Source organism: Cryptomeria japonica, chromosome 10 (genome assembly GCF_030272615.1).
Source record: "Cryptomeria japonica chromosome 10, Sugi_1.0, whole genome shotgun sequence".
Classification (NCBI taxonomy): Eukaryota; Viridiplantae; Streptophyta; class Pinopsida; order Cupressales; family Cupressaceae; genus Cryptomeria; species Cryptomeria japonica.
This window is the reverse complement of record NC_081414.1, coordinates 421,438,410-421,510,498: the sequence shown is the minus strand read 5'-3', so window position 1 is coordinate 421,510,498 and position 72,089 is coordinate 421,438,410.

Here is a 72,089-nt window from a genome sequence, read left to right as displayed (position 1 = left end):
ACTTCTTTTTGTGGAAGAGAGAGCCACAGGCTACCTATTAGGATTTCTATTCCTTTGTTGCAATTGAAAGATAAAATGATGCAAGTTCAATCCCTAACCCCAAAGTGTAAGTATGAACTAATAACAAGATTGCAGAATTGAACTTAAATTATGGAAAGTTGTAAACACAAGGACAAGACAAGAATGCAAATGCGTACCCGGAGTCAAAATCTGAGTGAAAATGTTCGGGACGGGGGCGCGGTGTAGTACCCCTACCCTAATCAATCTCTAATCTTGGTTTAATCTTGGTTAGTGTATCTTAATATAATGTTATAGTCAGATGTTGATTTAATGCATAGTTGTTGATGTGGTTTTCATACTAGTTGTATGCAAGTTATTTAGTGTTCCTATTTCATGGTATCAATATCGGGCTAACGCTTTCATTAAATTTTATATATGTATGCATGTATGACTCTTGGTTGAAGGAGATTTCAGGTACAACGCCTCATGAGTGCGAGGTTCGTTTTCACCTAGATTGCAGGTTTGAGTGTACCTTTTTAATCCTTAGAGTTGGATTAGGTGGTCATAAGACCCTAGTTGACCTTAGTCGTGCTCCAGTGAGCATCGCCAGTCATCGTCGGTAATCCCTTTTTGTTTGGGTTTGTGAGTCGTCTGTTTGGTTGACCTTCTCGGTTTGCGTGCTTGGTGTGCCTGGTTAAATTGATTAAGTAGTCCTTAGTAATTATCTTGATTAAATATGCGTTTGTGCATTGAAGATTAATGGGCTAAATTAATCGGGATTTCGTTATGCGATTTTCGTTGTTATTGGATTGCTCGTTTTAAATTGGGAGTAAGTTCGATTAAATGACTGATTTTGAATATTAAATGCATTTTAGATATGCTATTGAAAAGAAAGTTTTGTATTTTATCGCTATAGACTTAATTGTATTCTGTTGGCTTCTGAAATTAGAAAGGTTAAATTGAATTAAATGAGAAAATCGATTTTTGATTTGGAAAGCAAGTTAATTTGTTGCTATAGTTAGAAAAGAATTAAATTTGAGAAGTATTTTTAAATAAAAAAATTTTAATTCCAAAAATGGAATTTTTGGTCAACTCTTCCATATAACCCAAAATTTGGGAAAAATTTAGAGGATGGACATTTTGGAGAAATTTTGGTTGGAAAGATATTTTGGAGATGAAATTTGGGGGTTTTTGGAGAGGAGGCAGTTTTGCTGGATCTGGCAGGTGGGCTCTCCTTCAGCTATTCCAGGATTGCGTATGAAGGTAGGATTCTGAATTGTTTTCTTGTTGCCAAAAGAATTTACTGTTCTGGTTGAAAGAAATGAATTTGTTATTGAAAAATCAATTTGATTGTCCATTATGAGTTTGGCTGGAGATTTTATTGAGATGTGTCATTCCTCATTGCTGTTTGGGTGTTGGAAAACCCCTTTGTGTTTGGAGAGAATGTTAATCACCAAAGAAATGGGATACCAAAACAAATTTCATTGGAACCGGATTTTATGCATATCGAAATATAATTTTGAAGGGTTTCATTGTTTATCGTTTTTTTGTGTTCAAAAAAAAAGAACTGTGTGTTTAAAATAATATGGATTCTATCGAACTGTGCATTTTTGTTCAGACTCGGTCTGTGCGTTTTAAATCAAGTTAGCAGTATTTCGGACTGGGCATTTTTTTTATTGTTTCGAACTGTGGGTTTGGGGATTGGAGGCGGGGAGCGGAGCTCCACCCGCTCCTCCTCCCCTTCCCCCACTCATCCCCCGCTTGCTCCCCCGTTCCCTTGGATATCCGCGTTGGGTGTTGGCCGCGGTGGTTGCAGCTCCACTGCGGTGGCTGCAGGGGCCGCGGTGGCCGCAGGGGGCTGCGGAGCCTGCGGGCACCGCAGTGGCGCCGCCGCTCGGGTATTGCCCTGCGGCTCGGGTTAGGGCACGGCCCGCCCTCGCCTCATTTTTTTTTAAATGCGTTTTTTTTTTAAAAACATAGTTTTTAACATGGTTTTTTTTTTTTTAATGTATTTTTTTTATCATTCAAAAAAAAAATGCTTATAATATTTGTAAATATTATTTTAATGATTAAGTTTAATTAGTTCTTAATTTTGATTAAGGTGGCATAATAGTGGCAAATGCTAGTTGATATTGATTAATTTTATAATGGAGTTTATAGGCTAATTGTCATTCAACTTCATTTCGTGACTTTGCCCCTTCTAATTAAGTTCTACAATGTAATTTCGCAATTAGATATTATTGATTTTATTCTGATTGATCTTGGATTAATAAATCTAGATCTTACCTTCTAGCTGATTAGAGCATTTGGCTAATTAAGGTAGTATTGTTTAAAGACAAAATAGAATAATGTGTTATTGGAAAATCGTTGAAATACGATGTAATTACTAATTGATGATGTTAAATATTATCGTAGAACATATCATTTGAGTAATTGAGAAGTGAAATATTTATCGTTGGGTATTTGAATTTAAACGATATGCTTTGGAAATGATTATCTCCATTTAGATTCTCTTTCTACATTTTTATTTCCGTAATCCGTATACTGCATCTGGGCTTGAGAAATAATACGAAACTGTAGAGGTCGGTTTTAGACCGGTATGTTAATGATGTTTTGTTGGAGATTAAATATATTATTTATTTGATTAATGGTTGTCTGAGTTTAATTAATATGAATTGGTTTAAAAACTCATTATGGCTTATATGTCTGTTCTATGCTTTGAACCTTAAAGAGTTAGAAAACCAAGAACAACTTATCCCTTGATGAGGTAGATAACCGTAATCTGATTTGGATCTTGTAGAAAATTTGATCGACGTTTAATGTTTAGACCAATTCGGAAAGATTGCATCTGTTGAATATTGTCTTTTCTGTTTATTGCCTATGCGAGTTTAATTTTTGTATTCGCTTTTAATTATGAAATGGCAAGAGTGCTTTGTTTGATAGGTCCCTGTCGTATGGAATGATTTGGGGTACCTGTGTCAGTCCTCGATTCCGAGTTGACTGTTGTATTGTGATGTTGTCATAGTTGGTCATATCCTCTGTGTGTGAGTCGAATGACGATTTGTGGTTGACCATTGTTGGTCGGGTCTCTAGTTAGAGTACCGTCAGTAAGTGTTCATCTTTTGAGTCGTGTTTGACCAGATGGTTGTTTCTCTCTTCTTGAACTCCGTTCGCCTGACCATGTGTATTCCTTGGTTTTGAGTTCGTCTGAGTATAGTCTAGTATCGTATGGGAAAGTGGCTTTCGATTGGGGGCCGCGCCCAAAGTGGCTGTTGGGTAACCCGTTGAAAGTGAGTCTAATAAGTGATAACCTAATAGTAGATTAGAATGTAATCTCTAAATAAGATAATGTGCCTCACACATGGGATGAGTGCTATCATAGACTTGACATGCTGTGAGAAGGCCTGAAATGGCAAACCATCATCCTTGTCTTCACGAGAGGATGTGTGGGTCCACATGAGGCTTGGATGGGCCGGAAGCTCGGATTAGGTTGCCAGGGTAACCAGTGTATGGGGCCGGGACCTATGAAGACTTGCCGCGGTAACCATACCAGGTTGTGTGATGACACTTGTCCCTACGTTCGCTAGTGTGTTGTCGTTTTGTCCTGTTAAGAGTACCTTTGTGGGTCATCCTTTTGTTTATGCCCTTGTGAGTATCGGTTTCATGTAGACCTTGGGTGGTGATGGCTCAATTTTGTGGATGCTCTTCTGGACCTTTGTGTTAGCTTCGATTATGTTCAGCTGGATCTTGTTCTTTTCAGGGATCGTTTATGTATTTATTGACCGATATGGTCGTTTGTATATTGTTTATGTTTCGCCTTGATGGCCGGATTGTAATGGTGTAACCTCTTGTATTCTTAACCTTTATTAATTATCAGAGGGGTCTTGCAGTTGAGCAGACCCGGAGATGTAGCCCTTTAGGGGTGAACTCTGAGATCATTATGGTGTTATGTGATGTATTCTCTTATGTTTCCTTTATTCATCTTTATCATGTATGACTATCTTATGTTAGAATGGTTAAGTGGATAAATGGAATTAACTTTTAATGCTTTTATGCAGTTCCTTCTTGAATGCCTTTGATCGAATGCATAAGTGGTTTAGATGAGATTTATCATAGATGCATGTATGCAATTGTCTTTTAAAATGCAATAAGATGGAATATGAAATAATGTAACTTAGAGTAATGGTATATATTCAGCGGTTGTTAAGGAAATTAAGTATGCTTGAAAAGATCTCTTATGTTTATGATGGAATTCTAGTCTGTTAGGATATTAGATGTATGGCTTGTAATTTTAAATGAAAAGCTTGAATGAGGATTATGAATAGATCTTAATGGATGAGTCATTGCTTGTGATTTATATTTCCATCTTTTGAAAGAAATTATCCTGATTAAGAATTAGCTCGTTATTAAGATAATCAACTTATTGGATTAATTGTGTGAGTTAAGGGAATTGTGAAATTTAAGTAATCTCGTTGGGAAACTCTTTAGGTATTAGTTGTTGTCTTCCGCTATGTAATCTGAATCTTTGATATCTTGTGTATCTTAATGTGGTGAAACTAAAAAAAAAAAAAAAAAATTATTGCTCTCTATTCTTGTGTTATGGCTTAATCCCTTCGAGGTTTCCTAGCGGGGCATTACACGCGGGCACCACTGTCCTGATTCTGCCCCTGAAACTGCTGTTTTGCAACTTGAAAAGCTGTCAAAAATGCTGAAACTTGTTGTCTGACAGAAGGACCAGGGCGCCCAGCGCCCCTATCCTAGCAGGACCAGGGCGCCCAGTGCCCCTATCCTGGCAGGACCAGGGCGCCCCACGCCCCTGTCCTGGTCTTTTTCTCTGCAATTTGATGTGTTGTTCTGTCTCAGTCCACTTCCGTCGGATCTGCAACTTGCGGCGTCGTCCGAATCCCGAAACCTGCACTTATATCTGAAAAGGTATGGTGGGTGGCTATATAGGGTTTTGCCTTAGTCAAACCCCCGCTTTGGTGATTTCCACCTCCACGAATAGCCAAGTTGTATAGTAAAAGTTGTGTGTGCAGACCTTGTGTGTGTGCAAGATCCTAAAATGCAAGTAAGCAAACTAGAGCAACCTAGAAAGTAAACCCTAATTGCTTGTAAATGATAATGTAAATGCTCCAAATCAAGATGCAAAGTGATCTAAAGCATGAATACAAATTATATGATGAAGCTTATGCAAAGACATGAAAACAACATGAAATCATACCCCACCCCAAGGGAGGGGTACAAGCCAATCTTCAGTCGGTGATCCCCTATTGCTCTTCAATGTCTTCAAAGCCCTAAATGGATGAATGAAATTGATGAATGCTTGATGGATGGATGTTGAATGTTGTTGAAGTCTTCAAATATCTTCTCTTTCACTACATAGAAGGCCCTTGAAAACCAAAATTCTGGATCCTTTCAAATGAAGAAAGAGAGCTCTTATGTATGAAACCCTAGGTCTTAATTCCAACTTTTGGCCGACCTAGAGATTGAATCTCCCGCCAATTTCTTGGGGTTAAGCTTTATTTTATGATTGGATTGCGCTCCTAAAATTTCGGGAAAAATGTCCAGGACCGTGTGCACGTCGGGCGCCATGGTCCGGACAACTTTTCACCAAATTTTCAGGGCTGTCAGATATGATGATTTTAGAGAGAATCCCGAAGTTACAGGTGATTTCGAGATGTTTTGACCCCCAAAATCAAGCCCCCAAGTTCAAAATAGGACCTAATTAGGGTTTTTGATTAAATGATGTATTAGAGGAATAAAATGAAAGGGGCACACTTTAATGAAAAGGGCCCAACTTTATGATATGGGAGATGATAAAATAGAACCTTAGACCTAATTAATTTTATTAATTAAGTGCTAAAGGGGAAATGCAATGCAAAATGCAAAATGCGCCAAGGCGGGTGCTAAACTAGGTGTGAAATTGTACCACCCTAGCAAGTGCATACAATTTACGACGCTACATTTAGTTATCAAGTTTTTTATTTCAAATAGTTAGTTTCATTAGTATTTCATCGCAATGAATATTTTACATTTACTTTGAGCTTGTCTTTTCCTTTTTATACATATAGGAACCTATTATGGATTGTATGGCACTTCTTATTTTGAATATGGATTAGACAATATTAATATGTGTGGACATATGTATGCAACACTAGTGTCTATGGCAAGGAGCTACAAAAAGTTACCATAAGTACTCTAAAGCTAGTTTTTTTGTTTTTTTTTGGTTTTTTAATATCAAATTTTAATATGCCTTTAGCTAAGATATCTTCATCTATTTTTTATAGTAGAGCATTCCATATACTATAAACTTATAAATTTTTATTCAATGATAAACTTAATTTGCAATAAGAAAAGATAATCAAAATTTTAAGAATAGACAATTCATCCTAATGTTATGTGTCACATTATTCTCAAGAAAAGCTCGTATTCCTTGGTAAGAATTGAATTTTATATACAACAGCCATTAAAAGTCCTAATTTCATCATGACTACTAGGTGTGGTCATGTTACCATGTAAGAGACACCCTTGTCCACTTGACAACCCACCCAATATGACATCCTTAAGAATCTGTAGAAAAATTTAATAAGATTTCTATCTTGGGGGTTCTTAGATTATCAAATTATTCAAGGAAATATTGGACCATACTTTGGGAGAGTCACAAGTCTCTAGTGATGTTTATCTTGATCAATTTCAAGACCTCATAGATGGTAGGTTTGCTTTAAATTTATGTACATACAAGTTAATTAAATAACCAAGATATTCAAACAATAACATGGAAACCCAAAAGAAGCTAACTATTAAAGCATATGATGAAAAAAATATTAATCTCAAGATATCATTTGACTCCCAATCTAGGTCAGTTCAATCCTACAAAATACCTCGTTGCATATTCATGACCTTGAATTTTGATATAGCATCCTTCTTGGAATCCATGGATCCATTTCATGCAAGAAGACAACCATATAATATCAATGCATCATTTTTGTATAATCTTGTAGAAGTTGAAATCCTTGCCCATCCTAATCCCTTCCAACATTGCAAATTATTGGAGGGATCTTACACCAAATCACATTATTTTCCTAGTGTATATGTTTCCATTCTTTTGCATCTTCATCCTTTGTTGATCCTGCCTCTTTGGCATCAACATCATTCTCGAAACTTGATTCCCAAGTCAAGGTCAATATCACAAATAAAGGTTGTGGAGAGTATGAGATACAAAATCCTTTTCATGTTGGTCAACTTAATCTTTCTTTAAATTCCTATGGTAAACCACAAAAGCATAAGAAGAAATATTTTAAATTAATCTAATGTGGCACAATAAATTTTACACAAAATGGCTTCCTTGATAATAAAGTTAAAGACAGTGACATAAATTATTGGTTATATAGAGTTTACACCATGCTTTATTGAAGAGACATATCCTGGGGCACTCAAAATGTGTAATAATACGGTTTATAAAGGAAAAGCATTGGGATTACATGAGAAAAGTCCTCTTGAACCAGTCACTATCAAAGGCAATCATCATAGATATTGTTCAGGGTATATGGCTCTAATGGAAGAATCCTATTATAATAAGAATACCTCCACTATTGTTGTAGGAGACCTTTCCATTATTAAAAGTGTTAAGAGACAAGACTTTAAAGACCCTTTTGCCGATTTTTTGACCCTCTTCAATGAGTTTAATATTTATACTATAGTACTTCCATTAAATCTTCCACCAATTCTCCACTTATCTATCTAGACATCATTTCCTAGGACTAATAAGATCCTATATATTTTGAAATATTTCAAAAGGAAAAGGCTATATCTAGTTTCATTAGACTCTAGAAAGACAATCCAATCAATGATCATATAAAAGTTTTTAACATAGAACTAGATCCAACATTTTATTTGGGGAACAAGTCAAGTTTGTTAATCCACAAAATTCAAAAAAATCAAAAGAACAAAAAAGTGAAAAAAAAAAATCAAATCGCCTAGTGAATACCTCTTTGAGGCACTACTGGATAGAAAAGAAAATGAAAAACAATAAAAACAAATAACGAGTCTACTAATGAAAACCTATTTGAAGTGTCAAGAGACAAGGAACTCAACCTTCCCTTGAGATCTTATAAGATTCACACGTGATAATGAAATAATATAATACAAAAGATAGTGTAGTGTCATAAAATTGTGCCTCCTGCAATTTTAACCATTTTTGAGGTTTTCACCTAGGCAATGGCATCTACTTCCCTAACCGAGACCTATTTCAGCATTCTCACCCCTTCACCCTTCCTCCTTCATGACCTATGGCTTCTCTAGACTCTGTCTGGGGCCCAAAATAGGGCAGGACAGGGGCATGGCACCCCTCTCCTCACCCCATAGAGTGGCCCTAAGTTCGGTATGCCTAGTCTCCTAGGCATAATTTGTCTTTGCGTTTTTCAATTCCTCTTTGTCGGCCTTTGGTGGTTGAAAATTAATCCTTGAGGCATGTATAAAAAGGGATTCAATTCCATCATTTAGGGGGATGAGAGGCATAAGGTTATATAAGATACGGGATTTCAAGGTCATAGTAAAGCATTCAAGCATTCAAGTCTTCTTCATTCATCCATTGGAGCAACATTACAACATTCATTTGCAAGCATGTGTGTGTGTTAGGTTTTTTTCATGTTCTGATTAATAAGGAAAAATAGGTTTTAAGGACCCAAAACCTTTAACAAAGGAGTTTAAAATAGATCATCAAAGAGTATCCAAACCATATAAGAACAACTTTCAAAATGACTGGCAATAAAGCCAGTAAACAGAAAGGACAACAAAAGAAAGAAACAACAAAATAGAAGAAACCACTGCATAATTATAAAGCCTTCAGGAGGTCCTCTACCTTAATCACCAGCTGGTCGTAATTGGCCACAGCAGCTTTGAGTTCATCCTAGTCCTTATTTGGCTTCTTCTCCTTCTTTTTACCTCTGGTTCTTGTTCTAGGTCCTTGAACATCTCCTGTGCCTTCAGTGTCAGGGTCAATTTCCAGGGTATCCTTGTCCTCCAATTTGCTGATGAGGGATTTGGTATTGCCAGCAAAGGCCTTCAAAATGTTTAAGCTTTTCTCTATGATACTTTTAAGGCATTCCTCACTTTTGTTGACTTTACTGATAGTTTCTACCATTGTTTGATCCATAGCATTAGCATTTGCTTTCCTTTCAATCAGGTGTTTCTCAATTTGCTCAAATCCAGGGTTGAAGGAGTCTCTTATATTTTCAGCTCTAGCAATAGTTTTGGTCAAATCCTCCACATAATCTGCCATAGACTTCCCTTCACCAATGTTGATAGTTTTTTTCATGTTACATGCCATTTCATACAACATTTGTGGTTACATTCAAGAAGCAAAGCAATAATCATCAACAAGTTGCAGATCTCTAAGGTATACATTTCCATTGTTTACGTTCAATCATTTGAAATTACTTTCTTTCAAGGTTGATTCCTCAACCAGGGTTTGACAGAGGCAAACCTCTATCCACAACCATTCTCCCTCTCTTTTCTGTATGTAGGTTATAGGTGTTGAACTGTAATTGCAGTTTTGGGCTTCATTTGCAGAGACGGAAGAACCCTTTTTGTTTCACGGATTTTGTGGAGGACCGTGTACATTCCCGCCACGGTCCTGATGACTTTTCTCCAAATTTTTAGGGAAGATCCATATCAGTCTAATTATCTTAGATCCAAAGTTATAGCGTGATCCTGAACTGGTAGCTCCTCATTTCACTCATTTCCTCTCTCTTTTACGCATAGTCAACAAGTCAACTTTCTCATTTACAAAAGTGGGTAAATCACACTTCAACCCTTGCAATCCATTTGGAATTCACATCCTTGTTTCCCACAGATTTGGATCTAGTGGATTCAAGCCCCTCTTTTGAATGTAAAGTTCCTCCCAAGTGAAAATCATCTTAGTGGCTTCCTCTCTCTCTCCTAGGTGGGGAGTCACTAGGATCCAATTTTCCACTTTACATTTTGGTGAACCCAACGTCTTAAACATTAATTCTTATTTCTCATTATTAGATCTGATTAATTGCAATTTGAATTTCAAATTTTCATTTTCAAGTTTGATCTATTTGCAAATTTTAGAGGTTAATTGCATAAAAACCTTATTTTTTCATTTTGAGAAAATTAAGCTTGTGAAGTGTACAATTTTAATTGCTTGTTTCAGATCTGATTTCTATTTCAAAATTGCAATTCAAATTTGTCTCTTTACTCTGAAAATTCAGTGGATAAATCATAAAACCCTATTTTTTAAGATTCTTCTATTTTTGACCTTTGACTGCAAGTTTGACCGATCTAGACATCTCCAAATTGATTGCTTCATTGGATTCTGCATTAAAATCATAATTTCTATCATCCCTAAAAAAAATTTAAAAAGTTAGTCAGACTGTGTGCGCTCCCGCCACGGTCCTCGACTTTTTTCCCGAAATTTCAGGAGATAGAATTGACTATTTTTTTTGCTCAAATCTAGAAAATCAGCGTACTTTATCAATTTAACACTCTCTAAGGTCAAACACAAATTCCAAAATCATCAAATTCACATCTTAAAATTAATTTTCATAAAAAGGTCCTAATTTTAGATCTGCTTTTTTAGCAAATTCAAATTTCACTTAAGAGACTTTTAATGGCAATTAATAAAGTGGATTTACTTATTCTTTCGCATATGATTACATTAATTTTTGTATATATTTACTACAATCATGTGTCAGATAAGATTTTCTTCTATTTCTTGTTGCTTCTCTTTCTTCATAGCACTTGGTCATATTGTGTTGTTAGGATTTCCAAATTATTTTCTTTTCAATTTGATCTCAAAGCTTTCATGTATTATTTATGTTTCATTATGGTAATGTTGTTAACAAAATGCATTTCCTATGTTAATCACCTTAAAGATGTTGTAGATCCCAAACGTCGAGATCCTAACCTTTTTACCTCTCCTAGGGTATCTTGTGTGGATGAAATGAGATCTAATTCTTTGCCCAGTGATCTTTCTAAAAAAGAGCAAGCATTGGAAAGTAACATGAATCCATCTTCCTCTCATACACATACCCTTGGGAAAGGGGGAAAAAATCAAAACATCAACATTCTTACATCTTTAGATCCTCCTTATTCTCCTCAAACCTATCTTCAACATCAACATATATGTAGAGAGGATGATGTCATGCATTTTATTCATGACCTTTCCCCTCGCATAGAAATCACTAAAAATGAGCTTTTAGATGATGAAGATGTTCTTCTCCAATCTTCCAAAAAGGATAAGCTTGATAAAGGAAAGGAGACTGCCATTTCACATGATACTCCTTCTTCATCTACAAATCCTTTTCTTCCTCCTTACACATCAGATTTGAAAGAAATTCATGATCCTATTCCTTCATCTAGTCAATTGCAACATTCTTATAGTCGTGGCTTTCATATAATTACACAACAAGGTTTTAAAGGAAAAGGAATTGGGAAATTTGACCATGGAATTCGTGTACCTTTAAATCCTCCTACACAAACTACTAAGAGAGGCCTAGGAAGTAGTACCCCTCTTTCTATGGATGAATTCCTTAGGCTTCAAAACTTTAAAGATTACCTTCAAAAACAACAAATTAAGAGAGCCCACAAGAATGATTCTACTTCAAAGTGTTATTTTTGTTCATTTCATCAAACCCATGACCATAATATTGATGATTACCCTAATTTTCAAAAATCTATTCAAGATAGCATAGATAGTGGCAAAATTAGAATTGCGGATAATGAAACTTCTTATCCTAACAAACCCTCTCCTTCATGGAAAAATGATATTTACCATCCTAACATATTAGTTGCAAGAAAATATTGGAGGTTGAAATATGACAAGAACATTTCCATTCCTCCTCAAAATAAAAACAAAAATCTTAAGCAGGTGAAAGGTATTGAATATTGCATTTTTCATGATTCATATTCACATTCTCTTGGAAAATGTTATACATTTAATAAATTTGTTCAACTACAATATTATCTTGCACAAATTTGTCTCACAGAAGATCTAGTTGTATATTTTAGTAAAAACATCATGCCTTAGCACTTCTTTTCCCTTCATGTTGCTCTTTACTGATGGGGTTTACCTAGTTTGCTCAACACTTTACCTAGTTGGTGTCAATCAATTACACCAACTCACCAGGCCTAGTTTCTCTCTAGACCTTCAAGTCCTTATCAATATCTTCTAGGGCTTTATTCTTGATATCTCTTAGGTGTTTTCTTCAAGTGTTTTGGCTAGGAACCCTACCAATCCACAGTGCTTCTCAGGTGCTCAATTGTGGCTTCTTGGCTTCAACTTGTCAAAATGACCTCCTACCATTGTGAGATCATGCAGAGGTGTGGATGTGTCTACTAACATTTTTGGTGCATTTAGGGTCCATTTGAGGTTTGCAAACAATAAGTTTCTTACTGATTCCAAATTCTTGCCTAGAAAAGGGCTACAAGAAATTAGCCTAATTAGGCCTCCTAAAACCGGTTTTTTAGGGCTTGGGTGAAAATGGTCCAAAATACTCCCAAACAAATTTGGATTTTCTTCAAAGATACACTTATCCCTAAAGGATTATTGTGGTTTTGGCCCCTGGTTTCACCGTACAATGCATAAGCCCCAAAATGAGGGTTTTGAAGGGTTTACAAGGCCTTTAACCGACAGTGAATGAACAAGTTGGGGTTTTGGTATCAAAAGGATTTTTCAAAGCTTATCCCTACATATAAAACTTGTCCCCAACTCCATGGACCCCTCCAAACTCTGAAATGGTGATTTGGCACACACCCCTGCACTTAGCACTTCCTTTCCACCTTATTTCCTCTAGCCGGGTTGCTCCTGGACTCACCTAGAATAAGGTGATAGTCATACTTAAACTCCTCTCCATCACTTGAACCTGCATATTTACAATTTAAAGGTGGTTTCCTACCATTTCCCAACTAGCTGTGATGGCAGCACGTATGGAACTCATGGGGCAACCATATTTACAAGAAAACTACTATATACAAGCCAAAACTGGTTGTTTGCAAACTTGAACAAGAAAACACCAATGAACAGTATTTACAAGATTCTAAATTGAACCAAAAACTCAATAACACATAGGAGTAACTCAATCCATTTCTGGATCAATGGATTTAATCCATATTCAATTGCAAAATGAGTAAAATCAAGCAAAAATGCTGCCAACAAGATTGAAAATGAGTAGTTTCAATTGTTGAACTTACATCACACACTTCACCAACCTTGGTAAATGTGAAAGAGAGGGTATATATAGGTTTCCTATATGTAGAGTCATCCTAGGGTTTTAAACAATCCCTAACTCCAATGCTAACCAATTCAGGACAAAAGTTTTCATGACAACTTTTTGCAACTTTGCAAATTTTGCACTTTTGGTCTTTCCAACCTACAAGACCTATTCCAAGTCACCACAAATGACTTTTAAAACTTTACTAATATGAATTTAGCCCTCCCTAATTCCTGTACCAAGTTTTGACACTTTTGACCATCAAAAAGGTCAATTGGCTACTCAAACCCACTATTTACACAAAAATGCAAATCTAAGAAGAATGAACTCAACCTCGGCCTACATTGACACAAAATACTAACTCTTGGACCCTCCTGGAGTCCTTATTCACTACTGATTTGGCTAGGGTCAGTACAAGCCAAAACTATGAAATCTAATTTGCCTAAGTCCTAGGTGCTCCTGCACCATTCACCCTATGGCATAATTAGCCCATTTAACGGGAGCTCTTTATCATTAGGAGTGGTATTATTTCACTTTAACATATTTTGGGGAAGCAACGTGAAGTCCATTTTTCTTCTTCTTTCTATGCATTTATCTCTATCTTTGTGCATTATTCATTATTAGATCTCTTTTTTTGCATAGGGTTATTCATATGTGAGCATATAATTGTTCTTTGGTTTTCCTCTTTTCTTGGAGAGGGACATCTTTAATGAGTACTACACTTCTTCTCTTTCCTTTATTCTCTTGTAAATCTGACCTCTTCTATGGTTTCAATTATTCACAAGTATGATATGCCCCTTAGCAGGGAATGATCTCTTGAGAAGTGTGTATCCCTTCCTTGAAAGGATTTGTTCCACTAGGACGGCATATCACTTGAAACTAATCACAATCAAAAAATGTGTAATGTTTCTCCTTGTTCTCCTTACTTGGGGGGCAAGGATTTTTCAATCATTTCCCTTTTCTTTCTTATCCTTATTTCTTTTATGGACTGCATTTTTCATATGTGATTATCATTTCTTACAATGGTATGCTTTTATGATTAAACCCCCTTGGGGAATATATGATGCTTTTTTTTTTCTTTCGAAGATTACCACTTCTTGAGACATGTATTTTACATTTACTAATGTCTTTTCTTGCATACGTTCATGTAAGTTCATTGCACATTTGCTTATGTTTAAACTCTCTCTAGTAGATTTTGTAAGCTCTTATCATTGTCCCTTAGATTGGGGGGAAATGATCCTTTTATCTCTCTTTCTTTAGGGATCCACTTTTCCCTATTAAGTGGATGGTGTGAATTTTATTACTTTATGTCATTCCTTGTGTGGAATTGTTGTTGTTCACTCAAGGATTCTCTCTTATACAAGAGGTTCAAGTCCTTGAATGCAACCTCTTTCACACTTGGTAATGAACATCTATGATAAATTCACCTACCCCTCTGGGGGATAAAAGTGAGTCATCCCTCATCAGAATCCCTTTCACCTAGGAATAGGAGGAAGGATTGCATTCTTGTTATTTCCTTTTCTTGTTCTAGAAGATGTTATATTTTTATAAGACAACTCCTCTTGGGATTAGATGTCTTTTGAACAAAGATCTATTCTCCTCCAAGGATCACCTTTACACTTACAGCAAGATATCTCTTTTTAACTATCTTACCCTTTCTTGAGGAGTAAATCCTCTCAAGCTTGGATTTATGATATTGTTGCATAGTGGATATCTTCTTTGTGATGAAGGTAGGTATCCTTGTTCTAGTTTCCTTAAGATATCAACATCAACCTATGTTGACATCTTAAGGGGGGGGACCCACACTGCTCCTTCGTACTATAGTTCTCTCATGCATGGTACAATGAGACATTCTTGGAACCAAAGGGAAGCCTCTTAGAGAAACATGTCATCACTTTTCTTGTATAGTGAGACATTCTTGGAACCAGAGGGAAGCCTCTTAGAGCATGATGTCATCACTTTTTATACAGTGGGTCACTCTCAGAATCAGAGCACAGCCTCTTAGAGCGAGATGTCTTCACTTCTTTTTTGTACAGTGGGTCATTCTCGAAACTAGAGCACGGTATCTTAGAGAAAGATGACGCCAATTTTATTTTATGTGAGGTGATTATTCTCAAAAATAGAGCACAGACTCTTAGAGTAGGATGTCACACCTTTCTTGACACTTGTACTATACATTCTATACAGGTTGTAGCATACTTGGGCATAGACTCCTATGAGGCACTTTGAACCTCACTTGCACACATGTGCATGAGGTTGAGTGGAAATAACGGTGTTTTCACTCTCTCTCCTTACATGGATCCCCTAGACAGGCTCTAGGGGCGAGATTTTCCATGTCCTCTCCATGGATCACCTTGTTATAGGGGCGAGATGTCCATGGTTTCTTTATTCTTCACCTTCCTTCTCAGGGACCACCAAAGTGTGTATTCATTATTCTCTCTTCTTCCTCTCATGAACTCATAGTTTTACTATTGAGGGTTCATGGATGATGTTTGCTTTGCTCTTTTATGTGATCGTTTGTGTTTATGTGATGGCATTGGTCTTTATGTCCTAATTAGTTGTTGAGACATCTGAGTGTCGAGGTCTCTTCGGCTAGTTAGTTTGTTGTCTTGTGTCTTGTGTCTTGTTCTTGTCATGTGTCTTTTTGTGCTTTATCTTTGTTTTTGTGTGTCTTGTGCCTCCTTTGTTTTGTGTTATATTGCATATGTTGGCGTGAGTTGAGACCCTAATATTGTGGACTTTTTTCTCCTCAATATTAGTGGTTTCTTATACTCCATTTGGTATTTCTTCGTATCTCTCATCTTCATCTCTCTCTTTCTTCTACTTTACCGGCAGTAGTGGCGTAAGCCATACTCCCGCTAAAGTGGGGACTAAATCTAGTGTCATAAAATTATGCCTCCTACAATTTTAACCATATTTGAGGTCCTCACCTTGACGACGGCATCTCCTTCCTAACTAAGACCTATTTCTGCATTCTCACCCCTTCACCCTTCCTCCTTCAAGACATGTGGTTTCTCTAGACTCTGTCTGGGGCCCAAAAAAGGGTAGGAAAGGGGTATGGTGCCCCTTTCCCCACCCCTTAGGGTGGCCCTAAGTTCGGTCTACCTAGTCTCCTAGGCATAATTTGTCTTCGAGGTTTGCAATTCCTCTTTGTCGGCCTTCAATGGTTGAAAATTAATCCTTGAGGTATGTATAAAAGGGGATTCAATTCCCTCATTTAGGGGGATGAGAGGCATAAGGATAAGATATGGGATTTCAAGGTCATCATCAAGCATTCAAGCATTCAAGTCTTCTTCATTCATCCATTGGAGCAACATTACAACATTAATTTGCAAGCATGTGTGTGCGTTAGGGTTTTTTCATGTTACATTCCATTTCATACAACTTTTGTGGTTACATTCAAGAAGCAAAGAAATAATCATCAACAAGTTGCAGATCTATAAGGTATACATTTCTATTGTTTACATTCAAGCATTTGCAATTACTTTCTTTCAAGGTTGATTCCTCAACTAGGGTTTGACTGAGGCAAACCACTATCCACAACCATTCTCCCTCTATTTTATGTGTGTAGGTTGTCGGTGTGTAGCTGTAATTGCAGGTTTGGGCTTCATTTGCAAAGACGGAAGAACCCTTTTCATTTCACGGATTTTGTGGAGGACCATGTACATTCCCTCCACGGTCCTAATGACTTTTCTCCATGCAAGGAATATCCGTATCAGTCTAATTAGCTCAGATCTAAAGTTACAACACGATACCGAACTAGTAGCTCATCATTTCACTCATTTCCTCTCTCTTTTCTGCATAGTCAACAAGACAACTTTCTTATTTACAAAAGAGGGTAAATCACACTTCAACCCTTATAATCCATTTGGAATTCACATCCTTGTTTCCCTCGGATTTGGATCTAGTGGATTCAAGCCCCTCTTTTGAATGCAAAGTTCCTCCCAAGTGAAAATCATCCTAGTGGCTTCCTTTCTCTCTCCTAGGTGGAGAGTCACTAGGATCCAATTTTCTACTTACAGATAGATATCACTCAACATAGGAGATGTTTATGGCCCAAAATGCCCTAATCTCCAATATAGGAAAACTAAAGTAAACCCTTGAGGTAGGGTAACACCATAAATACTCATTATGGAATAAGCCACTCCATGCTATATCTCCAAGAGATCCAAATTCAATATCATACTTCACACATATATATTCAATAATAATCACCTTAATTTTTATATGCCTCCTCCTAATAATACAATGGAAGGGTAAACCCTAATGAATGACTAATAAACTCCTTATATATTTAATTACACAAATTATTTGCATGACCTAGTATAAATAACTTAAGGGTTGTATGCCACATATCAACATCTCCATCCAAATAAATACCTTATAAGATCATATCCCTATTTACATAACATGTCATCTATCCTTCACATGTTTCATCCCTAAAACATGAAAAGAAGCTAAAGAATATTGTAGACACTAAAAATTAACCTCTTTCTTCTCATAATTTATTGTCATATGTTCTTCACAAGTTAATTAAATAATTTTTATTATTTAATTAATCTATCAACTTTTGCTCTTGCCCATTAATTAAGTAATTTTTAAGTAATCTATCTTTTATCCATTCTTCCAATTCATTCTAATTAAATAATTATTTCAGCTATTTAATTATCTAACATTCCTTTATAGTTAAATAAATTATCCTAATTTATTTAATTATTCATCTCTACCATAGTTCTTCCAAAAATAAATAAAATTTGCATTTTATTTATTTGTCTTTTTGGCACATGAATGAATTAATTTTAATTATTTTATTCTTCCATCACCTATCCACTTATCCACTCTTCTCTTCCACTGCTATTCCACTTTCTCCATCTTCCATAGTGCCTCCTACTATCTTAAGCCTCTACTCTTCTTATTTGATCTCAACCATTGATCACCTTGTGGGATAAATTCAAACTAAAATATTGATCTTCCCTCCTCTCAATCTATAAATTTGAATCTTATCCTCCATATTTTCTTTAATCAAAACTTGAGTTATTCTTTCATCATTACATAATTTGTGCTTGCAAATTTTTGAGAGCAACAACTAAGGCAATTTGAAGAGGATTCAAAGACAATGGAGAGAAGCATAAGAGTGCATGATATGGTATAACTTGTTTATTATTTACTTGTTTCTTTCACTTATTATATGTTCTTCATTTCTAGGATAGATCATTGCATAGGTTTGAGGGTTTTTTGGCTGCCTTGGGACAATCGGTGCGTTTAGGATTTTCTAGTCTTACAAGTATGATTATTGCAAATTATTACAAATATGATGTCATGGTCAATCATCTAATCATCCATAGTTGATTCTTGTCATCCTTGAGCCATATTCTCTTGTACCCATTTGATTTTTTTCCTTATCAAAGTAAGCCCTCCTTTTCTTCCCTAAGTAACCATTACTTTTGTGATACCACTAATTGTTGTAATTGTTCCTTTGATTACATGTAGCATGTTGATTTCTTGTACCAGCATTCCTCCACAATTCTTGCCTCTAAATGATGTGGGTGCCTATATACTACACCTTTTACTACCATTAGACCCTTCTTTGATTCTTCACCATTTTTTGACACGTGTTTTAGCAATTCCTTGTTCAAAATATTTTTTTTTGTTTTTCTCATCTTTACCCTCTTGTTTTTCTTCAATTTATTATTACAATCTCCATGAGATTCTTGAAAAATGAATTTTTTGAATTTTCTTTGAACTCTATTATGTGTAAATACCATATAATGTAAAAAAATTCCTCCTATATCAAAGCTTCATGAACTTATTTTGCACATTAATATTTATTGTTCACAAAGATTCTAACTAAGGATAACCAATAACAATATCCAAAGCATAAAATTTTGAATGCAAAACATATCTATCCATAGAGAGATAAGATCCTCATAAATTTGAATATTCATACCTGATACTTGACTATCCTTGATGTTATTTTCTTGTACATGTATCTTTTGTACTAATTTCTTGTGATGAAGTTATACTAGCCAATAGAGTTTATATAGACAACAACCTTTTCGTTTGGAATGTATCCATGAAATTAAAGGATTCAATCTACCTTCCTTGGAGATATAGTGCATGTACCTAAATATATCCTTCTAATTATTTGCCTTCTATGTCTTATTCTTCCTCATCTTTTGTTGGAACACAATGGACCACTGAGAGGGGGGTGAATCAATGGTAATCAATAAAAACTTTTACCTTCTAAAGGATCTAAGCAGCAATAAATTTAATCACAATGTAGTACCCCTCCTTGATCAGACTCTTTTTGTATGTTTTTGATTGACTTCAGTGAAACATTATTGTATCTTGATTCAGATTTTATGCGATCTTATTTCATGCTTTATCTGGAATTGTGGTGTATGATTGTATGCAGTATCTCAGTGCTTATGACTAATTTTATTTTATGGATCATTATCATGGACTGACACTCTTACCTTATATGTGTGATGTGTTATTTATGTGTTGTGTGTTTGCATGTGTATGGGATGTGAGGAGATGATTTTCCTTCACTCAATCCAGTGACACAGGGAACGTCATGATTCTCCTTCATCGGTATGTGTGTCGTGTCTGTGTGTGTGTGTGTGTGTGTATGTATATATAAATATATATTTATCTATATGCACGTGTGGTTCTTTGGTGCAGGATATTGCAGGTACTAGTACAGGGTAGGTATGGGGTATTGACTCCACCTGGTTTCACAGGTCTGAGTGTGCCTTATATATCTGATGGGAGTGGAGGATATAGTTGTTGGACCCTAACTTGACCCACAGTTACACTCATGTGAGTGTTGTTAGTTGGTTGTCTTTCCCGTCTGGCCGGTATGCGAGTCATAGTGCTCTGGTTTGGTCATTTGTGAGTCGTCATTTGATCATTCTTCATTTTGTGTACTTTCATTCTTCTCAATGGTTATTTAATTGGATGGATGATGCTATCTTATGTTAGAGTAATTAGTTAATTATTATGCTCTGAGATTATTGATTTGATTAAATTAATGATTTTCTAGGTTAAATGGTTAAATAGTTAAATGGCTTACTTCATTGTGTAAAGTTGCATTAATATATTTTGTGGAAGGAAGTAAATAATTGCCTAGCCATTTAAATGATAAATGCTTATGTTGAAAGAAAGTATTTTAGAAAATAGAAAATAAAATAAAAAGCTTTTCTTTTTACCTTTCCATTTGACTTTTTCATTTTAATTGTTGGAAAACAATTGTTTTTGGAAAAGAGAAAATCTGATTGCTTTTTACTTTTAAAAATAAATTAATCTGATTGGTGGAGGAAGACTTTCAACCTAGAAAGTTTAGGTTGAAATTATTTTCCTCATATATTCCTGGAAATTCACGGGAAGAAAGAGCAGAAATTTAGAAGAGAAATTTGGGAAAAACATTCTGAAGGAGGAGCTGGAATTCGAAGTGGTTTGCAAGGATTGGGATTCTCCAACATTTTGCTTGTTAGTTTGCTTCAAGATTGGATGATCTCTTCTTGTTTTCAATTTAATTTTGAATTCTTCAGTTGCTTCCTGTGTGTTTAAAAAATGCAAATCTCCTTGTAAATTCTTGTGGGATGATTGGAATAGAAGAAGAAATACCCGTTATTGTTGATTTTGAGAAGATTGTATCATATGTTTGCTTATAGGAAATAAATGGATTATTTCTCTATTTGTTGTTTGTTAATTGTTCTGGAAATCAACTTCTTCATTTACCTCTTCTATTAGGAATAGAATGAATTGGATTTAGTTTTTTGTGTGCTTCCTATTATCTTATTGCCCAAGATTTGGGGTTCTTGTGTGATTATAGTTCACCATTTACCGTATTGGTAAATATCTCTTTTGGAATTTGGATCTTGGCACTATGTGTGTTCCCTTGAAATGGTGTTAGTTTAATTTTATTTTTTTTAAATGTTTGGGAAGTATGAATTTTTATTAACGTGGACTTTACCTTACCCTATGGTGGGATAGTCCCACCACGCGCGTCGGTAGTGTCTACTGCCTGCAAGTAGCAGTGCTACCATTCGGCAGTACTGCTACGCGATCTGTTACCAGTTAGTAGTAGTGCTACCGGTTGGTAGCAGCTGCTACCAGCAGTAGCAGCATTACCCCGATAGCAGCTCTATCGGTCAGCATGACTGCTACCGGTTGGTAGCAGTGCTACCGATCGACAGCAGCACTACCGGTCGGTAGGCCTGCTACCGATCGGCAGCAGTACTACCAGTAGGTAGTGTCTGTTGCCTCTGCAGCAGCACTACTGTGGGTTGGCCTTGTCCCTCGGGTAACCTTGTACCCTTAGTGGTACAATTTCCTATGTGCTATGAATTTAAGTTATTTAAAATGAAGTATTTTAAAGTGGTTTTTAATGTTAAATATAAATAGTAATTTCCTAATGATTTTTATTATGTGGATTAATAAATTTATCTATGGAGATCAAGGCATGAATTAGTAATTCAAATTGGTTAATTTGGATAGATTCTGGAAATGAATTAAATGCCTGTTAGGAGTTCATATTTTATTCGCTTGAATATTTAATGTGAATTTTACCCTTGATGGAATATTGATTTGGAAATTGAATAGATATGAATGTCGTAAAGGAAGGTTTTATTTAATTTTCAATCAATGATGTTGCAGGTGCTTATGATACTGATTTTCTCAAAGATTGTCTGAGTGCGGACTTAGTGAAATTAGCTTTCCTTGCAAGAGTATATTGTGTTATTTCTATTTTGTGGTTCAGTCATCTTGTGGTGGCATAATTGGTACTTTTATCAAGTGATATATGATGACTTTGATGTCTTAACCATGTAGTGTATTTGCCTTATGGTTAGCCAAGAGTCAGTGTGTCCTTGTTTTGACCACTTGTGTTTGGATAGTGGTTTTATGGCTGTTTACTTCACCATAGGGTCCTTGTGGAGTGACCAGGCTTGTTTAGTGTCCTTTTAGAGAGTGGCTTTCAAATGGGGGTTGTGTCCAAAGAGGTTGGCAGGGTGACCCTTCAAAAGTAAGATAGTAAGTGATAATCTAATTAATTGATTAGGTGGGTGGTTCTCAAACATTAATAAAGATATTGTACCTCGCGCATAGGTGAGTGCTTGTACTGAGGCTCATAATGTAGTGAGAAGGCCTGGAAAGGAAAACCAACCACCTTGTCTTCATGAAAGGCTGATAGAGTTCGCATAAGATAGTTGGAGCTGGAGGTTCGGGAAAGGTTACCAGGATAGTGAGTCAGGACCTATGGAGGCCAACCATGATAACCATCATAAGCTATGTGATGACACTCTCTCTTTAGGTTCACTTATGGTTTATGATGTTGGTTCACTTGTGTATTTGTGATGTTGAGTCACTTGGATTATTGTGGAGTCGTATTGTGTTGTCATGCAGTCGTATTGTTTTGTCGACCATGTCATACTTTTTCTTGCTTGAGGGTCCTCAGCTATCTACTAGCACAGTGGGGTGATTCCATTTTGGGAATTACATGGTCGAGTGGTAGTGTCACTTCCCATCAGATGTTCTTGTTCATACCTTCATGCGAGGATTGGCTTCATAGGTGTTTCTGTGGTTCGTGATGTAGTGCCCCTACCCTAGTCAGCCTTGTAAAACTGGTTTGACCTTGGTTGACTTTTTCTATGTGGCGTTCTTGGATGGTTGATTAACCATTATGTAATGTTGTAGATTAGATAATATGAATATTGTGCGTACCTATTATTGTGCTTTCGCATCGATGCTTATGTAAGTTTAAATGTTCTCTTGATTCTTGTTATTGATCTCGAGCTAACACCTTCATTAAATATATATATACATGTATGCTTGTGTGACTCTTGGTTGCAGGAGATTGCAGGAATAGTACCGCCTAGGTGCGAGGTTCGTCATCGGGATTCGCAGGGTTGAGTATACCTCTTTCATCTTTAGAATTTGGTTTAGGTGGTCGTAAAACCCTCATCTTGCCTTAGTCATTCTCAAGTGAGCGTTGTGTGTGGTCCATCAGTTTCCCTTTTCGTTTGGGTTTGCGTGTCATGTGATTGGTTATCTTTCTTGGTTTGTGTGCCTTGCGTGTGGTAAAATTGAGTATTTCATCCTAAGCATTTAATTTGATTTAATGTGTTCATTTACGCATTAGTAATTGAGAAATTAAAATAAATAGGTTTCTTTTATGTGATTTATCATTAATTAAAAAGATCGCTCTATTTATGTTTGTAGCGAGTTTAATTTAATGGTTAATTTTAAATAATGAATTTAATTTAGTGTATACATTTTAAAAAGGAAAGATTTAAAGTTATTTGAAATAGAAATAATTTAATCTCTTTTGCATTTTGGAAAAAGAAAGGTTAATTTTTATTATTTAAGAAAATCAATTTTTATTAGAAAAGCAAGTTTAATTTATATGTATATTTGATATAGTGTGAAAGATTGATTTTGGGAATTTAATTTAATTAAAATATTTTATCCTCATCAATGTTGTGAAATATAAATGTTAGCTTAGTTTTGATTAAGTAAAAGTAGGTATTTGAAAGGTACCCGAACCTTGTACAAACCAGGAGAAAGAACTACTAAAAAAAGTGTCTGGTCACTTCAAAAAACAAAATGAACCCACCGAAAGGGATCAACTTAACACAACATTACATAATAAAGTATCTCAGAACAGACAACAAAAGGAAAGCATAAAGACAGCAAAGAGACCTAACCAAGGACAACAACAAAAACTAAATACTATTCATAATTTCCTCAGTATGAACAACCATTTGTTTCATGCTGTTCGCTGAGGTCTTCAGATCCTCCAGCTCACGACCTTCGATGTTGCCTTTTTTCTTTGTGTTAGCTCTGGTCCTCCTTTCATGCCCTTTCTTGTTCGACTACTCTTTATCACCATCCTTTTCTGCATCATTCTCAAACCTGTTAATAAGGATGCTCATGTTGTCCACCGAGGATTTGAGGATTTGGAAATTTTGGTCGGCAATCTTCTTTACATTGAGCTCCAGCTTGTCAATTCTGGTGCTGAAATCTTTCATTTTGTTTTCCATTTCCTTAGGATCTCCCATCTGGTTGACCTTTTTCTCCATTGCCATAATTTTTCCAACCATACATTCAATAGCTTGTGCATTATGCAGAACGGCCACCAGTTCTTTAACATGTTCCGCCAAGGGCTTGTCACCAACTGTAATTCTTGCAATGGCTTGTGTATCGGTTTTCAAACTATTAGCATCCTTCACCATAGTAGTGATGGTCTCACAGAAGACCTTAACAGTTTCTTTGTCACCATTGTCACTTTTATCCTCTTTTTCCTCCTTATGTAGATTTGTGGTATTCATAGTCTCCAAATTATCCATCACCGGGTTACCCTCCCCTTCTTTATCCTGACTATCAACCACCTTGTTTTCTTCAGCCTCCTCTTCTGATTCAATCTGAACATGATTGAAGTTGGAATTGCTCCCCTTTTTAATGTTCTTTTTCTGAGCCTTCTTTCTAGTGGTTTTCCCTTTCCTTTTTTTAGCAAATTTTTCCTCAAGGGATTCAGTTACAGAGTCCGACGTATCAGAGTCCACAATAATCCTCCTCTTCTTGGCCCTAATCCTCCCTTTCTTTCTAGTTTCCTCTGACTCTCCCTCGGTATCTGAGTCAAAATTAAAACCACTATCCTTAATTTTTGTAGTTTCATCTCTAGCATTTTTGCCTTTGATAGGCTATTCAATGCACTTCCCCTTTAGCATTTTATAAACTAGGACCATAAGCCCCCGGTAGAGGGCATGATCACCTTTAGGATCCCTCTGGATTTCCTTTATAGTATGATCCATAGAACAGGCAAGGTAATAGGGAAGGCTAACCCTTTCACCATGACAAAAATGATTAAGAAGAACGAAGTGAGGCCCATAGGCCCTGGTAAACCTACCGTCTAAGGTAATGTTTTCAATAGAAGCGAAAAGAACAAACCTCCAAGGCCTACAAATTCTCTTCGGGGAAAGTAGGAATTGTCAATTTTGATCATCTTTCGCCTCTCTCCATCCGTAACTGGAAACTTGTCTACAGCTTTGTCAGATATTCCTCTGTCCCTGTAAAATTTCATACCCTCAGTAGACATCCCCGTGGCCTCGGCAATAACCTCATCGTTGGCATTCATCATCTGTGAACCAATCAGAATTTTTCCATTTTTCCAGTTCTTGATGAAGTAAGAAGTAATTGTGGGGTCTTTCCCACCTAGTCATTCCATGAAAACATTCATTCCTCCCTGCTAGAGGATATCCTAGACTTCTTCATTCTTTCTCCAGTCCAAGCAAGAAGTAGGTTCAAATCTCTTCTTGTTACCTCCCATTTTTCCAGCTCCTTCCTTGCAATTCCTTCTCTTGATTTGATCACTTCCCCTCTGGTTTTTGTGGTTATTTTGTAAGAGCACCCAGAATCCGTGCCAAGTAATTATGATAAGACCCCTATTTAAAAGTTCATTATCTTCAAATGAGCCCTGCATCGAAAAAGGCAGAAAGGTCATTAGAAATAATGATTAAAAGTACCACGTTGCCTTGTATAGCTTCGATCTTGATTGAGAAAGGATTTCATTTCACTTGCAATCTCTATTTAACCATAATTAGTAATGATGTCTCCTGATTGGTAGGCCAGGTTGGCAGCCCAGTCAGCACAAGAGTTGGCCTCTCTATAAACATGTGTAAAAACACGCATGTCAAACTCTTCGCTAATTTTCCCAGTAGCTTTAATAGAATTACTAATAGACCAAGACGGCATGAATTTCATATTTAAACAATTGATAATGTTTAAGGAGTCTCCTTCACACCAAACTTTAGTGCATTTGGCTTCCTTGGCAAGAATCATCCCATGATAGGCCGCCATGGCTTCGGCTACATGATTGGTTTGATTTCCTATGGGAATACATTTAATGATTTTACATATTCCCCATTCATCTCAGGACCACTCCACATCCAGCAACCCCCGGGTTACCCTTAGAGGCCCCATCAAAATTGATTTTCATCCATCCTCCTAGCGGGCTGATCCATCTCACTCCCTCTCTAGGGTTGCTCCAAACACTCTCTTGAGCCTTTAGTCTCCACTTTTTATAGATACATTGATCCTCCTTAGTGTGAGGGTTATCCAAACCACCTCTGATATTCAGATTTTCCATTATGCTTCTTCTTATTTTTTCAAACACAGTTTTATCCTTAGTAGTCTTTTCCCTGAAAATTCTATCATTTCTCTCTTTCCAAAGACCCCAACACATGTGGGGTAAAGTGATTTTCCATAATAAGGTTGTGGTATTGTTTTTTGAAGGATGATGCCAAGACTTGAAAATTTCTTGAATCGAATTAGGGAAGCTCCAACTAATATTGAATTGATCTAGACAGCTTCCCCAAACATCAGAAGAGAAGGGACAATGGAAGAGCATATGATTTATAGTCTCCTCATTCTGCTTGCATAGAATATAGAAACTAGGCATGTTGATACCTCTTTTTCTGATATTCTCAATAGTGAGAATTTTGTCTTGAAGGGCTATCCAAAAGAAAATATTGATTTTGGGGATGAGGCCTTTCACCCAAGCTTTGGCCCAGCAAGGACTTTCCATGTTCTTGAACTGTTGATGATATAGAGAAATCACTGAAAAAGTACCACTAGCTGTGAGTTTCAAAATTATTTGGTCTTCTTCTTCAATCCTCACCATAGAGTTCATAACTTTGTTCAAACTACCTAAAGACTGATCCACTTGAGATAAGTCTTTCCACTGTCCATCTTTCCAGTAATCCTCAACCTTGGTTCCAAATCTTTCCTTGCATTGGTTCTGATATCTGTTCCACTCAGGGTTTCCATTCAAAGGGGAATCCAGAAGCCAAGGGTCCTCCCAAAACTAAATAAGATTCCCTTTCCACAACTTCCACTTTGTACCTTTGATAATTAAGTCTCTAGTCCTAGAGACATTTTTCCAAATATTGGAACCAATTGGGATGGTCTCTGCTTTGAGGAAACTTTGAAGATTCGGGCATTGGCTTTTGTATTTGTTGTCCCATATTTTTTTCCACTCTCCTTGATTTCTATATCCTCTCCAAATCTGCTTGGCCATGAGGTGATCATTTATGTCTCTTATTCTTCTAAGGCCAAGACCTCCTTTATTCTTAGGCTTACAGACCTTCTCCCATGCAATTAAGTTCATTCTCTTCTTCTCTTCCACCCCTGTCCATAAGAAGGATCTCTGAATCTTTTCAATGGCCTCAGCATACTTAGCTAGAATCCTGAACAGACAGATGGCATAGAGGGGGATACTTTGTAGGGTGGATTTAAGTAGTTGGACCTTACCTGCTTGACTAAGGAGAGCTCCCTTCCATCCAGACATCTTTTTGTGGAATTTATCCACCAAGGCTCCCCAAAAGGTGTCCGGGGGATCAAGGCCTAAGGGGAGCCCCAAGTAAGAAGCAGGAAGACTACCAGTTTGGCCTCCCGAAATGTTACTAATTTTAATCCTCCTTCTCTCTAGGGTATTGATAAAATAAAAAAAGCTTTTAGACCAATTAATTAGCTGACCAGTGGCCTCTCCATAGTTGTCCAAAGCCTTTTTTAGTCTTCTAGAGTCCTTAACAGTGGCTTTTCCCATTATTATAGAATCATCAACAAACTGCTGATGAGAGCATATTTGATCTGTCGAAGAAGGATTCAAACCACAAAACTCCCTTTTCTCAACTAGCTTACCAATACATCTCCCCAAGCATTCCGCCATGATGATGAAGATCACTGGAGATAGAGGTTCCCCTTGCCTGAGACCTCTTGAGGCTTTAAAGAAAGGAGAGGGGGAGCCATTCATTAAAACAGAGAAAGAAGCTGAAGAAACAAGTTGTCTGATAAGGCTGACACTTCTAGGACTAAAGCCAAAAGCAGAGAGAACATCCACCATAAAATCCCAATCCACTCTATCGTAGGCTTTAGAGAGATCTAGTTTCAAAAAGAAACCTTCTTTTTTAGAGAATGCCAGTGAGTGGATATTTTCATGAACAGAGATGATAGAATCCAAAATTTGTCTTCCCGGGACAAAACTGCTTTGCTGAGGCGAAATGATGGAGGGTAACAGCTTCAAAATTCTAGAGGTTAGGACCTTAGAGATAATCTTATAGAGAGAGTTGCATAAACTTATAGGTCTGAAAAGATCCATAGAGTTTGCCCCCATCTTTTTGGGAATGAGAGCAATAAAAGTACCATTAACTTCTTTTAACAGTTTTCTAGCACCAAAAAACTCTTTCACAGCTCTGGTGACATCATCTCCTATAATATGCCAATACATTTGGAAGAAAAACATGGGAAAGCCATCCAGACCTGGGGCTTTGTTGCCTTCAAAGGATTTGACAGCTATCAAAATTTCTTCATGAAAAGGGATAGCCGACAAGTGATCATTCTGTTCCTCCCCCAAAATGGTAGGTATGTTGTCCAAAAGTTCCCTCTATGCCTGTATTTCCAAATTCTGGTCCTTAGCAAGTAAATTAGAGAAAAAATCCATAGCAGCCTTGCTCATGGAATCATCATCAACAACACATCTACCATTCACTTTAATCTAAACAATTCTATTCATGGCTTTATGTCTTAAGGTGGACATATGGAAGTATTTAGTGTTCATGTCCCCCTCCTTTAACCAGACATTCCTCGATCTTTGTTTCCAGTAGGTTTCCTCTTTAGCTATTATATCATGATATCTCATAAGAATAGCATCTTCAGTGTTTCTAGACATATTAGTGTAACCATCGATCTGTATCTCATCTTGGATTTCCTTGAGCTCTAAGAGGGTTGTAGCTTTTGAGGTAAAGATGTTCCCAAAGCAATCCTTATTCCACTTCTTAACATTATCTTTAACATTCTTCAGCTTTTTGACCACTTTGTACATGGCGTTCCCTTCAATACTGACCTGCCACCATTCCTTAATCTTACTTTCCAGATCCGAGTGTCTGGTCCATATTTTTTCAAATCTATAAGGGAAATGTCTTCTTCTATTATTTACATCAGCCATGAAGGTTATGGGATAATGATCTGATCCAGCCCTTATGTGAGAGGATAATGAACAATCATGAATATTATACCAATCTAAGGAAAGAAGAGCTCTATCGAGTCTAACCTGGATCAGATTCTCACCACTTCTTTTGTTGGTCCAGGTGTATTTGACTCCTTGCAATTCTAGATCATGAATTGCATTATTGTTTATGAAGTCCATCAAGTCCAGTCTGCTGTCCAGATTAGCTTGACTCCCTCCCTTTTTCTCATTTTCCTTCAGGGGAGTATTGAAGTCTCCCATAATTATCCAATTATCCTCAGCAAACCTACTTCTCAACCCAGTTAGATATCTCCACATCTCACTTCTACCAGTCTTTGTGTTTGGGGCATAAATGTTAGTTAGAACCCAAATTGTACAATTCTTAATGTGCTTAAATCTTATACAAGCTAGATTGTTGTCCTGAATCAACACCTCTCCTTCTACATTGTTTTTGTTCCAGAAGGTAACAATTCCTCCCGATGCACCTTCTGAACTACCTCCGCTGACTCCACCATTTTTTAACATATTCAAACTTTCAACTTTATCTTTAACCATCTTAGTTTCTTGAATCAAAAAAATATCAGGGTTTTTATCTCTAATCATATTTTTAACTAAATTATGCTTGTGGGGACTATTAAGTCCCCTAATGTTCCAAGAGATGATTTTCATGGATTTTTGGAAATACCTGCCTCAAAGATGGTTCTTTGGGTACCATCTACTAAGTTTCTGCTTGTTTCCAAAGATATTTTCTTAGCATTTGAGTGTCTTCCTGGAGAACTATGTTGTGCTCCCACATCACCAAGCCTGCTTCTGGTGTTTCTAGTCATCGTACTATTGACTGGATTGTTGTTATTCTTTTTTTTTTGCTTGTTCCTTCTTTTATCCTTTACTACTTCTTCAACCTCCTGCTTTGTTTCATTCTTCCCCAGTGCCTTTTTTATGTCTTCTTCATCTCCCCATTTTGGATCTTGTTCTTCCAAAAATGCCAGCTTTCCCTTTGCTAGGGTGGTTAGAGAAATTTCTGATAGCCCTTGGCCTAGAATGGTATCAGGTTGGGCCTCCTGGAACCAGTCTATTTCTTTATCTTGATCTTGAGATTCTGAAACAAGGTTAAAGTTATCTCCTTCCTCTTTGACTGAGGGTTTTTTTTTTCCTTTATATGGGACTAACTCTTTCTTTTCCTATTTCGGTTCTTCTTGCTGAGTGTTGTCTTTTTCTTTGTACTCTGAGTCCTCAACATTCTGCTCCAGCATCTGAATCTTTAGTTCATTACCCACTTCATTGGTAATTTCTTCCTCCACCCGTCCTATCTGAGACCGATTCTCCTAATTAATATCATTGGATTCCAAGGCTTTTAGTGGCTTGTCTACTTTGTTCCAAACCTTAGTTTGGGGGAAGGGTTTATCCTCCATATTTGGACATTTTTTAGCCCAGTGTCCAACCTTTTTACAATGGAAACAGGCGAAGGGGATTGTTTCATAAACAATATTTTGCTTCCGCTTCCCTAGTTTTGATTCTATCTCTATTTCCTCTGGCATGTTCATGTCAGGTCTGACTCCAACACAGATCCTAGCGTAAATCAGTCTTCTTCTGGATGTCGTGACCTAGTCAATAGTGATGAGCTCCCCAAAGGGATTGGCAATTCTTGCAAAAATGTCTTCCTCCCAGAATTCTATTGGGAGCCCAGGGAGCTTGACCCACACCGGGACTTGGACCAAAAAATTATTTCCTTTTGCTACATTAGGGTACCACTTCTGGATGTACATAATGTATTTACCTATTGTCCAAGATCCACTACAAAGAATGTTTCTTCTATCCTCATCACAGGAAAAAGAGAAAGATAGACAGCCTTTGTTCATTGCTACCACATCAACCTGACCTTTCAGGTTCCACTTTCTTTTGACAAATCCACAAACTATTTCTATATTAGGCCTTGACCCAAAAAAATTACCAATCAAATTTTTTTCCATTTTGGCAATGTTTTGATCTATGATTTGGTCTGGAACAACAATAGCAAACTTGCCTTGAGACACATTCAAGGAGTTTTTAACAGGAGGCAATGAGGACTTACCTTTAGGCTTAACCCCAAACAACGAGGACCACTTACATGTCTGTCCATTGGGTCCCCCCTTCGGGTCCGTTGACGAAAGAACCTTTTATGGGTGATCTTTTCCTTCCACCGTGTTCTCTGAGACACAAATCACTTGCTGTCCTTGGGCTCCTACCGAGTTGCCGTCTTTTGTTTTTGAAGTTTGAACCTTCTCTTTCCCGCTCTCATCTGTTAATCGCTCATCACGTGGTGTTGGTCCTCCCCTGGGTCCCCCAAAACCACGAGATCATCAGGGTCCTTTCCATCTGAACCCCCCCCATCTACAGGAATCTTTGTGTCATCTGTCGCCTGCTGTCCCGATGTCGATCCAAAACTCCTGCTCAAATTTGAATACTGGATCCGACCGCCCTCCATCTCCCTTCTGTTTTGATTATGTATAAATGTTAGCTTAGTTAATATTGAGAAAATTAAAATTAAATGAGAGAGAAGCATTTTAATTTTAATTAGAAAAGCAAATTAGATTATTTGAATAGTTGAAAAGAATGATTATTTTCATTTTTTATTTAAAAAGTGTTTAAATTCAAAATTAGAAAATTAGGTCAAAATTTCATTCTTTTAACCTAGGTTGGAAAAATATTTTGGGGGTTGTTGATTTGTTTTTGGAAAAGAAAGATATTTTTGGATGGAGATTGGGGGTTTTGGAAGGATGGATTTTTCTACAGCTGCAAGTTGGGCTCTTCTTCAAAAATCTTGCTAGGAATGCTAAAGGAGGTAGGATTCTTGTCTAACTTTTTATTCCGTTGTTAAATCAAGAATTGTGTTTGGTTGTTCTTCATGAAAAATCTGGTTTAAGAATCCATGAATGTTCCCAGATTTGAGTTTTAGCCTTGAAAAAATTGGTTGCACTGTTTTGGATTGTGGAAAGATGGTTAAATCACTGTGTGAAAAATGGTTCTTTTCTTGCCCAAATATGGGCTTTGGTTGAAGAAATTCATTTGTGGTTTTGATTGTTCATCAAAGTTTTGAGTATTGGATAACCTGTGATTTAAAAAAAAATATATGTTAGAGTCTCTATGTGAGATTGTGTTTTTTTTATTATTCATCTCTTAGGGTTTATGTTTTATTTTTATTTTTTTAAATTGTTCTATTTTATTAAAGTAAAAATCAAAAATTTTACAGTTTGAAAGAGAAAAGAATTTTTTTTGGGGGGGACCCAAAGCTCAACCCACACCCCTCCCCTTCCTGTCTCCCGCAGAGCCGCAGAGCCCCTAGATCCACCGTGTGGAGGCAGAGGGGCTGCGTCCACGTGAGTGGCCGCAGGTACCCTGCTCCACAAGGTGGAGGCCGAAGGGTTTGCGACCCCCACGGCGGCCGCAGAGACCCTGGCTCCACTGTGTGGAGGTCAAGGGTCTGCGTCCACTGTGGTGGCCGCAAGCCCGACGGCTAGGGCACAGCCGCCCCCACTCCCATGGATGGGAGGTGGGCCCGCAGCTGCCGTAGGGTTTGCCGCCCCCCATTAAATTTTAAATTAATTAAATTTTTTTTTAGTTTCAACAAAATATATATATATATATATATATAATTTTGAGTTAATATATATTATTAATATTAAACTCTAATTAATATATATTAATTATTAATTATGGATTAATGTATATTTTAGATATATATTAATTTAGATAATTTATATATTAATATATATTATTAATTATATATTAATTATTGGTCCCTTTATAGCGTATATTCCCAATGAATAAATAATTGTTGTTCAATTAATTTTTATTTAGGTATATATTGGGATATATATGTGTTATTTAATATTTTCGTATGGCGAAATTGTTTTAAATATATGCAAGGGGATTTTATTTCATTAGGAAAGGGTTTCCCATTTCTTTATTCCTTTTAATGTATATTTCCTTTTTGTAAAGGGTAAATTTGCATTGCTAGAAAAGGGGACTAGAGTATTGTTCCAAACCAGTATATCAATGATGTTTATCTAAGGAATAAATAACATATTTAGATGACTAATGATTTCCATTCATGTGAACTTGGTTGAAAAAAAACCGGTAGGGATGTATTTATGTTATGTCTTGATGCATATGAACGTAGTGAGTAGAAAACTAAGAATGACCTGGACCTGGATGAGGTAGAAAACTGAAAACTACTTAGATCATTTAGAAAACTTGATCAACCTTTAAATGTTTAAATCAATATGGGAAAAGATTGTACTTTTTTTTGTTATTATTGTCACAAGTTCTAAATGTTGTATTTGCTTTTGTTTAAAGTAATGGCAAGACCTGGATATGTTTGTTTGGACCCTGTCATCTGGTTGTTTTGTGGTTGGCCATAGTTGGTCAGGCTCCTAGTTAGAGTACCGTCAGGCAATGGACCTTTGTATCAGCTTTTAATATGCTCAGTTGGATCCGTTTCTATGTAGGGATCATTTAGGATTTATTGACCGAAGTGGTCATTTGTATACTGGTTGTGCTCACATAAAAGGCAGGAATGTAAATGACGTGAACCCTATGTAACTATAACTTAATTAATTGCCAGAGGGGTCTTGCAGTTGAGTAGACCCGGAGATGTAGCCCTCTAGGGGTGAACTCCGAGATCATTTATGTGTTATGTGATGCTTTTGTCTCTCATGTTTCATGGATAGTGCTAGCATGTATGGATGATAATTTGATAGAATGTATAAGTGGATTGGATGAAATTTATCGTAATGCATGTATGCAGTCATCTCTTAAATGCAATAAATTGGATTATGAAGGAATGTGTTCTGTTAATGTTAATAAAAATAAATATGCATGTAAAGATCCCATCAATTATGATGAAATTATAGTGCATTTTGGAACAAGTTGCATGGCATGGGTTTAATGTAAAATTGTACGTAATGAATGGATAACAATTATTGGATGAACTCGTCATATTACCTAAATTGTAATTCTAATGGATGAACTTCATTTAGTTACTTACATCTTAATCTTAATAAATGAACTTCATCATAATAGCTATATTTTAACTAAATTGGATGAACTCATTTAGTTATTTACATTTTATTCTTAATAAATGAACTTCATCATATTAGCTTCATTCTAACTATAATGGATGAACTCAATTGGTTATCCACATTATAACCTTAATAAATCAACTTCATCTTAATAGCTACATTCTAACTATAATGGATGAACTCAATTGGTTATCTACATTTTAACATTAATAAATGAACTTCATCTTAATAGCTACATTCTAACTATAATGGATGAACTCAATTGGTTATCTACATTTTAACCTTAATAAATGAACTCCATCTTATTAGATATATTTTAACTATAATGGATGAACCCAATGGGCTATTTACATTTTAACCTTAATAAACGAACTTCGTTATGTTAACTATATTGTAACTAAAATGGATGGACTCGCCAAGTTAACCATATTTTAACCTTAATGGATGAATTTACATGTTATCTATGTTTTAACTTCTATGGGTAAATTTCCTCATGTTAGCCTCATCTTCAACCATAATAGATGAACACTTCCTAATTTCTACAATGTTAATTCACTATACAAATTATATCCATGTTTCAAGATATAGCATGTAATGAAGATATCTTGCTTAAATGGATCAAATATCACAAGTTGAGTTAAGTGTTAAGTCATGTAATAATGTTGGGAAGCTCCTTAGGATTGTATAGTCTTCCACTGTATTATCAAAGCTTTAGATAACTCCAACATTTCTTAAAGTTGTGTATTAAAGTTTTAAAAAATATATATTTGCACTCCGTTCGTACATTTTAGCTCTATCCCTTTCGGGGTTTCTTGGTGGGGCATTACAGTAGTTCTCAAACATTAATAAAGATATTGTACCTCGCGCATAGGTGAGTGCTTGTACTAAGGCTCATAATGTAGTGAGAAGGGCTGGAATGGAAAACCAACCACCTTGTCTTAATGAAAGGCTAATAGAGTTTGCATAAGATAGTTGGAGCTGGAGGTTCGGGAAAGGTTACCAGGATAGTGAGTCGGGACCTATGGAGGCCGACCTTGGTAACCATCGTAAGCTATGTGATGAAACTCTCTCTTTAGGTTCACTTGTGGTTTATGATGTCGGTTCACTTGTGTATTTGTGATGTTGAGTCACTTGGATTATTGTGGAGTTGTATTGTGCTATCATCGAGTCGTATTGTTTTGTCAACCATGTCATGCTTTTTCTTGCTTGAGGGTCCTCAGCTATCTACTAGCACGGTGGGGTGATTCCATTTTGGGAATTACATGGTCAGGTGGTAGTATCACTTCCCATCAAATGTTCTTGTTCATACCTTCATGCAAGGATTGGCTTCACAGGTGTTTCAGTGGTTTGTGGCTCATGCTTATTTCATGTTTGGAGATTATTGTTATTTGGAGACCTATGTGGTCATTGTGTCATGATCTTTTGTAACCTTGTTATTGGTTAATTTGTATCTTTATATGTATATTGAGAAGCCATGTATTGAAAGAGCAATGTAATCCTAAGATTGGGATGTTAGTTATCAGTTTCCTTTATATTATGTGTACATGCTTATTGAAGAGAACTTATGTTGTATCCTTTCAATCTTTCAAATGGTGTAATTTGTTATTACATATGGCTTCTTGTTATCATTGAGTTAATGATGGTTTATTGGATTAACCGTAATTCTGGAATTTATCTTTTGGTTTTTATTCTTCGTTGGTAACCCTTAAGGAATTCTGGTGTAAGTCTTTCACTTTTGGTATCATGCATGTTGTGTTTAATGCACTTATTATGTTTATTCTATTAAAAAAAAAATTGTTTCACCCTTGTTGTGGGTTTTCCTTTGGGGTTCCTAGCGGGGAATTACATTTGGTATCAGAGCCCATGTTTCAACACTGAGTACTTTGGGTTTGTAGTGAGCCCATTCACCTTGACCTTTTGTGTAGGTCTTGTGGTGTGACTTCCTTGCTTCTTTCCTTGCCTTTGATCTAATCTTTTATCTCTAGTGCAGTGTGAGGTCATGGCTAGGAAATCCAAGGGAGGTGGTCGTGTTGGTGGTCGCATCAGAGCCAAAGGAGGAGGACGGGGTCGAGGTTCCAACCGCCATAGTCCTTCACCACCACCCACTCAAGCGAGTGTGGATCACGATCAGTTGGTTCATCAAGAGGGACTGCATTCAGGAGAGCAGGTTCCCGAAAGGGAATAGCTACGACAAATGTTTCAGGAGGTGCTAGCTAGACTAGGCCCCAGACCTGAGGTGGATCAGCCCATCCATGCCTAGGTAGTGGAGTCCCATCAGTAGATTTTGAAGAGAGAGAGAGAAAGAGAGATCTCCTAGAAGGAGAGAGGTCCCAGTGGACCAGGAGCCAGCTAACATGGGGCACATGAGGGACTTGATGAGGTCCAATCCTCCCTTCTTTGACAGTAAAGGTATTGATCTTGAGGCAGAGACCGGGCTTATCATTTTAGATCTATGTTTCTTCATGTATCCATATGGTAGAAACACCAAGGTGAGATGTGCTATCATGTGTCTCGAGAGTTTTGCATCCATCTGGTGGTGGTTAGAGGAGGAGAGGATCGGTGTGAGCATTAACACCATGTCAGGGGAGATCATTCTAGAGAGATTTGGGGCACGATTTCTCTCACCCCAGTGGAGGCAGTCATGTGTAGACAAGTTCTATGCTCTGTGCCAGTTTGGGTCATCAGTAGATGAGTTTGAGCATAGGTTCTATGAGCTCAAATAATATTTCGGGATCGGCAATGATGTGGCTATGCTTGTTCAGCACTTTTTGAGGGGTCTTAATGATCGCATCAGTGCAGGAGTGAGAGTTTTTTAGCTTGCTTTAGTAGAGGTAGTCATGGAAAAAGCTAGGTTGGTGGAGCAGAACCTTAGCCATGCTCATGGCAGCTAGTCTGGAGTTCATCTTGGGAGTGATCCTTTCAGTAGGTCTAGAGGGAGAGGGAATCAGTCCCAGACTCCATTTAGGGGTCCTTAGACATCCGCTAAGGGTGGTTAGCAGCAGTAGCCACCGAGACCGAAGTAGTCTCAGGGCTAGTAGGGTGGCAACTCTCAGTTTTGGAAGAGCAGGAACTTGCAGAAGAGTAGGCAGACTTTTACAGAGCAGTCCTCTCAGGGTGCATCTCAAGCCCCTAGTGGGGAAATATTTCAGTAGTCCAATGGGCCATCTAAGAGTACAGGACCCGTTAGAGGAGCTTTCTTTTACTGTGGTCAGTTTGGCCACAAAGCCGCTCAATCCCCTCAGTGTCCTCACCAGATGAGTAGCCAGAGGCCATCTTCATCAAAGCTGACAATAGGGGATGCAGGTAGATCCCATAGAGTATTTGTAGTGGTGGATGACCACCAGGCTGAGCATCATAATAATGTGATTGAGACTACAAGTGTGTTGTGTGGTATTCCTATCTCTATACTTTTTGATTTCGGTGCTTCAGATTCATTTATTTCCTCATCCATTATGGAGCGGTGCAGGCTCATGTCTGCTAAGCAGGCGGATAGGTGGAAAGTAGAGTTGGCTACCGGTGTGCGTGTGTTTGTAGATTCCTTTGTTCCTAGTTGTGAGTTGGGCGTAGGACCCTTTGCCACTTCAGCTGACCTTCAAGTCATTCCTTTGGGGTCCTATGGAGTTGTGTTGGGAATGGATTGGTTATCATCTCACGGCGCTCATGTAGACTATCGTCTGAAGACATTAGAGTGTTTATATGACCATGGCAGAAGAGTGGGGATCGTTGGAGTCCAACAATCAATATCCTTACGTATAATTTCCACTATGCAACTTAGGCTGTGCATACGTCAAGGGTGTCATCTTTTTGAAAATGCTCTTGAGGATGTGGATGAGGAAGAGAGTCAAGAAATCGCTCTTGATGGTCACCCTATTCTTCAAGAGTATGCTGATGTGTTTCCTTTGGATATTCTTGATATGCCTCCGGAGCGAGACATAGATTTTTGCATTGACTTGGTTCCTGGTGTAGAACCTATTTTAAGAGAACCATATCAGATGACTACTCAGGAGTTGAGTGAGTTGAAGTTGCAGGTTGAGGAATTGTTGGCCAAGGGGTTCATTCGTCATAGTGTTTCTCCTTGGGGTACGCCAGTTATCTTCGTTAAGAAGAAGGATGGTTCTCTTTGGTTATGCATTGATTACCGATAGTTGAATAAGGTAACCATCCGGAATCGATATACATTGCCTCAGATAGATGATCTTTTTTATCAGGTGAAGGGATCCAAGGTGCTCTCTAAGATAGACCTTAAATCTAGGTATCATCAGTTGTGCATTCATGATGCAGACATTCATAGGATGGTGTTTCGTACTCGTTATGGTCACTATGAGTTCACAGTGGTGCCATTTGGGTTGATGAACGCACCTTCAGTGTTCATGAGTCTTATGAATGGGGTTTTTTGCACCTACCTTGACCATTTTGTCCTTGTGTTCTTGGATGACATATTGATTTATTCTAGCTCTATGGAAGAGCATGAGGGTCACTTGCGTCAGGTATTGCAGTGCTTGAGGGGGAATCAACTTTTTGCGAATTTGGTGAAGTGTAATTTCTTCCAGTCAGAGGTGAACTATGTTGGTCATATAGGCTTGGGAGAAGGTGTATCCATGGATCCTTCTAAGATCCAAGCCATTGTTGATTCACCAGCATCAACCAATGTTTCTGAGGTTTGAAGTTTCATGGGTTTGGCCGGATATTACTATCGCTTTGTGCAGAGATTTTCTCGGATAGGTCACCCAATTACTTCTCTTCAGAGGAAAGGGAATAAGTTTGTAAGAGGGGAAAATGGATTAGAAGGTCAAAATGATCAAAACATAATGAAATAAACATGAAAATGCTAAAAACATCAAAGAATAACCATTTCACCTTTCTATTTTACGTTCTCCTTCGGATTGAGCTTGATGAAGTGAAGGCACCCCTTGATGATGCTCCACTTGATGTGCTCCTTTGATTGCTTGTGATGTGGAATACTCTCCTTTGTCCTCAACAAGATAGATTGATAGATTATTGGATTATTGGATTTGAGTAATGGATATGAGGATTTGGATTAGAAGATTAGAGAAAGAAGAGAAGAAATGGCAGCATGAGGATGCATGAGAAGTTTGATCCTTTGTGAATATAATTGGCTCCAATTTATAGATTGGAGAAGGCCAATGGAGGGCCAAGATTGATTTGATTATGAAGGGTTGAGATTTATTTTAGATAGAAGGCATGGATCAAGGGTGCCTTGGGAAAATAAACAGGAATATAAAATTCCTTTGGAAAAAGGGGGGAGAAATTTGAATTTCAAACTTGAGGAATTAAAAATTCCAAAATAAGGATGCATTGAGGGATTCAAAGTTGATGTGACATGAGTGGGAATTAAAAATTGGAGAATAATGATAATCGTGATTGTGAGAGATTCAAGGAGAATTAATTAGGTTGAGTAGGATTAGGAAAAGTGATTTGTAGGAATCACATGACTAGGTTAATTAATTAGAATTAATTAACTGAGTGGGTTTAGAGGAAATGATTATTGAGTGGACTTTAGAGGAATAGGGGAATAATTAATTTATTTGATAAATTAACTATTGGACTGTAGTGACAGGATTAATTAAATTAGATTTAATTGATTCTGAGAGGAATAAGGATAACACAATTAAATTAATTAATTATGTTGATAGGCTTAAATTAATTAAATATTAATTTTAGGTGTCTACAGTTTGCCCCTCTTTGATATAGCGTCATGAAATGATGTTATATCGAAGAAGAATAAAACATAGTGTTAGAAAAGGATAAGGATTAGTAGCATGATGCCCCAGTCATGAGATGAAGAAAAGGATAAGGACTAGTAGCATGATGCCCCAGTCATGAGATGAAGAAAAGGATAAGGACTAGGACTAGTAGCATGATGCCCCAGTCATGAGATGAGGAAGAATGATGAGGAGGAAGGATGACGAGGGAGCAGTGGTATGCCCCCTCAAGAGAACATGTGAGTTTGAAGAACATGGGTGTTCTCTCGAAAAGAATTAGAAGAATAAGTGATGAAAGGATGAAGATAATTAAAGAGGGAACTAGGATGGGTTGGAGTGTTGTGAATGAAATGAGACAAAGAAATGATAAATGGATTGGATTTCTTGTTGAGCAAGTATAGAGAGCAAACCTAGATTTGATATTGCCATGGATAGTCTACACCACTAATTATAAGAACCAGGATGATATGAAGATCCGAGGCATGGACTGACGCTCAGTCAAATAGGAATGCCTTGCAAACAATCATGCAAGTGTTAATAAACACTAATGCAGGGTTGTCGGTTCATACAAGGAAGACCTTCAAACACACCATGCCATGAAAACTATGCCCCATTATACACCAGCCAAGACATACCAAGATATAGGATGATCAAGGCAGTCCTGAACAAGTATAGTCGTGGGACACAAGATGAAAACAAAGCGAAAAGCTCAAGCATGCAAACAAACTGCACATGACCAACTGATATCTCTTGCCAAGAGTTGGACATGGATTTGGATAAGATGTCAGACTAGGGAAGGATGCATCCCGATGGGCAAGTAATGGATTGATTGATGGATGTCAAAAGACAAGTTGGATGTGCAAGATCTGCAGATGAGAGGATTGTTGCTTGGATTTGATTAGCATAGTATGGATGGGTTCTTGGATTAAGCACAAGTTAGTGCAAGCTCAGGTAGATTGGGAAGCTCAGTTTGATGGATTGGATAGGATTGGAAGGAGGATAAATGATTAGATAGGATTAAAAAAGGGGGATGGATGATTGAATAGGATTGGATTGAGGATGGGATTAATGATTGAATTGGAAGAGATGGAGAATATGATTGGATAAGATAGGATTGGATTAGAAACTGGATTGGATGAGGTGGATTGGTGGATAGGATTTTATTGAATGAATAGGATTTGATTGAATGGAACCAATGACAAGGGAGAACCAAGGATTGGTAAAAGGATGGATGGATGAAAGGAGGGAGTTATTGTTTGGACAGGAGATAGATGGATGGAGTGGATGGATATGGATAAGATATGGAGGAATAAAGGATGGAGGGTAGGGTGATGGAGACCCAAGGACTATGCTACAAAGGAGTGCAATGCCCCACACTAGAGGTAGTAGAATTAAGGATGCAAGGATGGTGGATAAATATGTATGAGGTGGGAGGATAATGTGTAATGGATATGGATGGTAGAGGATTAAGGTGATTAAGGCTTGAATGCTCCAAAGCATGCATGCATGATTGTTTTGCCTCTTATATGATCAAGATGAAATATAGAAATGGAGGATTTATTTTGATATACTGAGGGATATGAGATGGAGGATATGGATAGGATAGTCAAGATCAAAGATAGGAAAGGATAATGGACTTGGATATGATGTAGATGGATGGAAGGATTGTGTGGATGAAGCTTGCCCCCAAGTGTAGAGTGCAAGGGGATGAAGGGATTACACATGACGCTTGTTTGCCAACTTTTCATCATGGTACTTATCCAAGGTGCCACAAGAAGTGGTTTTCACCATTGGAAGAAATAATTTTTCTTCTTTTTTCTGATTTTATTATTTTTTTGTATTTTTCTTGAATTTTTGAATTTTTTGAATTTTTGAATTTTTGGAATACTTTGGATGGAGAAGGATAAGGATGAGTGGATATGGAAGATAGTCGACATGTGAAGGAGGAAGGGAGGACTCAATAATCTAGTTCCATAGATGGTATCCCTTAATATTTCTTTGAACTAGATGTATGCTCATAGATGTTTGTAATAATAATTGGGGAGATGAAATGGATAGGGGATGGAAGATAAGGATTTGGAAAGGATTGGACTAATGGAATGGGATTGTAAGAAATGGATGGTGGATAATGGATGGGGATTTGAAGAATTTGTGGAAGATCAACATTGGCACACACCTTGAAGGGCGTTGGAGTAATGGAAGAGAGGATTTTGGATTATATGTAGGTTTTGGGACATAAGGACCCAAAATGGATTTTGAAGATGGAGGAGTGCTAGATGGAGGATTGGGAGACTTATGAATGGATGGTGCTTTTGGATTAACAAGTTTGGATGTCAATTTTGATTTTTCTTTGGGATGCATTGCTTCTTTGGGAATCCACATAGTTTTTTATTTTTTCTTTTGGGGCCTTTGTGGCCTTTTTTATTTTTCTTTCTTTCAGATCACATTTTCCTTTTGAGCATGTCATTTTGAGGGGACATGTTGATCCTTTGATTTTTGTGGATTTTGAGCTTTATGATTTTTAGATTGGGCATCCAAATTGCTTCCAATAGCAATGGGATGGGTGCATGAGGATGAAGGATTGGTGAATCTTATGGATGGGATGGTGGAAAAAGAGTGTTGGGAAGAATTCAAGGATGTGTGCCTTTGTTGATCTTGCTTAGGAGTTATTTGAGGTGATGGAGTGGTGGATGGAGGGATGTAAGGACCCAATATGGATGGAAGAGATGGAGGATTGAACATTGGAACATAGGGGCCCAAAATGGATGGAAGGAATGAAGGGTTTAACTTTGGAACATAGGAACCAAAATAGATGCAAAAGATGAGGGATAACAGGATTTTGATTTGTGTGAGGGAGATTTGGATTTAGGAGGAATAAAGGATGTATCAACATCTTGAGCATTATCTTGAGGACCCTTATTATTTCGGAAACAAGATGAGAGTCCATTTTGAGGGGGATGAGATATGGAAGGAAGATTAGGATCTTTAGATGGATTGGGATCGTGACATGGGGATGAAGAGATACTTTGATCTTGACTAGGGAGGGTATCATGAGATGGAATGGGAGGGGTGATTGGATCATGAGATGGAGGAGGATCATGTGATGGAGGGAGAGGGTTGGATAGAGGAGACATATGATTATGAGAGGGAGTGGAGGGGATGGGATCATAAGATGGAGTGCAGGGAGATACATCGTGAGATGGAGAGTATTCTATGCTAGCATGCTTTGGAACAAGCTTTTGGCATGTTTGGAGTTGTGGGGATTGTGTGATGGAGGAAGATATGAAAGCTTTGATGTGAGTAAATGGAGAAATGGGGGTATCATCAAGTGTGGGGATTGGGATTTGTTTTGAGGTGGAGGTGATTGGGTTGGATGGAGGACTTGAGGAGACTTGTCCACTTTGCTTTGAGGTGAGGATTTTGTCTCCTTTGCTAGCATGTCTTGGATAAGATTATGGATGATGGATTTGGAGGATGTGGACAATATGGATTTTGGAGGATTAGGATTAGATGGAGAATTGGGATTAGATGGGGGATTGGGATTGGGATTGGGTGGAGGATTAGGATAATGGATTGGGGAATTAGGATTAATGATTGGAGTACTATGGAGTAAAGGATTTGGATGGGGAGTAGAGGTAATGAATGTATTGTAGAAGGATGGGGATTGGGATGTAGATGGGGGGGGAGATGGAGGTATACATATTGGATTAGAAGAGTATGTGGATGGGGGATAATATGGAGATATGGGTGGGGAATAAGATGGAGATATGGATGGGGGATAAGATGGATTTCCCTTGTCGAAGGTAGAGGAAGGATAAGAAATATGGTATAGATTGGGATTGGGTGTAATGTATTGAGATGGGATGGATGAAGGTATGATGGGCGAGTGGGAGATTATGGGATTAACTTGGTAGGAAGGTTCATGAATTTCCATGAGCATCTTCTCATACCAAGCTTTGAAATTTTGGGTAGTCATGTTGAGACTAAAGGATTAGATTGGACTTGGGAAAGATTATGAAGATGATGTTAAATGAAGATGAGTATTTGGATTTGGCTTGGAATGATGATGGATTAGATTTGATTAGGTTTCGATTGGATTGGATTTGATTTGGATTGGAATTGGTTCAATTGGATTGGTCCTTGGATTGGGACTTGGTTTGATTAGATTGGTCCTTGGATTAGGACTTGATTTGAATGGATTATTTGATTGATTGAATGGATTGGATTGAGTTGGTTTTGATTTGATTGGATTGGATTGGATTGGATTGGATTAAATTGAATTGGGTTGGATTAGGTTGGATTTGATTGGATTTGGTTTGATTGGATTGGATTGGATTAGTCTTTGGATTAGGACTTGACTGGATTTGGATTAGATTTGGATTTGGATTTGGATTTGGATTTGGATTGGAATTTTGGAGATTTGATTGGATTAGAGGAAGAATGAATATTAGTTGAGGAAGGATGATTTTTTGAATGGATGAAAGTGGATTGGGGATTGGAGAATTTCTTGGATATATAGAAATGGATGATGACAAGATGGAGTTTGGAAAGAGGGATGATTGATTGGTTGTGGGGGATGGACTTGGCAAGGGATGTCAAGTAAAGAAAACACAATGGTCAAAATAAGTTAGACTCAAAAGACACGCATGCTCCTTCACAACATATCTTATGGCAAGAAAAGACAATAGTCAATGGATCCCAATTGGTTTCCAAGCTACGCTTACCCAGAGCAGAAACTTAGATGCTTGACCCCACTAGATCCCCTCCACGACACTCACTTCTCAGGGCAGACAAGCATCAATTCCCATGAAAACTCCTCATGGCAAACTTTGTGTCTCTACTAAGGGTCATAAAAATAAGGGTGGCTTCGGAGGTCCGACCTCCTGCACCAATGACTAGAAGGTTTTTGGCCACTATGAACAAGGTGTTTAGTAAGTCTTCCCGTTAGGAGCTACCCTTTGAAGTTGCACAAGCACAATTGAGGCCTATAGCCCAACGAAGCACCAAGCACTTAGTAGTCACTCAAGCGATTGAGATCTCTAGGATCCTACTAAGCACCCAATGTGAGAGTGAACTCTCATATAGCCCCAACCATTGACCCTTTCGTAGTCAATGGCCTATTTATTATAGTGAGTTGGGAACACCGGGTCCAGGTGTACTCACTTGGGTCGTTCCACTCTTACCTTCTCAAAGAGAAAAGTTGGGAGGGCAGGCCCGCTAAGGGTAAGCATGCAATCAAACAAGAAAAGGTTTGAGGGTCGGGATTTCTGATTGTCTATGTAGACTAGAGCATACTCTCCTACCTCTACACTTTCCTCAAACACAAAAAGAAAGAGTTATTTTACCCCTAATTAGATCTAGGTGCCCAGAATAAAATAATTAAGAAAAACACAATGTTTGGTCAGATTTTCTTAGGCAACCTGCAAAACAACTTGATTAGTAGTTTGAAAATGAAGTCTTCAACAAGCGTCCTGCAAAAAGACAACAAAATGACAAAAATATTTTTTTTAATTTATTTTTTAGGAATGAGTAGAAAAACATGAATAAAAACTTTTCTACTAAAGACATGTGGATTTGGAGGAAACTTTGATGGATAAATGGGGTTTGACTAGGTTTTTGCCACTTTCCAAGGGATAGGCAAGCATAAAATGGGGATTTTAGAGGAGAGGTGAAGAAATGGAAAAATTTGTCCAGGAGGGACAAAGAAGCAAAAGTTGGAGATAGACAATGTGGGAAAATTTGGATGTGATTGGATAAAAGTGGAAGGAGTTATGGCAAACCCTAAAAATAGAGGAATGTGGGATTTTGGGCTTCAAAAAGTGAAATTTGGGATAAGGCCCCCAAGGAAGGAAATGTGCAAAATGATATTGCGGGGGATCTAGTGGAGTTTGGAAGAAAACAGAATTAAGATAAAGAAGATATGACAAAAAAACAGAATAAAGATATTTTTATTTTTTGGGTTTTTTTATTTAATTCCTGCGGACGCGCTGATTTGCAGACAGTCGCGCTAATGCACAGGCGCTTGCACTAATAGACAGATTATTAAATTAAACAGAGCAGATAACAGGAAATGAAAAAAATACAGTCGCGCTGAATATTAGGTGCTTGCGCCAATGCGTGGGCGCTCGCGCTGATACAACTAATGTTAGCACCCAAAATTCAAAATTCAAATTTTTACTAAAAACGCTCACACTAATCGCAGAGCGGTCGCGCTGAAGCAGAAACAAAAAAGAAACAGAAATGAGGAGATAGAAGAAGATAGAAGAAGAAGAATGCAGAGGAGATAGAAGAATGTTTGTGGCAGTCGCGCTGAAACACAGAACCACCAAAAAAAAATTTGAATTTTTCCTGCAGTCGCACCGAACCCGAGGTGCTCGCGCTGATTCAGAAATGGTCACGCCGATGCACGTGCACTCGTGCTGAAGCATGAACCTGAGAAAAAAACTTCACATAAAACTCAAAAAATTGTTAAATTCGAAACATGGGTCCCACGGGGCGTGCCAAAATGAAGAGGGGAAAATGGATTAGAAGGTCAAAATGATCAAAGCATAATGACATAAACATGAAAATGCTAAAAACATCAAAGAATAACCATTTCACCTTGCTATTTTACCATCTCCTTCGGATTGAGCTTGTTGAAGTGAAGGCGCCCCTTGATGATGCTCCTTTGATTGCTTGTAATGTGGAATGCTCTCCTTTGTGCTCAATAAGATAGATTGATGGATTATTGGATTATTGGATTTGAGTAATGGATATGAGGATTTGGATTAGAAGATTAGAGAAAGAAGAGAAGAAATGGCAGCATGAGGATGCATGAGAAGTTCGATCCTTTGTGAAGATAATTGGCTCCAATTTATAGATTGGAGAAGGCCAATGGAGGGCCAAGATTGATTTGATTATGAAGGGTTGAGATTGATTTTAGATAGAAGGCATGGATCAAGGGTGCCTTGGGAAAATAAACAGGAATATAAAATTCCTTTGGAAAAAGGGGGGAGAAATTTGAATTTCAAACTTGAGGAATTAAAAATTCCAAAATAAGGATGCATTGAGGGATTCAAAGAAATTTGAATTTCTTTGAGAGATTCAAAGTTGATGTGACATGAGTGGGAATTAAAAATTGGAGAATAATGATAACCGTGATTATGAGAGATTCAAGGAGAATTAATTAGGTTGAGTAGGATTAGGAAAAGTGATTTGTAGGAATCACATGACAAGGTTAATTAATTAGAACTAATTAACTGAGTGGGTTTAGAGGAAATGATTATTGAGTGGACTTTAGAGGAATAGGGGAATAATTAATTTATTTGATAAATTAATTATTGGACTATAGTGACAGCATTAATTAAATTAGATTTAATTGATTCTGAGAGGAATAAGGATAACACAATTAAATTAATTAATTAATTATTTTGATAGGCTTAAATTAATTAAATATTAATTTTAGGTGTCTACAGTTTGTTTCATCAGAGCAGTGCGAATTAGCTTTTTGTACCTTGAATGAGCTCCTTGCTAGTGCTCTAATTTTGGTAGTTCCTGATCCATCCAGAGATTTCATGGTATGCACAAATGCCTCTTTAGAAGGTGTAGGTGCGGTGCTTATGCAGGATGGACGTGTGGTTGTCTATGACTCTCACAAACTCAAGGATCGTGAGTTGAACCATCTAGTTCATGACTTGGAGTTGGCAGTTGTAGTGCATGCATTGGTTAGATGGAGACATTTCATGTTGGGGCGTTGGTTTGAGCTGCATAGTGATCACCGCAGTTTGTAGTATATTTTCACGCAGTCGAACTTGAATGCTCGATAATGAAGATGGATGGACTTGAGTGAGAGAATTCTTGGAGTTCTTCCTCGAGACACCTGGTATCAGGATGTTAGAGTCGTGGCAGAGTCTGGAAGACCATTGGAGGGTAGATATTCTATATATACTCTTGAGTCAGATGGTCTTCTTCGACATCTTGGACGGATCTATGTACCTCCTTTGGAGGGTCTTCGCATTTTGATCATGACTGAGGCCCATCATGCACCTTATTCGGCACACCCTGGTGTCAAGGAGATGCACGCAGATCTTAGACAGATATATCATTGGGCTGGTATGAAGCGTGACATTGCTGATTTTGTGTTGAAGTTCTTGGAATGTCAGCGGGTGAAGGCAGAGCATCAGCACCCTGCAGGGCTTTTATAACCTAATTTGATACTGGATTGGAAATGGGATATGATTTCCATGGATTTCATTGTAGGATTGCCTATTTCTTTGCATTGTCATGATGTCATCATGGTCATTTTTGATAGATTGACCAAAGTTGCTCATTTTGTTCCTATTCAATCTTCTTATACAGGAGCAGTGGTGGCACGAGTCTTCTTGGAAGATGTGGTGAGGTTGCATGGGATCCCAAGGCAGATCATTTATGATAGAGACCCTATCTTTACTTCAACCTTGTGGACCTCACTCCAGCATCCTCTGGGAACCTAGTAAAACTTCAGTTCATCTTATCACCTGGAGACCAATGATCAGACTGAGCATGTGAATCAGGTTTTGGAGGACATGCTTCGCATGTATGTTATGGACTAGCACTCACGCTGGGAGGAATATCTTTGCCTTGTGGAGTTTGATTATAACAAAGGATATCACAACTCTATAGGCATGTCTCCCTTCTATTCTTTGTATGGTCATCCTTGTCGTACTCCTTTGAGTTGGGATCGGTTGGAGGATAGGGTGCATTTAGGACCGGATATGCTTCATGATATGGAGCAGCAGGTAGAGCAGATTCGTGGGTATTTGGTTGCTTCTCAGGATAGGCAGAAGAAGTATGCCAATGCTCATAGAGCAGATTCATGGGCATTTGGTTGGCGATTGTGTGTTCTTGAGAGTGATTCTGCAGAAGAGTTTGATCTATTATGGAAAGGGTTCTAAGTTGGCACCTCATTTTGTAGGCCCTTTTGAGATCCTTGAGAGGAAGGACATGTTGCCTACCGTCTTGCCTTACTGTCGAGTCTATCCCGCATCCACGATGTCTTTCATGTTTCTATTCTTTGACCTTATCATCCTGATGTGACCCATGGTCTTGATTGGAACGCTTTGCAGGTCGAGGATGGGCAAATTTCCATGGAGCCTGTGTGCATTCTTCAGCATCAGGATTTGACCCTCAGGCGTCATACCATCGAGCAGGTAAGGGTCCTATGGGACCCAAGTGATGAGACTTAAACGACATGGGAAGATGCAATGAAGATGAGAGAGCTTTATTCTTATCTGTTTTAGGCTTCCAGGAGTAAGCCTAGGCTTGGGGGGAGGATGTAGTACCCCTCCTTGATTAGACTCTTTTTTTATGTTTTTGATTGACTTCAGTCGAACATTATTGTATCTTGATTCAGATTTTATGCGATGTTATTTCATGCTTTATATGGAATTGTGGTGTATGATTGTATGCAGTATCTCAGTGCTTATGATTGATGTTATTTTATGGATTATTATCATGGACTGACACTCTTACCTTATATGTGTGATGTGTTATTTATGTGTTGCATGTTTTCATGTGTATGGGATGAGAGGAGATTATTTTCCTTCAGTCACTTCGGTGAGACAGGGAACGACACGATTATCCTTCATCGGTGTGTGTGTGTGTCATGTTTGTATATGTGTGTGTGTGTGTGTGTGTGTGTGTGTGTGTGTGTGTGTGTGTGTATGCACATGTGGTTCCTTGGTGCAGGACATTGCAGGTACTTGTACCAGGTAGGTACGGGGTATTGACTCCACCTGGTTTCACAGGTCTGAGAATGCCTTATATGTTTGATGGGAGTAGAGGAATTAATTGTTGGACCCTAACTTGACCTGCAGTTACACTCATGTGAGTGTTGTCAGTCGGTTGTCTTTCCCGTCTCGTCGGTATGCGAGTCATAGTGCTTTGGTTTGGTCATTTGTGAGTCGTCATTTGATCATTCTTCATTTTGCGTACTTTCATTCTTCTCAATGGTTATTTAATTGAATGCATGATGTTATCTTATGTTGGCATAATTAGTTAGTTATTATGCTCTGAGATTATTGATTTGATTAAATTAATGATTTGCTAGGTTAAATGGTTAAATGGCTTACTTCATTGTGTAAAGTTACATTAATATATTTTGTGGAAGGAAGTAAATAATTACCTAGCCATTTAAATGATAAATGCTTATGTTGAAAGAAAGTATTTTGGAAAATAGAAAATAAAATTAAAAAAATTTCTTTTTACCTTTCCATTTGACTTTTTCATTTTAATTGTTGGAAAAGAATTGTTTTTGGAAAAGAGAAAATCTGATTGCTTTTTACTTTTAAAAATAAATTAATCTGATTGGTGGAGGAAGACTTTCAACCTAGAAAGTTTAGGTTGAAATTATTTTCCCCATATATTCTTGGAAATTCATGGGAAGAAAGGGCAGAAATTTAGAAGAGAAAGTTGAGAAAACCATTCTGAAGGAGGAGCTGGAATTCGAAGTGGTTTGCAAGGATTGGGATTCTCCATCATTTTGCTTGCTAGTTTGCTTCAAGGTTGGATGATCTCTTCTTGTTTTAAATTTAATTTTGAATTCTTTAGTTGCTTCCTGTGTGTTTAAAAAATGCAAATCTCCTTGTAAATTCTTGTGGGATGATTGGAATGGAAGAAGAAATGCTTGTTATTGTTGATTTTGAGAAGCTTGTATCATATGTTCTCTTATAGGAAAGAAATGGATCATTTCTCTATTTGTTGTTTGTTTAATTTTCTGGAAATCAACTTCTTGGTTTACCTCTTCTATTTGGAATAGAATGAATTGGATTTGGTTTGTTGTGCGCTTCCTATTATCTTATTGCCCAAGATTTGGGGCTCTTGTGTGATTATAGTTCACCATTTACCGTATTGGTAAATATCCTTTTTGGAATTTGGATCTAGGCACTGTGTGTGTGCCTGTGAAATGATCTGGAAATGAATCGTTTTCATGTTTAAATGATTTAGTTTTTTTTTTTTTTTATCAAATGTTTGGGAAGTATGAATTTTTATTAACGTGGACTTTACCTTACCCCGTGGCGGGATAGTCCCACCATGCGGGTCGGTAGTGTCTGCTGCCCGCAGGTAGCAGTGCTACCGGTCGGCAGTACTACTACGCGGTTTGCTAACGATAGGTAGCAATGCTACTGGTTGGTAGTTGTGCTACCGGTTGGTAGCGGCTGCTACCAGCAATAGCAACACTATTGGTCAGTAGGACTGCTACCAGTTGGTAGCAGTGTTACCGGTTGGCAGCAGCACTACCAGTCGGTAGGCCTGCTACCGGTTGGCAATAGTACTACCAGCAGGTAGTGTCTGCTACCTTGGCAGCAGCACTACTGCTGGTTGGCCTTGGCCCCCGCGTAACCTTGTACCCTTAGCGGTACAATTTCCTATGTGCTATGAATTTAATTTTTATTTAAAATGAAGTATTTTTAAGTGGTTTTTAATGTTAAATATAAATAGTAATCTCCTAATGATTTCTATTATGTGGATTAATAAATTTATCTATGGAGATTGAGGCATGAATTAGTAATTCAAATTGGTTAATTTGGATAGATTCTCGAAATGAATTAAATGCCTTTTAGGAGTTCATATTTTATTCACTTGAATATTTAATGTGAATTTTACCCTTGATGGAATATTGATTTGGAAATTAAATAGATGTAAATGTCGTTAAGGAGGGTTTCATTTAATTTTCAATCAATGATGTTGCAAGTGCTTATGATGCTGATTTTCTCAAAGATTGTCTGAGTGCGGAATTAGTGAAATTAGCTTTCCTTGCAAGAGTATATTGTGTTATTTCTGGTATGTGGTTCAATCATCCTGTGGTGGCGTAATTGGTACTTTGACCAAGTGATATATGATGACTTAGTTGTCTTAACCATGTAGTGTCTTTGCCTTATGGTTTATCAAGAGTCATTGTGTCCTTGTTTTGACCACTTTTTTTTGGATAGTGGTGTTATGGTTGTCTACTTTGCCATAGGGTCCTCGTGGAGTGACCAGACTTGTTAAGTGTCCTTTGAGAGAGTGGTTTTCGAATGGGGGTTGCACCCAAAGAGGTTGGAAAGGTGACCCTTTGAAAGTAAGATAATAAGTGATAATCTAATTAATTGATTAGGTGGGTAGTTCTCAAACATTAATAAAGATATTGTACCTTGCGCATAGGTGAGTGCTTGTAATGAGGCTCATAATGTAGTGAGAAGGCCTGGAATGGAAAACTGATGACCTTGTCTTCATGAAAGGCTGGTAGGGTCCGCATAAGACTTAGTTGGAGCCGGAGGCTCTGGAAAGGTTACCAGGACGGTGAGTCGGGACCTATGGAGGCCAACCATGGTAACCATCATAAGCTATGTGATGACACTCTCTCTTTAGGTTCACTTGTGTATTTGTGATGTTAAGTCACTTGGATTATTGTGGAGTCGTATTGTGTTGTCATGGAGTCATATTGTTTTGTCAACCATGTCATTTTTTTGCTTGCTTGAGGGTCCTCAGCTATCTACTAGCTCGGTGGGGTGATTCCATTTTGGGAATTACATGGTCAGGTGGTAGTGCCACTTCCCATCGGATGTTCTTGTTCATACCTTCATGCGAGGATTGGCTTTGCAGGTGTTTCTGTGGTTCGTGGCTCATGCTTATTTCAAATTTGGAGATTATTGTTATTAGGAGACCTATGTGGTCATTGTATCTTGATCTTTTGTAACCTTGTTATTGGTTAAGTTGTATCTTTATATGTATATTGAGAAGCCATGTATTGAAAGAGAAATGTAATCCTAAGATTGGGATGTTAGTTATCAGTTTCCTTTATGTTATGTGTACATGCTTATTGAAGAGAACTTATGTTGTATCCTTTCAATCTTTCAAATGGTGTAATCTGTTATTGCATATGGCTTCTTGTGATTATTGAGTTAATGATGGTTTATTAGATTAACCTTAATTGTGGAATTTATCTTTTTCTTTTTATACTTTGTTGGTAACCCTTAAGGAATTCTAGTGTAAGTATTTCGCTTGTGTTATCATGCATGTTGTGTTTAATGCACTTATTATGTTTATTCTTGTAAAAAAAAATCATTTCACCCTTGTTGTGGGTTTTCCTTTGGGGTTCCTGGCGGGGAATTATGTTGGCATTCTACACTGTTATGAGAATAGTTGATGTTGTCATTGATGGCAACCAACTGGAAAACAAACTGGCAAACATCTGGCAACCCACCAGCAGTTACCGGCACTGGCAATAGACTTCTACATACACCGGCAGGTACCTTACCTGCAGCGGCAATAATGCACATCGGCACTCAGACCGACATGGAATAAAGTTTGATTACTGTTTTATATTGTAATTATCTTTTGTAAAAACCGACATGGCATATTGTAAAAGACTCATATATATGCATGAGATCTTATAGGTCATATTGTAAGAGAGAGAGGATGATATTGTGATATAGTTGATAGCGAAGTTTTTGGTAATAGACTGGGCTTAAACCGGTACTGAACTTGGCATAGTTGATGCTGATATGAAGTAGTATATTGTATTGGATTTTGATAGTCCATTTTGTAAGTCAATGAGATTTTTGTTTTGTGATTGATCAGTGAGCTCTAGGCTACTAGCCTTCCTGCATGTGCAGGCCCCTCATTGTAAGTTATATTTATTCATTGGCCAGTGAGTGAATATTGTGGGTCACAAATCCCACCAAGGTTTTTCCCACACCGGGTTTCCTCATTAAATATATTGTGTTATGGTGTGTTCTCTATGTTGTCTCTATTATTCTTATTTTTTGCATCAATTCTTATTTGCCGGTACATTGTTTTGGGATACAAAGTTCTTAATAAGTTTAAATATTCTGCTTACCGGTTAGACACTGATTCACCCCCCCTCTCAGTGTCTTTGGGATTGTCATTGATTCTAACAAATTACATACAAGACCATAATAAAAGATACTAACACATGAGCACATACACACATAAGAGCATATCACATAACACAAGTGCATACGAGGAAAACCCGTGGTGGGGAAAAACCTCAGTGAGAAATGTTGCTAGAGTCTACTGCTCCAATCCAGCCTCACAATTAAAACTTGTTACAACATTTAGTGCACCAACCCAAGGAGAACTAACCCTTATCTTTCGGGCACCAACCCCTAATATTTATGGGCTACAACCCAAAGGAGCACCAACCCCTACTTCTGAGAACCCACTCAGAGATTACAATGAAGATATACTGAATACAATTTAAACACCTTGTTGCAAATGAAGTTTTTAAACACCTAGCTAATCTTCCTTTGAGATTTATTGACTCTCTTCTTCTCTCAAGTTTATATTCTTCAATCTCAGCTCTCTACCTTCTATCTATCTTAGATCTTATTCTCTTCTCTCTTCTCTTTGTCTACTATGCTCTCCTACTACTCTTTCTTCCTTTACTCAGTCTCTTGTTTCTTCTAGCTATCTTGTCTCTCTGCACTCTGATCGTTTCTCTCTATCTTTGATTTTTGTTGCTTTGTTTCTGCTCTTTATCATCTCTACCTTACCTTTCTATGACCCCACACTTTGTTATGTCCTTCGACTACACTCTTTGTCTCTAGTTCCTAAATTGCTCTTACTGCTTTGTTTTCACTCTCTATTCTTGGTGGCAACCTCCTTTTTTATTAGCAGCCCACTCACACGGATATCCACTAATCTATCTCTTTTTTCTCCACACCTCACCACTCACTTAGCACACCAATTCTGACTTCATAGAAACTTTTTCACACATCATATATAGCAAGCCAACAGCCCCTATCATGTCACATTTACTGCATTGATCTAGACTTCTCTTCACAGTTGCATTCATCATAGATACCTGCACAAGGTCGGTTTGGTATTAACTTATCACTTGCAGAACAAACTTGTTTGCCTCATTATCATCCACATAATCTATTCAATTTCCTAAGCAGCATGTAGATCGTTCACATAGTCAGTTTGTATTTGGCTAGTAAACAGTTCAAGTTTCTAGATGCGCCAACCTCTGTTCATGAACCACTTTGAATCTAAGTCATTGATCTACAAGATTTAACGAGATTGACTTGATCATAATTGCCATCATGGCAGTTCCACGCACCACCTCATCCCTGTGCTTGTCGGCATGCAATGTGTCCTCAAATTATCCTCATTCTGCATCCACGTCACTTGGTCAAACCAGGTCAACCATCCACATGGACTGTCAAGCTACCCAGATTGGCCGATTTCCATGTTGTCACTAACCTTCATGTTATGCCGCAAGTATCGCACCTATCGGGTTTACAGTAAGTCATTATACTGATCCACTCTGTTTCCATGTTACTCATATCGGGTTAACTCATTCTGATGCATCTCCTTGAAGCTCTATCAAAATAGTTTTAACTATCAGGTTAACAATTTATCTATATTCCACCTTCACAACCTATCTTGATCACCTTGCGATGTCTTTTGTTTCTTTTGTCGGCATGAGTTACACCGATGGAAAACTCACCTTTGATTTCTACTATCGCCTTAGGTCATAACGAGCCATATTCTCTATGTTGACTGACCATGTCAGTAAAAGTATTTGGATGTTTGTGAGTTTCAAGTTGTTTTACTGTTAATCTGTTGTAATAGTCAACCGGTTTATTCTGACAGTGATATTGCATTTATAGTTTAGTGGTTTAACTCGTTAGTTTATAGTTTGCTTTGAGAGGTTGTTTTTGAGATTGGTGAAAGTTTATATCAGTTTTTCTATCTACTGATTCACCCCCCCCCCCCCCCCTCTCAGTAGTTTACCAGATCCTTATTATTTCATCATACCATAAATTGGCATCAGAGCTTCTTAGGTCCTCTAAGGTCTAAGCCTAACATCTTGAGGTAAAGATCTTGTAGAACATCATGAAGAAGGAAGGTCCTAAGTTTAATAGAGAGAAATACATAATATGGAGTGATAGAATTAAAATTTATATCAAGAGTCTAGGAAATCAATACTGGGAACATGTTGGTACTCAATATGTTGCACCTAGTGGGATTATGACTGGTGATCAGAAGAAAGAGAAACAAGATAATAATCAAGCACTAGAGGCTATTATCAGTTCTTTATCTGATGCAAAATATGTTGATGTCCATGGCCTGGAGACTGCATATGAGGTATGTAAGAAACTTGAAGAGATTTATAGCGGTGATGAACATGTGAAGATTTCCAAGGAAGAGAGTCTAAGAGGAAAGTTTGATGACATGCAGATGGCTGAAGGTGAGAATATTCAATAGTATGGTCAAAGGATAAAAGAGATAGTTGGTGAGATCAAGAGTGCTAGTGGTAAAGTGGAAGATGCCACAGTGGTTAGTAAGGTGTTGAGAACCTTGCTACCGGTCTACGCTATCCGAGTTGCAGCCATTCAGGAGCTAAAGTCTGTAAGGCCCTCCCCAACCAAGCTTTGATTAACTTAGTTGACCATGTTTTACCCTACTAATAAATGCTATAATTCAATAGGATGGGCTATGTTAGATAGATAGATTGGTGAGAAAATTAATTGAACCAAGTTACAGAATCATTTCACCTTGAGGTGTACATTTTTATGCATTATGGATTTAGAACTTATAAGATTCTAGGATTTGGATAACATTGATGTATGTTGATGCTTCATTTATATGTGTTATGATATAGAACTCTATATGATTCCAAAATAGGATTACTTTGAGGGGATATATGTCATTATTGGATTTGCAGGACTTTACTATGATGATAGAAATAGGATGCATGTTTTATGTATGGATTAAATTATGAGGATTATGATAATTGCTTATGTGGATTTATTTGGATGTAAGATGTATTGATTTGTTTAAATGTATATTGTATGCAGAGTGTTTGATGTGCATTCTTATTCATGTGTTTTATATTATATGAGGTTATTTGGAATTAATAATGTGTAATTGAGATGTGCGGGAAAATTATCCATGTGACCATGGAAACATTATGGAGAACCAAACCTAGACCTATGTACGTTCGTAAAACCAGGGTTTGTCTATTTAGAGAGACAACACCCCGTTTGTATTGCATCTTATTTGTGAAAGTGAATGTGGAATGTGTGTTAAATTGAATTTATTAAGTTGTGTAAATCCAACAAGAGACAAAATTTCATGTGTAATTTTGTAAAAGTATTTTTATTGTGTCACTTGACACATGTGTTGATTTATGTCTTGGTTATTGAATTGTCTCTTGGAGGGAGTTGTTTTAACCATAGCTTTTTCAAATAATTTAATGTGGTTCCATTTTTTCCTTGGGTAGAGAATCCTTGGGGTGGTCAACTTAGGTTTGATCCGAAAATTAACTTCAGATGGGTTTAAAAAGGGTTAAATGGACTCCTAGGGGTAGTTTAAAGGTGTTTCCTAAAGCCCATAAGGTATACCTAAGGGTCAGGAGTAATTTTAGGCATGTGACAACTCCCATGTGGTTGTTTAGTCACCCTAAAAAGTGGATTTTCTAAGATGTGCGAAAATTGAATTTAGAAGGCATCATCTAGGTTAGTTAACTTTCCCTTTTGATGGGAGATCCCTTTTGGATCTTTTTCTGACTTTTCCTTTTTCAATTTTAGAAACCTGTGAGAACTCTCACTGAGGTCTTCTTAGGCAAGAATGAGAGATTTTTCAGGTAATCACCCACTCTCCATTGTTGGAGACGATGCAATTTTGAAAAGAAAAGATTGGTGTAGGAAATTTGGCTAAGTGTAGAGAAACAAGGTTTGTGGATTTGGGCTACTCATCCTCAACTAGACTAGCATACCTTTGGGCAGTTTGAAGGTTGGTTTATCTTCTCCCTGTGTTATTTCATGTTCCATATTTATGTTGAAAGATCGTTTGTGTGAAAAAAAGGTTGTTCTCTTGCATTTTCTTTTGGAAAATTATTATGCGTTATGTATTTTATTTCTTGTATGTAATTTGTGTTTTGGGAGTAACCAAGGCCTCCTACTCTTGGGAGAGAGGATGGTCTTGTGGGTGGTAGAAGTTTGACAGCCCTCGAGTGAGAGGCTCTCATTGTGAGAGTGATCTCAAGGGATATTTATGTGACCCTTGCTGCATGGCATGTTTATGCATTTGGGGGTCATAATGAGGGAAATAAGGCTTGAATGCCTTGGGGGGCATAAGGATGTGCGGCTATTATACTTATGATATATTTTGGTTGCCATGAGGTGGCTTTGTGTTTTACCATACTTGCAGTCTCCTCAGGGTACTTGGTCCACTACCACCCTCGAAAAGACATCACATTGTGAGGTGCAGTTTAGCCCTGGGATGGGAATATGTTTGTGATTGTTTTCCCCTGCTTCTTGTGTTTGCATGTGTGTAACCTATCTAGGGCTTGGTTCTCCAAGCTCGGGGGTGGCTACTAGTTAGCCTAGGCTGGGAGGTGAGCACTCCATGGTCATAGCCTATGATTTATTTGCAGGTTGTTGAAAGAAAAGAAAATGACAAGTAGAAGTTGTTGGACTTATGTTTTGCAGAAAAAGAATTGGAAATAGAATAGTTTATATTTTAAGTTGCAGCAGTGTGAATGGAAAATTATGTGGTATCTATTTTTGGAAAGGAAATGTATCTATTATTTTTAAGATCCTCATTTAATAGAAATGAGAGATCCATTTGTAAGGTTGTCTATAATGTATTATAAATATACTTTAAGGAAATACATTGTTTTTTATTAAAGTATCATTTGGTTGCAAAATGAATTATCTATGTAGAGTTTACGTTTTGTATTGTTCTTGAAATTTTAATGTTTGCATGCATGTTACTTTGAAAATAAATGATCAGTTTATTTCCTTATGCATATCTCTAAGTTTAATTAAAATAATCTAGGTTAATGAAGTTGTTGTATATACTTTATTAAACTCTATCATTTTTATTTATTCGTGGAAAATAAATCAAAAAAAAAAAAAGTCTAACTCTAAGTATTATTTCAATGTTATCTAGTCTAAATATAGTTTTTGTATCATTTTATTTAATTCTGTCATTTTACTAATTTGCGGAGAATTAAAATCTAGAGTTGATTAGTCTATTTAATTTAAATATTATCATATTCATATAGATTCTATTTTATTTCTATTGAATTCTGTCAATCATTTAATTGCAGAAAATAGATCTAAAGTCCAATAGTTTATCTCAGATTTTAGCACATGGAATTCAAAATAAAATAAAAAATAATGCCTTGTTTTTAAATCTGAGAACTATTAATGATCTGTTCTAGAATTTTGAAATATATATATATATATGTTTGCTTAAAAAAAAAAAATGGCCCTAGATACCAATTGTATCCAATATATATATATATATATATATATATATATATATACTCATGACTAAAATAGATATACATATATATATTTATATATATATATACACACATAAATATATATACACACACATATATATATATATGTATTTCTAAATATAAAATAAATAAATAAATATATATTTTTAAACTTTTCTTAAAAAAAATATACCATGGGAGGGGCTCGGCCCCTACGGACTTCCCCGCAGGGCGGCCCTCTCCCCCTCTGGTATTGTGGGCGGCGCCCCACAGCGACGGTGCTGCCGAGGCTGCGGGCCGCACCTCACAGCGGCGGCCAAGGCCGCCACTGTGGGACGCGACACGCAGGGCTCGACTGCGGCCATCCCTGCGGGGAGCTTCCCCCAAGGCCTCCGCCTCCTTAAAATCTCGGCCGCCCTCCACCACTCCCATTCGCTCGGCCCTCCTGCAAAGAAGAAAAAAAAGGATTAACCCAGTTTGGGTTAGGGTGTTCGAAAAATAATATAAGAAATACGAAATGGAAAAAAAAATAAAAGTGAGGCTAAGATAAGGGGTTTTATTTATAATATTTAAAGTTAGGGTGAATTTTAAAACATAAAAGAAAAGAAATAAAGGCTTTTTTCTTCTTTTTTTATAAAGAAATTAGGGTTTCATTTTTATTTAATTTTTAGGTTAAGTTATATGGAACTTGAGTATTTTAGAATAAAAATATTTCCATACTTATGTGTTTGAATAAAAGAAAAATATGTAGTTTTAAACATGAATGCATGAATTGACTATAATGTATTGGTTTATTTAAAACATTCTTATTTCTATCAATGTTAAATAAACATTCAAATATAATGTATAGGACGAATTGTAGAGTTATTTATTTTATTAGGTGTTTATATTTTATATATGTTTTAATAATCAAATGGGCATATTTAAAAAGGATGTTTAAATTCTAATTATTTTTGGAGTTTAATCTTTTAGGGGATTTTAAAGGAAAGTATAATGAAATTTTCTACAACATTATCATTACCATATTTGGGTAAACATATTTGAGAAGATTAATTGGTTGAATTTAAAGAAAGAGGGAATGTGAATATTGAAAACGAAATATTAAATAGTTGATGTTTGGATGAAGTAATATATAACAACATGATTTGAATTATATAATTACATTTTAGAGATCTAAATGTTTTCTTTTATAATTAAATGGAATGACTTAATATAGTTAAATAAATAATTAATTTAAGAGGATATTGTAGTGGCGTAATATAAATTCTCTAAAATAAAACTTATGTACTAAGTCTTGCAAACCTTGTTAACCCAAGTGGTTTCTTTTATCAGATAATTTAATTATCATAATGAGGTTTGGCACCTTAATTGTAACTGCTCAATTTGATAATATTAACGCAATGAAATAGTATTAGTGTTGAATTAATAGAAGCCATATTAAATCAAGTTATTAAGGAGGGATGTACTAGCAGGATGGAGGGAACTTGATATTTTGTAAATAATTGATATCGAACCAAATAATTATATCAATATCTATTTAGTAGAATTGGATCTAATTAAGTACTAATAAGCGCAACTGAAATGAAAGGGACTTTTGAGTGAATTTATTATTACTCTTATAAAATTTATTCGCTCTGCTTGATTATAGGAGTTATCGTATTTGTTATGATAGTATTTAATATCATTTAAGAATTTGTTTGGAACAGCTTGTTAAGTTGTCACAACTATTTAAGCAATGGTTGCATGTAATTAAGTGTTTTAAAAAATAAAATAAAAAATTGTTTGTGTTTTGCCTAAAAGTTTGGGCATGACAAAGTCAATTGACAAAACTAAGGTAACCCTTGACTCCATCATTGGTAAGCTAACTACTTTTGAATTAAATGGTTGTGATGCTAATGTTCAAAAATCTGACTCTGCATTTAGAGCTTTAGTTTCTAACCCATCTATGAAGAAAAGTAGAGATGTCAGTCACATTTATGAATCTAGATCTAGCAGAGAAGTTGATGATGAAGATAGTTTGGTTGAGCTTGAAGCATTGTTGGCCAAGCGGTTGCCAAGAGGTACTGGTAAATACAAAGGTAAACTATCTTTGAAATATTTTTCATGCAACAAGATTGGACACATTGCAGCTAACTGTCCTAATGGTGATAATGAGCACAATCGAGAGAAGTGCTAATGTAGACATTGTTTTTGTAGCCATTAAAGAGGAGACATCTGATCAAAAGGATTTAGTTTCTCGCATGGATAATTATGATGATTGGATCATTGATAGTGGTTGTTCACATCACATGACCCGTGACCAGAGCAAATTTCTTTATTTGAAGGAATTTAATGGTGGAGTTGTAAGATTTGGTAATGACTCACCCTGCATGGTTAAAGGTAAGGGAAATATTTATCTTAATGGAAAGAGCAGTGTAGATGATGTCTATTGGGTTGAAGGATTAAAGCACAATCTTTTGAGTGTTGCTCAACTCAATGACAGAGGATATTCATTGGAGTTTAAGAATGGTATATGCAAAATATATGGGAGAAAAGGTTAACTGATTGCAACCGACAAGCAGACTAAAGGTAACCTGTTTCACCTGAATCCTAATGTTAGCAACTGTTTAATTGCTAAAGTAGATGATAGTTGGCTTTAGCATAGGAGATTTTGTCATATAAATTTTGATAACATTGTTAAAGTGAGTAAGTCCAAGACAGTGAGAGGTTTTCCTCGGTTGGACAAATATGTTAATGCTATATCTAAGGAATGTCAGTTGGGAAAGATGAAATCCTCAACTTTTAAGAGCAAATCTTTTTCAACGGATCATCTGTTAGATTTGGTTCATAAAGACCTCTATGGAGCAATAAGGACTAAAAGTATTCAACTTGATAGATATTTTATAATCTTCACTGGTGATTGCTCAAGAATGATGTGGTTCACATTCTTGAAGGATAAAACAAAAGCATTTAGTAAATTTGAGACATTCAGGGCCTTAGCTGAAAAGGAGAGTAGCAAGAAGATAAAGTGTCTGAGGATTGATCAAGGTGGTGAATTTACTTCTGATAAATTCACTAGATATTGTGAATAAAATGGTATCAAATGGTAGCTTTCTACACCAAGGACACCACAATAGAATGGTATTGCAGATAGGAACAATTGATCAGTTGTTGAAGCTGCTAGGACGATGTTGATACAAGGAGGTGTAGCAAAAACTTTTTGGAGAGAAGGTGTCAGCACAGTTGTCTACACTATGAACCAGATTTTGGTAAAAAGAGGTAAGGATATGACTCCTTATAAATACTGGTATGGTAGATCACCTAATGTTAGTTATTTCAAGATATTTGGCAGAAAATGTTTTATTAAGAGAGGTGACTATGTTAGCAAATTTGAGGCTAAAAGTGATGAAGGTATATTTCTTGGTTATTCCACCAAGAGTAAGGCCTACAAATATTATAACAACCCGACATAGAGAATCACTGAGAGTGATGATGTTAGAGTGGATGAGTATCTTGAAGTCTCAGGGGAAACCAGTGTGGATAAAAAGGATGAAGATCCTTGCATTTTGTTTTTAGAACCAGAACCTATGAAATCTGAAACTGGTAAAGAGAATGTTGTTGTACCAGTTCAACCGAAACAAGTAGATTCAGAAGAAGATGATAATAATGAAGAAGAAGAACCTGAAGATAATGATCATGTTATTCTGAGGTATGTGAGACTCAATCACAATCCTGACCAGATTATTGGAGATAAGGATGCTGGAGTGTTATCTAGAAGAAGAATTATAGAAAATTCTTGTATGATCTCCACTATTGAGACTAGAACTGCTAAGGAAGCATTTGGAGATGATCGTTGGGTCAAAGCTATGGAGGAGGAGCTTGATCAAATTGAGAAGAACAACACATGGACCCTAGTACCCAGACCGGTGAATAAAAATGGGATAGGTACTAAGTGGGTATTCAGGAACAAACTGAATGAAGATGGTGTAGTAGTCCGACACAAAGATAGATTGGTTTGCAAAGGTTATGCATAGGAAGAAGGAGAAGATTATGTTGAGACTTTTGCAATAGTTGCCAAACTGGAAGGTGTCAGAACTCTACTTGCATTTGTAGCACATAAGGGATTCAAAGTATATCAGATGAACGTGAAGTCAACATTTTTGAATGGAATACTGGAAGAAGTATACATTGAGAAGTCAGATGGTTATACTTTGACTGATGAAAAATACATGGTATGTAAGTTGCACAAGGCATTATATGGATTAAAGCAAGCACTGAGAGCGTGGTATGAAAGGATTCATTCACACCTGATGAAGATAGGTTTTCAGAGAACCAGTGAAGATAGCAACATATATCTTAAATTTGAAGGAGATAAGATACTGGTTAGTGAAGTGTTTATGGATGATATCATATTTGGAGGCAATGATGACATGAGCAATGATTTTGCAAATGAAATGAAAAGTGAGTTTGAAATGTCTCTAGTGGGAGAGATAAAAAAATTCATACGCTTATAAATACAGCAAATGAAGAGTGGTATTTTCATCACACAGTCTAAGTATGTGAAAGAGGTATTAAAGACATTTGGTATGAGTGACTGTAAACTAGTTGGGACACCAATGGTTACAGGTTATAAATTTTCTAAGGAAGATGAAGCCACATCTATTGATGAAAAGGAGTACAGTTCAATGATTGGGAAATCGTACTATGTTGTATACAGCAGACTGGATATAGCTCATGTAGTTGGTCTAGTTGCTAGATTTCAGAAGAATCCAAAGGAAACACATTTGATAGCAACCAAGAGGATATTCAGATATTTGAAAGGCATTATTGACTATGGATTACGATATCCATATGAAGGTAACTTTGATTTGAAGGTGTATACAGGTGTAGAATGGGTAGGTAATATTGATGATAGGAAAAGCACAACCAATGGAGAATTCTTTCTTGGAGGAATACTTGTTTCATAGAGTAGCAAGAAGCAAAGTTGTATATCACAGTCTACTGCTAAAGCTAAGTATGTTGCAGCTTATATGAATTGTACCTAATCTATCTAGATGAGGCACATTCTAGAAGGTTTCAAGATGAAGTTTACAGAACCTGTAAAGATCTTATGTGACAATACCAGTACCATAAATATTTCCAAGAACCCTGTTTTGCACAGACAAACCAAGCATATTGAATTGAAGTATCATTTCTTGAGGGAAAAAGTACAAAGTAAAGATGTGATCTTGGAGCATGTTTCTATCAAGGAGTAGCTTGCAGATATCTTAACTAAACCTATGGCTAAGACTACTTTTGAGTATCTTAGAAGTCAACTAGGTGTTTTACCCCGTCATGAGGTCAATTGAGTATGATGTAGAGTACATCAGTCCCGGAGCTACTTGCAGAATTTTACAGTAGGATTATGAAGGAGTGGAGTTATTCCACAAGGGGAGCATCAAGTTGCAAGTTTTTGATGTTGAACAGTGAAGTTTGACATTGCATGTTTTACTTTCACTTTGGCATTATTGTCAAAGGGGGAGAAGAACTATATGATTTTGGGAAGAAGAATTGTATGATTGATAGATAGAAGGTCTATAGCCGGTTACCAATTGAAGACAAGGAGAGTACATGGTAAAATGTAAACCAGGATTCCTATTCACAATCATAGCAATCAATGGTATTGATATTTGTATTGCCATCAATGCCAAAGGGGGAGATTGTTGGCATTTTCATGAAGATTGCATTAATGAAATGTTATGTTGTTATTGATGTCAATTAACAGGTAATGATATTGTTATAATTTTGTTTTGTAACCGGTAGGAAGAGCTAGTGAAGGAAACTGTAACTGGTAGGTAAGTTTGTGGAGTGAACCGATATTGCAAAGTATTGGAGAGTTGAACTGGTAAACCCTAATTGATTAAGTTTGGTGAATTGGTTGTAATGGTTTATGATTTGATGATGAGTGGTAATTATTATGACACGTACGCATATTGTATGAAGAGAGTTTCAAAAAAAATTTGGCACGTTGAGATAACGGTTTTTATCTTGGGAATGAGCAAGTATATTGCATGTAATGAAAAACATGTGATGAGTTACTGAGTTCGATGAAGCAGTGATCAAGGAGCGGTCGAGGATTTCTTGAATGATGTGCAGAGATTATTATGTAATCCAATGGTCATACTTGAACCGATTTGTTTGTAATCTCTATGAGAGAATTAGGTTTTTGTTGTGTTATCGACCTATTGATTTGTTTATAAGGTCAATGAGTTGTTTTATTTTAGAGTTGGCAAAGTTGTAGTTGAGTGTGTGGTTGTGGAATCAGATGATGTATCTATAGTTTGTGTAAAGGAAGGTAGGAGCATGAGAAGGATTTGAACAAGAAAGTGTAGTGTTATTCAAACAGATCAGCAAACTCCTGTTGTTTTCTAACAATTACAGCAATTAAAATCCCCTAACCGGGTAAGCTCTAACAAGCTTAGTGTTATTCAAATCCTCTAACCAGGTGGTCCATTAGCTTCGATTTCAAATCCTCTCCCAAGGTTACCCCTCACAGAGTATTACTTCTAATAGGGCATTATAGTCAATCCCTTAACCGGGTGGTCCCTAACATGATCTATTCTTAACATGAGTTTTTGTAAAGCTTTAACAGGCTTGGCTCCTAACAAGGTGAACTTTGAAAGAGTTCAAATAGTTAACTTTTGAGTCTCATCTCACCGTGGTTTTTACCATTTGGGTTTCCACGTCAAAAATATTATGTCAAGTGGTGAATATTTTTGTGGTTATGTTTACTATGGTTGAATTGCTTAATTGCTTAATCCACTTTGATATGTTATGATAACCGGCAGCAATCTGAAATGAGTTTTACTTATGTCAGTAAAAATATTTGGATGTTTGTGAGTTTCAAGTTGTTTTACTGTTAATCTATTGTAACAGTTGACCAGTTTATTCTGACAGTGATACTGCATTTATAGTTCAGTGGTTTAACTTGTCAGTTTATAGTTTGCTTTGAGAGGTTGTTTTTGAGATTGGTGAAAGTTTATATTAGTTTTTCTATCTACTGATTCACCCCCCCCTCTCAGTAGTTGACCAGATCCTTATTCTTTCATCATACCATCAGTTTACTCTATTGGTATAACACAAAATCACTATTCCACCTTTGTTATCTATTATGATGCACCTCCTCGGTCTCCTGGTCGACATAGCTAACCCGATATGACATAAATTGTACACTACTTGACATTGATGACTTATGTCGATAGTAATTTCCTCCACACGGATTGTTATCAGTCAAGGTATTTTGATATGACCACCAGAGAAGATATTATCTACAAAACACTTAATTGGTATAAGTTATCTCGATATGATCACTGCAGCAGCACAATACTTGATCGGTATAGTTATCCTGATCTGATCACTTATGTATCCTTCTCAACTCTGCCAACATGATCTAATCTTCCCTTCATCAAAATCTTAGCAACACCACTTTAGTCAAATTGAAACAATATCATATATTTTATTCTGACCTTCATTTGGGGCACACATCATCTTGCATTTTTGTCCATATCACTGCATATCTTTTCACCACCATTCAGTGGGTGTGAAACCATCATGCATAGCACATTATGTGACACTTACCATCTACACCTCTAACTAGACTTATCTTATCATCTGCACCTCTAAACAGTCTCATCTTCATTCAAGGATACTCATCATTTGTTGCAACTTCTCAGCCCTACACACACATATGTTGACATCATTGAGAACTCTGCCAACATCTTTCTCCTTTTCCTCTTTATCTCCATCCTCATTTTCTTCCTCCTCTTATTCCTCTTATTTATTTTCCCCATCCTCTTCATCCTCTTTTTTATTTCTCCCTCCTCTTCTTCCTCTTCTTCTGTTGGATTCCATCTATCTAATAAAGTTTATTCTAGTACATCTAAAAAATAAATATCCTTATCTAATGATTTACCATTGTTAGGCTTCACCAATTGAAAAATAACTTATCCACCTTATACATTGACTATAAGCTATTTTATATTTATACCACCATTCTAATGCATCTCCACTTCCATTAAAAATAGGAAGCTCAATTGAAACTAGGGTTTAAGAAAAAAAAATGCTCTTAATAGATAACCATTCGATCATTTCCAATTGACCCAACTTTTATCCAACCAAAATATGATGTAATTGGCCTCAAATTAAAAAAAAAAAATCAATTAATAGACCTTCAATGAATTTTGATGAACTTGCTACAAATGTAAAAAATTCATAAAAAATCATTTTTTTAGGGAAAAAGGTCGAAACCCATAGTAATATATTGATAATAATAAAAAAGGTTACAATAACTATAGAAACTATAGTGCAATATGTTTAAACAGGAACAAATAAGAGCCCCCCTAAGATAGACAAAATTATAGACCTACCCTTAAAGATGATCTCCCTGATCGTCAATTACATTAAATATAAATGGAGAAAAAATATTCCATGTAATAAACAAAGACTCCATTTTCATACTGAAATAATACAGGTTATAGGGGATTAACTAGATGAATATGCCTATTATTTGATATCAAAACAAATCCCAATCTAAGAATGGCCACATTTGGAAAAATGAATCTTGATTCTGAGGTTGTCATCATCTTCCTCTACTCAAGCTCTGCTACTACTAGGGAACCCATCTATGGACCTGACATCTTCTTTGGATCTACAAAAAAACTTTTTTCTAGCCTCAAAATCTGCTATGTGTAGGATACCCATATCTGGGAAGCACAAAATCTTCATGTTCTATAGTATTTTCTTCCCACCCAATTGTGAAGATTGCCAACTTCTCTAGCATTACAAAATTCTCCATTTGGGAACAAACTATGTTGAAAAAAATCAACAAAATCATGTTTACTACTATTCTTTCCCCTCAATGCTAGAAGGGAACCCAAAAGTCGAACTGTCGTACCTTTGAATTCTGCAAAAAAAAAACCCATTCACTACTCTATCACAAACTGACTCCCCATCCCAAGAAATTACAATAACTCGCAAAATATCAATGATAAAAACCATTTTTTTACTATAGCCTCCTGATATGATCCTCCAAAAATGAAAAAAAAATCCAAAAAAATAGAAAATAATACAGAGAAACAATTATCCTCTAATGAAAACCATTTTTATCTCATCTTGAGACAGCCACCATGATGAAAACCTGATAAACAAGCATCATAGCTAACATCCAAAAAAATGAAAAATGCAAAAAATACAAAAAAAAAGTAGCATAGATAAAATTGTCCTCTGGTAAAAACCACCTTTGGTGGCACCTTGGACAAGTACCATGGTGAAAACCTACTCACAAACAATACATGTAATAAACCAAAGATCGTCATTTTGTAGGTCCTCATTTATTTTCGCATCGTGTTTACATGTCATTAGTTCATGTCTTACGCCCATCCATTCCATTTCACAATTTGTTATACACTGGGGGTATGTGACTACATCCTAATTTATGATATATTCCTAAAGGCTTTTCATGTGATTGGATTCTAAATATTGAATATATTATATTAGGATCATAACAGACATTATCACCTTTCTCTGATATATTGTGATGCATAACATCCATTGCTATCTTAAATAAAGGTTGCTAAACTCAAAGTCAACATAGCACGTCATCTTATTCATTATCATGTTTCTTGCATATATTTTTTCTTCATTTTCCATCTTTCATTTTTCACATCTTTTCTTTCAAGAGATCATCCATGCACTTTATACATAGATAATTTCTCGAGGGTGCATCAATCATCTTACTTTTCTAATTTTTCATTTCGTAGTCAACTCGAACATGTCATCATCTTCATCTTCTCGACTTTTTTCTTTTATTTATTTCTTTTAGATATTTTTTCTCAACTATTCTTCTTTCCTTTGAAACAATGCCACTTCAAACATTATTTCAAACAAGGGAAAAATATAGACACTAAATGTATTCACCTAATCATCATCATCATCATCATCATCATCATCATCATCATCACTATTTATTAATTTACCATCATGTCCATCACTTTATTACCATCATTAATTATTTATTGCTTAACTTTTTATTTATTAATTAAGAACATACATTTATCTATTTGATTAAATGTAGTATTTTATTATTTAATTGAACAAGAGCTAATTATCTATGTTCAAATAAAATTTTACTTTCTATCTTATTAGTCAATTCCTCTAATTGATTAACTCTATCTCACTTTAGAACCTCAATCTTCTCTATTTAAAAACTTATTAATCTAAGAGGCTTCTTACAATGGCAAAAAAAGTATTGACTAACATTTCATTTTTTGAATAAATTTGGCATCCATACTAATACTTGAAAAGCTGAGGTGGCAGTTATGTTTTCACCAAAAGATAATCTATATAGATAAAATTTGACATTTATTTGCATGTGTGACATTATGAACTAACTGGGTATTTGTGGTAAGTGTCAAGAAATCTATCTGTTACTGGACTATCAGAGGAGTGGACGTCTTAAACAAGAAATGATAAAATAAATGGGGCTTCATTGAAAGGGTAGTGAGATAGGGAACTTAAATCACACACACTAAGCTTATACTTCTAGGCTTAAAAGTGTTACACTCGGAGTTGACTGAAATTTTCTAGGCTTAATATGTTGTTTAAGGTGTGTGGTCACACTAAGAATACACTTCTAAAATTAAAAGTTTTATACACTCAAAGTTGACTAAAATTCTCTAGGCTAATATGTTGCTTAGTGTGTGTGGTTTAAGGTTGACTGTGAGATAGCGGGCTCAAACCTTTAAAATCAAAAGGTGGGAAGAATAATGATACAGGATATGGAATTTGGTGTTACATGTAATGCCCCGCCAGGAAACCCCGAAGGGATAAGCCAAAATTACAAGAATAGAGTGCAAATTTTTTTTTTTAAAGTTACAACACATAAGATGCAACAAGATAACAAGATTCAGGTTACATAGCGGAAGACTTCAACTAACTCCTAAAGAGTTTCCCAACGAGATTACTTAATTTTTCACAATACACTTTACTCACACAATTAATCCAAAAGCTGAATATCTTAATAACGAGATAATTCACAATTAGGATAATTCTTTTCAAAAGGGGGAAATGTAAACCACAAGCGAAGATTCATCATTGAGATCCATTCATAATCTTCATTCAAGCTTTTCATTTAAAATTACAAACCATACATCAACATTCTGATACACTAGGATTTCATCATAACATAAGAGATCTTTCCAAGCATATTTAAATTCCTTAACGACAACTGAGTATAATTCATTACTCTAAGATACATTATTCCATATTCCAACTTATTGCATTAAAAGGACGATTTCACACATGCATTACGATAAATCGCATCTCAACCAATTATGCATTCGATCAACATGGCATTTAAGGAAGAAATGAATATAAGCATTAATAGTTAATTCCAATTATCCACTTAACCATTTTACATAAATTAATCATACATGATAAAGCTGAATAAAGAGACATAAGAGAATGCATCACATAACACCATAATGATCTCGGAGTTCACCCCTAAAGGGCTACATCTCCGGGTCTGCGCAACTGCAAGACCCCCTCTGATAAATAATAAAGTTAAGAGTACAAGAGGTTACACTATACAATCCAGCCATCAAGGCGATATATAAACAATATACAAACAACCACATCGGTCCATTAATACATAAACGATCCTTGAAAAGAACAGGATCCAGCTGAACATAATCAAAGCTAAAACAAAGGTCCAGAAGAGCATCCATAAAACTGAGCCATCACCACCCAAGGTCTAACATGAAAGTGACACTCACAAGGGCAGCAACAAAGGATGACTCACAAAGGTACTCAAAACAGGACAAAACGACAACACACTAGCGAACGTAGGGACAAGTGTCATCACACAACCTGGTATGGATACCATGGCAAGTCTTCATAGGTCCCGGCCCATACACTGGTAACCCTGGCAACCTAATCCAAACTTCCGGCCCATCCAAGCCTCATGTGGACCCACACATCCTCTCGTGAAGACAAGGAAGGTAGTTTTCCATTTCAGGCCTTCTCACAGCATGTCGAATCTGTGATAGCACTCGTCTCATGTGTGAGGCACATTATCTTATTTAGAGATTATTTTCTAATCTACTTAGGTTATCACTTATTAGACTCACTTTCGACGGGTTACCCAGCAGCCACTTTCCCATACGACACTAGACTATACTCGGACGAACTCAACCAAGGAATACACATGGTCAGACGAACGGAGTTTGAGAAGAGAGATACAATCATCTGGTCAAACACGACTCAAGGGTAATCACTTACTGATGGTACTCTAACTAGAGACCTGACAACTAAGGTTAACCACGAATCATTATTCGACTCACTCAAAGAGGATTTGATCAAAATGACACTATCACAATACCATAGTCAACTCAAAATTCGAGGACTGAAATAGGTACCCCAAGTCAAACCATACTACAGGGTCCTACTAAACAAAGCAAAACATGCCATTTCATAATTAAAGGCGAATACAGAAATCAAACTCGCAAGGCAATAATCAGAAAAGACAATATTTCCTCAAATTGATTTAATCATTAAAATCGATCAAGTTTTCTACAAGATCTAAAAACAGGTTACAATTATCTACCTCATCAAGGGATAAGTTGTTCTTGGTTTTCTAACTCCTAAGGTTCAAAGCATCGAACAGGCAAATTAAGCCATAATGAGTTTTAACCAATTCATATTAATCAAATTCAGGCAACCATTAATCAATTAAAATAAGATATTTAATCTCCAATCACACGTCATTAA